The sequence below is a fragment of the Scleropages formosus genome, chromosome 22 (assembly GCF_900964775.1).
Source record: "Scleropages formosus chromosome 22, fSclFor1.1, whole genome shotgun sequence".
Classification (NCBI taxonomy): Eukaryota; Metazoa; Chordata; class Actinopteri; order Osteoglossiformes; family Osteoglossidae; genus Scleropages; species Scleropages formosus.
Genome location: NC_041827.1, coordinates 18,256,515 through 18,314,434, shown reverse-complemented (window position 1 = coordinate 18,314,434; position 57,920 = coordinate 18,256,515). Strand labels below are relative to the sequence as shown.

The following is a 57,920-nucleotide window of genomic DNA, read 5'->3' as shown; positions in this document are numbered from 1 at the left end:
AGACACACGAGTCTGTGGCGGGCTCTTTATTTCTCTCTACTGAGATAGAGGCTTGACTTACGTGAAGGACAATATTGTTCGTAATTATTAATTATTGTAATGTTTAGGAGTTGAAAATTATACATGGTACTAGATCCAATTTCTCTGGGACTGGAGAGGAACGTATATTAATCCTATATACGCCGTCTTGCGTGTTTTTTTTTCCATCTGTACCATTTATCATTTTTATAACTGAGCTTTCACTTGTACATTTTTTTAATGAGATGGTGCATACAGTGTTAAGTTCCTTACAGTGATTTACCCATTTTGCAGCTGGGTAACTTTTACTGGAGTAATTTTTAGGGTGAGTCCCTCAGAGAAGGGCGCTAAAGCAGCAGACAGTAGTGAACCACTATTCTACCTGCTAACCCCTCACCCAAAACAACTTACAGTTTTCATCTTGCTTATAGAGCAGGGTTTTTTACTGGAGCAATTCAGGGTAAATGTTTATGTCATTTTTACTAAGCAAAATACAGTCTGAAAAATTATTTTATTACTGCACATTCATGGACTTTATTTAAACTTGTTCAAAACATTATTTGACCTCTATTTTCTATTTTTCAGAATCCAGCTTGCCATTTATGCATTTCAGCAGTATTTTTAGACTTCTCTGTGTGTGTTTTATACATATTTCTTAGTTTTGAAGGTTTACAATATTTTAACTTGTGCTCATTTTACTGTTTTCACGTTTGTAGACGTGAACCAAATTACGGACGCAAGTACTGTCACACAAGAGACTGGATAGAGATAGGGCTGCTCTTACATGGAAAAACACTAAATATAGATTTATTAATATTGAAAAATTCAACTTTCTGAATGAACCTTTGAACACACGGAAATTATGTCATTGCAACTATTCTGAAGAAGAAAAAAGATTAAAAGTTGTGTAAAGGAAAGAAAAACAATTCTAGTGTACAATATTATTATAATTATTGTTGTTGCTGTTGTTATCATCGTTAATAATAATAATAATAATAATAATAATAATAATAATAATAATAATAATAATAATAATAAATGTGGCACGGTGGCACAGCGAGTAGCCCTGCTGTCTCACAGTGCCTGGGTGGTGCGAGAGGACGTGGGTTCGATTCCCACTCAGTCTCGAGTTTACATGTTCTCCACATGTCTGTGTGAGTTTCCTGGGGTGCTCTGGTTTCCTCCTGCTGTCCAAAGACATGCTGTTCAGGTTCCCCCATAGCGTGTGACAGAGTGTGTTCCACTTATGTATGGATGAGTGACCCACTGTAAGTAGTGTATCTAGCAGTGTAAGTCACCACGGTGAATAAGGTGTGTGGGCTGATAACACTACATAGAGTTCATTGTAAATTGCTTTGGAAAAAAGTGTCTGCTAAATAAATAAATGTTAAATGCACGTATGTTCTCCTTCAAAAGACTGCTTAATATGCTGTCTCACATCAGTAACACAGTTCTGACAAAAAACCTAAAGAATTTAAGCATGAGCAGAAGCTTTCTGAGACTTGCCACGCCTGTTTAAGTGTTAAATTGAACAGAGTGGCAGAAAATACATGTAAATAGAAAGACGAGTGGATAAGGTGCGTCATCATGTTGGTGTGCACATTCTGTGCAAATACAGCAGAGTTCCTGAAGCTGGGAAAAGTTCTGACCCTCACTGTGACCCATTGTCTGTGCTGTATCCACAGAAGCCCAGGTGGTTTACTGGTAAAAGTGAGTGATGAAGATCAGTGGTGTTAAATAACTGTGAAAATAACCCTTTCCACTGAACAACGGTGACGCGCATGTGAGCGCCGCAGTCGGATCAGGTCGGATGCCTGTAGACACAACAAAGTCAAGGCAAGGTTTCAGCCAAACACGTACCACATTAATCACAGCGCAAAGAAAGCAAGCGGAACCTTCCTCCTTAGAGACCGAAAGGTGGCTGAGTCACAGTCTGAGTGAGAAGGCATTCTGGGATAGGTGATGTGGCGATTCAGAAAAGTCTGTCTGAACCGCTTGTCCCATATGGGGTCACAGGGAGCCAGAGCCTAACCCAGCAACACAAGGCATAGGGCTGGAGGGGGAGGGGACATACCCAGGACAGGACGCCAGTCCACTGCAAGGCACCCCAAGTGGGACTCAAACCCCAGACCCACCGGACAGCAGGACCTGGTCCAACCCACTGCGTCACTGCACCCCCCTGCTTCAGAAAAGTACTAAATACACACACACACTGGCTGAACCACTTGTCCCATACAGGGTCACAGAGCCTAACCCAGCAACACAGGGCGTAAAGATAGAGGGGGAGGGGACACACCCAGGACAGGACACCAGTCCATTGCAAGGCACCCCAAGTAGGACTCGAACCCTAGACCCACCGGAGAGCAGGACCTGGTCCAACCCACTGCACCCCCCTAAGTACTAAATACACACACACACACACACACACACGTATTGTCTACACCACTTGTCCCATACGGGGTCGCAGGGAGCTGGAGCCTAACCTGGCGACACAGGGCAGAGGGCTGGAGGGGGAGGGGACACACCCAGGATGGGACACCAGTCCATTGCAAGGCACCCCAAGTAGGACTCGAACCCTAGACCCACCGGAGAGCAGGACCTGGTCCAACCCACTGCACCCCCCTAAGTACTAAATACACACACACACACACACACACACACACACGTATTGTCTACACCACTTGTCCCTTACGGGGTCGCAGGGAGCTGGAGCCTAACCTGGCGACACAGGGCAGAGGGCTGGAGGGGGAGGGGACACACCCAGGATGGGACACCAGTCCGTTGCAAGGCACCCCAAGTGGGACTCGAACCCCAGACCCACTGGAGAACAGGACCCGGTCCAACCCACTGCACCACTGCGCCCCCCTCAAGTACTAAATAAATAAATAAATAAATACACACACACACACACACACACACACACACACACACACACACACACATTTTCAGAACCACTTGTCCCATACGGGGTCGCGGAGCCCACCCGGTAACACAGGGCGGAAGGCCAGAGGGGGAGGGGACACACCCAGGACGGGACGCCAGTCCATCGCAAGGCACCCCAAGCGGGACTTGAACCCCAGACCCACTGGAGAGCAGGACTGTGGTCCAACCCACTGCGCCCCCCAATAAATAAAAAAATAAATTAAATAAATTCATCCGACATGTAAACATCCAACATGTTTATTCATGTAAATAAATGTACAAAAATTTTGTAGAATAAAAGGGACCAGCAGCACTTGGTTTAGCCCATGCCTCCTGTTCACTCTATTGGCCTGTCTTTTCTGGCAAAGACAATAAATTTCCAAGAGAGGTGATGAACCAAGTTCTTAGATCTGAGATCTCAAGGTTCTCAACATGGGTATTTAAATGAAGAGAGTTCCGAAGGGTCAGGAAGAACTCTGCGGAACAGTTTCATTGAGAGAAGTGCTAATGATCATGGGATGGCAGAGCGGGACCCCACACCGTATGCTTTTCCATGGCCAGAAAGGAGAACCTGTGCTCGTGTATTGCTGTGGGAGAGATGTTTGTCAGTTTTCTCATCACATGCATAACATTTATGACAAGGGTGTGCAAGGGCTACACTCATCACTGTGTAGCATGGTGGCATAGCAAGTGGTGGTTGTGTCTCACAGCACCTGGGTGGTGCAAGAGGATGTGGGTTTGATCCCCGCTCAGTCTGCGTGGAGTTTGCATGTTTGTCCCGTGTCTGTGTGGGTTTCCTCTGGGTGCTTTGGTTTCCTCCCACACTCCAAAGACATGCTTGTTCAGGTTCCCCCATAGTGTTTGAGTGACAGAGAGAGTGTGTGTGTTCCACTGATGTGTGGATGAGTGACCCAGTGTAAGTAGTGTATCTAGCAGTGTAAGTCACCACGGTGAATAAGGTGTGTGGGATGATAACACTACATATACAGATAATGCTTTATTAACCCCCGCAGAGAAATTCGCACAAAGCAACTGAGATGACATAGAATTGATTTGGGTACTCAAGGCATTTTTAGTTCACCGTGTTGAGGATCCCAAATGGTATTATGGAGGCCGATGGCTGTTGACAAGAAGAACCGAAAACACCTCTTTGCGTCCTCTACCTGAAAGATCTGGTGACTAAAGGAGCTCGTGTTGAACACGTCGTGGAGGGGATGTGAACCATAATGTATTCCAATTTCCCTCTCATCCCAGACTCTACTGCTACCTCCTCCTTAATGTAAAATGCAGTGATTGGCATCGATAGTGTTGACAGTTCACTTAAAGCACAGAAAAAAAAAACGCAACTTATTCCAGGACTGACTCGCACAGCCTGAGCAGAGTTAGAGACAGAGTACACACGCTGTAAAAAATTTATGTGGCACGAGCAAAATGCCACGGCGGCAATAAATCAGAAGGACACATGTGGAGCTGCGATGCTCCTTTGCTAGGAAAGAGGCAGACAGTTACATGTGGAAGCGGTCAGAAGGAACATAAAAGAGCCTGCATAGCAAAGTACAAACAGAATTAAGGGAGAAAGATGATGACTCAACTCAGGAAAATTACTAATGTGGATCTGAATATAAAAGTAGTAGAGCAGAGCTGCTCTTTTGGAGGGAAACGCAAACAATAGTGCTGTCTATGAAAAGACTCATCTTTTTTGAATACGAAATGACAACGGGTGTGTTATACTAACACGAGAGCAAATTACTCGAATTACAAGGCTCGATGACAGTGTTTCGTGAATTCAGTGGAGGCAGAAAAGCGGCTCGGGGTCCCGAGGGCGTCGGCGGCTGAAAGCTCGGCCTACCGGCACGGTTAAGGGATCGCTCCTCGGTGGAGCCGCTGGGGTCAGTGTGAGGGTAAACGTTCGTGTGCAATTTACACACAGCTATTTTCCCATGAGAAATGCTTGTGCATGAAATCAAAGATGAATAAATAAAATGGAAATGGACACAATCGCTCAAGAAGGGTCATGCCACCAAACACATTCCTGCTCTTTCAACGTTTTTCGTATTCCGGTGTTTATGTTCCAGAAATTGGTTGAGATTGGTAAATGTTTGCCATTGGAAGATTATGATTCTGTGACATGACTGAGAACACGGTGACTGCTAATAAAGTCACCCACATGTCCAAAAATTCATTTTTGCATTATTAAATCACAGTCATGGACATCCGGAGTCTATCCTGGAAGCATAGGGTGTGAGGCAGGATACACTGGATGGGACATCAGTCCGTCACAGTGTAATCACACACACACAATAGACAATTTAGAGTCACCAATCTAGCCGAAACACATCTTTGGACTGTGGGAGGAAACCGATGCAGAACATGAGGAGAACATGCAAACTCCAAACTGACTGATTCAGTTATGCGACATCTACCCACTGCATCCCTGTGCTGCAGCACATCCGAAATACCATCTTAATGTATAAACTGAACTGTAATAGATCATCTCCCTCAGCTGTTGTGTTTCTGAGGTCTTCAGAAAACAGCTTTCATCAGTGACACAAGAGCAGCACATGTTCGCAGCGCATGTTCACAACGCAGAGATGCAGCCTCAACACATGCTTTGGTAACAAGTGTTTCATTTATGAAAATACGGAATGTTGGTTCTGCTTTAGCAATGGGTTTACATTTTCTACTGTTATTTGAAGCGTTGGCTGGAGAAGAGCTCGTACACAGCACCTGATAGGAGGTGTTTACATGGTTATGACTGGGGAAGGACTTCAATCACCTCAAGTGCACTGTCAGAGTCCTCCAACATGCATTCTGGGTGCGTTGAGGAGGGCAGCTGTTCATCTTCACATACCTGTGAGCACAGATGGAGGCTGTGTGGAGGGATGCTGAGGAGCAGTGAACGAACATAGATGTGAGGAGCTGGACGACAGCAGATGCTTAAAGAACAGCGACATTTCTTTCCTATTTAAGCACCACACCGAGGACCAGAGCTTCCGCTCCTCGCGGAAAAATCCCATCTCCTGGGATATGTGATCCTCTACCTCTCTCGTTTTCCTTTAAATCAACAGAACAGCACTGGGTCACCATATCACAGGGATAGACAGCGCATGCCAAGGAGCTGCAAATATGTCCACATACATACATTTATTAACTTAGCAGACACTTTGTCCAAAGCGACTTCCAATGAACTCTATGTAGTGTTATCAGCCCACACACCTTATTCACCATGGTAACTTACACTGCTAGATACACTACTTACACTGGGTCACTTATCCATACATCAGTGGAACACACACACTCTCTCTGTCACTCTCACACTATTGGGGAACCTTAACAGCATGTTTTTGGAGTGTGGGAGGAAACCAGAGCACCCAAAGGAAACCCACACAGACGGGGGAGAACATGCAAACTCCACACAGACTGAGCAGGGATCGAACCCATGTCCTCGCACACTACCCAGGTGCTGTGAGACAGCAACGCTACTCGCTGTGCCATAGTACATAAGCGAAGGCAGAAGATTACAGTATTCCACAGATGTAATCATATAGCACCATCTAGTAAGTTCAGCAAGGGTGCCCAGACACTCCAGAATTCATCTGAATTATTGCCCGGATCAGCTACTAACGAAAAATAAACTCTTTGGTCGTCCACATTCTATATTTACAGTGGGTGCTATTCGTGTCAACCGTAACAATAAAATACAATTTCTTGCCAAATATGTGAGCGGTACCAGCCTACGTTCCATAACTTTGTCAAAAACAGATTTTATGTTGCGGTTTAACAAGGAAATAGAGGGCTGGGGTTTGCTAACGTATGCTGGCCAAAATGATAACCCTAACCCAAACCTTTGCTCGAAACCCTAACCCTCACTGTTACCCTAGAGACGAGTCACATTTTCTTAACGGATTTTTGAGTGAACTCCATTCTACAGTCTATAATAGGACGGAGAGGGATCTCTCGGCACATTTCCCAGACACCCTCCTTCAACGGGCAGTCTACAACCCCGCAGGTGCACACATCTGTCTCGTGCCACACCCACTCTGAGACGTCCGCACGTGTCCCTGTAAACGGCTTCGCTGCGGACGCGGAAAAATCCCACTGCCCCCATGACCGCCGTCCCCCCGAGTCAGCATCTCCCATTAGCGCACAACGCGTTGCTAACGGCTCCCTCATTTGCATTCTGACGACTGGCATTAACATTTTATTTCCATCCGAAACCCATCGAGCGCAGATGAAACCGAACGTGCGCAACTCAAACAGAAATCGAGAAAGGGCGCAAGTCTTCGTAAAGCCGGCCCATTTACGCGGGTTTCACGGGCTGTAATTCGGTCGCGTCTGAAGATATTACGCATTCAAGGTTTTTATTTAATCTCAGGGAAATAATTAGTCGGGAAAGACAAAAAGAAAGGACGGCTGCAGATGAGGTAATGCCAAGAGGCCCAGTACCACGAGCCTGCCGCAAGCGCATTAGCATTGTAAATTCGCCTTTTCATCTCAAGCCAATTTGCCCCTTGTTTCTCGAGCGTCCATAAGACAGCGATTTGACTCGCTGAGAAAGTTCCTGAACATTTCAGCCCATTACAAGCGAGGGAGAGGCGCTTTCTGATTCATCTCCCTCCAAATCCAAGGGATCCTGGCGCTAGCTTCACAATGAGTTTCAACACGGAGGGAATCGGCCATCGGGGTCTAGCAATAATTACGTGTGACGCGCGCATCACCTGCACGTGGTTAGACCGTTTCGTTCTCAGAAAGGGTCAAGATGCACTGATTTCGGGAATCAGAAAGTAACCCTGCATTTCTGCATAGCTTATATGGCGAAGTGAACCTTGCCAGCTCAGTTGACATCGGGAATGTGTGTTTAGCGCACTGGTCCAGCAGAGTTGCTGCACTTGGACTGTTCACCTGTAAGAGTCTAAATAACATGACTGCGATGGACAGGAGGTCCCGTACAGGGTGTACCCTGGCTGCCTTGTGTCATATGCTTCTGGGATAGACTCCAGATCACCCCCACCCCCACCCCTACCTTGCACTAAAACAAGTTGTTATGGATATAGCACAGACGTAGCACCAGACTGAACGGATGTGGTGGTACTAAATTAATGTGCTCTTTCCTTAACTCTAGAAGCACAGAAAGTGAAATACTGAGGTTTACAGGATCAGTCACTTAGAAAGCAGATTGATGAAGCTCACCAGTGGAAAAGCTTATTCACCAAAACAGATGACTGATGACCTTTTTGATCATATTCCTTGTTATGAAATAACTTCTTTTCTCTTCACTCAGAAGGCAGATGTTCACTTTTCCCAGGCTTGGCCGCTTTGTTCTCCTCTTCACTGATGGCCAAGGGATCGAATGAGTTAGAGTTCCCTGCACGGCAATGCACTGTCACCCCCAACAGCGGTACAGGACAGGAAGTGTCACAAGGGACCCCCTGTTGCTCTTCCCTGCAGTGATACTACCCAGGGTGCGAGTGGAAACGTAACCTGAGCGTGTGTATGAGCTCAGTGTTGGATCAAGGTGATTCTTCAGCCTTCAAAAGGAGTGTGACCTCTATCCCAATATGTGTGCAATGTTTTCAAACCCTGTGTCTTCAGTCCTCTGACAAACTTCTTGACAGAATAACCTCCCCTCTATATTGGAAGCAGATGGTTTCTGCACATATTTATTTAAAAGTCTCAAAGAGCATTAAACTCCAGTTTAATCCCCCATGCAGAGGGCGCAGTTACGATTCATTTACATCGCCTCTAATTCATCTCAATGGATTTTTAAGTTTCTCTTTGGTCTTGCCAAGAACCATTCCGTGGTCCTCGAGAAGATTGCACCAAGTTGGTGGTATCCAGCCAAGGAACATCACAGCACTTTGTGAGGATGTCCATCTTTCAGAGAGGCTTTCAGATGAGGCTTGGTTCCCCCTTGATGAGAGCAAAGATGCAGCAGACACTGAGAAATAACAAGAAGCTCATGAAAAAGGTGTCCAGATGGGAGCCTAGAGCCTCAGAGCCTAGAGCATTGGTTTGATAAGGAAACAAACAGGCTATTGTACCAAACTGGTCTCTCATAGCCAGTATAAAGTTGAGTTACTTTTACTTGCTGAAGTCTTTACCATGATATTGCATACAGTGGAATATGAGAAAAAACTGTAGCCCTTGCCATTAAGAACCCTTTTCTTCAGCTTTTCCCCCATTTACTGTAAGTCATCACATCAACAAAATATCATTTTGTATTTTCTTTTCCATATTATGCATCTTAAGATTTTCAGCTGAGCACAAGGCAACGGTGTCACTTCAGCAGATGTTCAGAGCTTTATTGGCCAACCCAATGCCCTTAACTTATTGAAGTTCAGCACAAAGCCTACGTGAACAAAGGCCCCTTTCAGTGAGTTGGATTGGAGTTTGAGAAAAAAAAAAGTCTGATTGGAGAGGCAAGGAGTTACTGAAAAAGGCTTTAAGTCCCTGAACAACATGTGGACTGTCGCACACAGCAGCAGCGCCATGCCCACGCAGTACGGGATTACCGGCTGTACCGGAGTAATGAGGGTCACTTTTTCAACGGCCTGACTCACTCTCTAAAAGACACACACGGCGTGCCACATAGACAAAACATGAAAACTGAGACAGATTCACATATTTATCAGACATTGTTCTCCAAAGTGACTTCCAATGAACTCTATGTAGTGTTATGAGCCCACACACCTTATTCACCGCGGTGACTTACACTGCTAGATACATTACTTACACTGGGTCACTCATCCATACATCAGTGGAACACACACATTCTCTCTGTCACTCACACACTATGGGTGAACCTGAACAGCATGCCTGTGGACTGTGGGAGGAAACCAGAGCACCCGGAGGAAACCCATGCAGACACGGGAAGAACATGCAAACTCCACACAGAGTGAGGGGGGATTGAACCCACATCCTCTTGCACCACTCAGGTGCTGTGAGACAGCAGCCACTGTGCCGCCCAATACCTTGATCTCAGACTAAGCAGTTAATGAAAAAGAAATGGACTGAACTAAATGAAGGAGTGCACCGAAAGTGGCCCATTTGTACACACATTATTAAGAGTGGTGACACTTTGGTCCTCAGCATTCGCTTGATCCTCAACTCAGTAGAGCAGCACGTGAACCCCATGAGTTTCTAGCAAAAAACAGTCAATACACACACACACACACAGACACACAAACACACACACACACACACACACACACACACACACACACACACACACACACACACACTTGCTGAAACCACTTGTCCCAGACAGAGTTGTGGGGAGCCGAAGCGTAACCCGGCAACACAGGGCGTAAGGCCGGAGAGGGAGGGGACACACCCAAGACGGGACACCAGTCCGTCACAAGGCACACCAAGTGGGACTCGAACCCCAGACCCACCAGAGAGCAGGACCCAAAACAGTAAATAGTAGTGAAAATTTTGAGGAAATAATTAAAGAACCAGACTAATTTAACCCAATCAACTAAGCGAACTCAAAGTTTTTCATTAATGAGAGGTGGGATGTCATACAAAACAGACAATATACACAGAAGTATGCACTTATCATTTAATAATTAAGCTGACAACTTTCCCCAAAAAACTTATAATACTAGGTTTGTACACTATGTCATTTACTCCAATTTACCCCTTTATACAAGTATGCAATTTTTACCGTACCAGTTCAGGGTAAAGAACCTTGATCAAAGGCACTAAAGCAGAAACAAGGATTTGAACCGAAATCTTTCAAATGCAAAACAAAGGGTCTAACCACTATGCCCCCTGCTGCCGCCCTGCACTTCCAACAAAAAGATATACCTGAAACACGTGTGAGTAACAGACTGCCGGTCCACATAGATCAAATGTTATGAGATCCCTTCTCCGGAGGTCCATACAGCCAAGCAGAACATACCAGAAGATGCCTTTGTAGAAGAGATTGATGAGATGTTTTTTTCTTGGACTTGGCATCCTCTGTAAAGTGGCCTGTAATAGTTTATAGGGCAGTTGAGCCACAGGCGTACAGCTGTGTCGGGGCAATTACAGATGTCATTATCATCACTGTTGTTATATTAAACAGTGCGGTTCCTTTGTCAGTCTTTAATGGTTTTGCACACATCATGAATTGCCAAGCCAAGTGTGCAGGCTTAGCAGTAATCCCATAATCTCTCTTCCTGAACCTCTTCTCCATGTTTCCCTGGCGCGGAACGTCGCGCACGGCCCAGCAAGGGGTAAACGAATTTCGCCGTGAGAGAGCCCCCATTCATTAGGGCGATAGCGTGTCTGGCCAAGACGTTCACAGGGGAGGCTTGGTTATACCGGGTCGAGTGGCATAAACCCGTCCCTCATTCACCCAAATGCCGCCCACCCCCCACTTCCAAGACAACGTCACCCCATCCGAGCGCCTGGCACCCAGGCGATCAGCAGCATCCAGCTCTTATACACATATTCGGCGAGGCGCCCAAATGTCAGAGCTCAGCCACGAAAGAAAGGTGGCACAGCGGCTAGAGATGCAGCGTTGCTCTCGAAGGACCTGGGTTTGAATCCCACCTCCTGCTTTACTACCCTTGGACAAGGTGATTACACCAAATGGATAGAGTAAAAATATTACCCTGATGTGTAAGATGGTAAATGAGAATAGGTAGTTTAACACTGTTGGAGAAAAGGATCAGATAAATGAATCAGTGCACATAAAAGTAAGAAATGATGTCCAGTAAAACAGGTGTATTGTATAAGGAGCACATGGAAATGAAAGGTGACCCTAAGGACAGAGCAGCTGTACTCACTTTTATGAAGAGAAAAAAAAAAAAAAAAAAAACTATTTTACTTTATTATGTACAGTAAAACCCTGATTTAACGCGCCCCGATTTACCGCGAATTCAGATATAACGTGATGGTTCATTGGACCCTTTTTCGCTCCTTCCGGAATGTGAGAAGCTATGTTGAAAAATTCAAAAGTTGGCAAAGTTACAAACACAGCAAACCGTCTAGAAATGCCGAAATGCCTGTAACAACAACCATTATGTTGCAAAATTCTTTAATTCACAGATAATATCCATGGCAGAAAGTAAATTTGCAAAAAAGGGGTCAAATGGGGCGAAAATAGGGGTGATTTAGGATATTCGGTCAACATCTGGTCAGTTCGAATCCTGATTTTCTTAAACCCCAATTCAGCACAACCCTGCTTTTTTCACAATGACATTTTATGGACTTTATTGAATTATCCATCATATCTTTTCTGCTCTTTTCTTTTACATATTACTGCGAGCCGCAAGCTGTAGAGAGTTCTAGAACACGGACATCCTATACGACTTGACAATTTTCCACCGACGAGGAACAGAGGCTACAAGGCCTTGACCGGCTTTTATTTTAAGAACATAGCAACAAGAACATTTCAGAGACGTGTAGGCGAGCGCATGGAGCGCACAGGACGCTCCGGGAACACGTTAACAACAGCGCGTCCGTACGCCCTTTGAGAAGCGTGTGGGTACGTCTGCGATGGATGGCCACACCTGGGCGATTTCTGCAGAACAATCATAATAAAAAATAAAATCATCATATAATAAATAAAGTAATTATGGAATTAAAATAAAATAAGTTTTTAAGCTTTACTATAACTCCTCATTGAGACTGAAGAACATCAAGTTGTCAAAAAAAAAAAAAAAAAAAGAGAGGGAATTATTGCAACAGTACTTTACATGAGTTTCCCACCCGTCTGTATTTGTTCACGTCTTCGCTCTTCTCGTTCTGCTCCCCGGGCCTGTGCCAGCGAGGGCCGACAATCTGCCGGGGCCTCAGAACTCCTGTTTGTTTAACCTCCAAAATCCCACATTCCTTCTCTGCACTGGGTGGGGGAACCAGGAGATCAATCACCGCGAACGTTATCGGCCAAAGCGACGCGCGGACAACAGAAACGCCTCTTTCAAAGGCACGGCTTGCTTTTCCGAGGCCGTTCAAGGCATTAAATCCATGTTAGCGGCTGCATGTGGTTTGCGGTCCCACAAGTACAAAACCACAGGTTAAGCTCAGAAAATGCCATGTAGCCTCGTCTGAAACGAAGCAAAAACACGTGGTTTACCATCTTGGCTCGTCGACATCAGGCCGAAAACTTTGCTGTAGACATGCAGACATCCCGTCTAATTTCCCTAGGACAAAAAAACGAATGAGTTTTAATTAATTTTTTTCACCGTATTCCTACTTCTCTATGATCAGCAGAGACATTTGTAATTACGTGCAATTGACTGTGTTGCCATCATTTTCGTGCCTCAGTCGAAAGAAATGCACATTTTCCTCGTTCCCATGGGTGGAGTTTACTGGACGAACCCAGGGTTAGGGTATCTTCACTGAGGGTTCGACAGCAGTACAATCAAACCTCGACGTTCGCGGATTTGATTATTCGTGAGTTTGCTATCGATAATGAAACGGGAATTCATTTGGAGTTTTGCAGGCTACTGCGGAAAACCGCAGACGACGTGCGTAGACTAGAAAACGTGCTAAAAAAAGTTTAGTAAGCCATAAATGCATAAAATGTGTATTATTAATCTATTTTATCATTTACTACTATAAATATATACACAAATTTAGTATAAAAAGTTAAATTTTGTTTTTAAAAAAAAAAAAAGCTTCAGTCCGCTCAAGAACTACGAACTACACACTGTTTGGGGACGCCCAACATGTAAAACATACTGCTGCACTACAGTGTATTGTTTTGCTTTTTTGTGTTAAATATGCATTAAATATGGTCAACAGTATTAAGATTTAAGGTTTCGGGGGCCTAGAGATATTCGCGGTTTTTCCACTTTCGCGGGGTCCTGGGGCCCTAACCCCCACGAATGCGGAGGGTCGACCGTATTGTGTTCTTGAAACCTTCAGGTTCCTTCCTGCTTCCCCTTTTTACCCTCTTCTTAGGGCATCATCAACAGAGACGTGTACGACAGCTCAACTCTCCAGCGCTCCAGACTCACCGTTTCCGACACCAGGGCTAACGGGGTTGTTTTTGGGACACACCGACCCGCAGGTCCCCCCCGCACTGAGCAATCCTGAGAATTTTGTTTTATGTGGGAATGAGCGACCGAAGTTTGCGCAGAGTTCGACGTGCCAGCTTGTCAAGTTATTACACAGCATAAAATTTTGACAGCCTCGAGAAAAACAGCGTCTGTCCGACTGTGTCTCTTGGCCGCGCGGCACCAAGATTGATTATTATTTGGTCGCCGTCCAGATCTGAGCTTTTGTTTCTGTCTGGTGAAGACTAAATGAGCGACGGCACGGCCCCGCATTAACCCAGCGACGCTCCTCCCATGTAAAACATGCCTTTATTTTGCTGGACATCACTTCTCAGCGTCTAGGACCCGAAATCGCTCATTTTTGCACATCTGGCTACAGCAAGAATTTTGTGGAGGGTGAGGGGAGGAGAGAAAGAACCGCAGTGCTGAGCTCGATGTGGAAGTCAGGGGACCGATTCCATTCCCCATCGCACGTTCATCTGGTTGCTCTGCACCGATCATCTCCTCGGTCGTGTGGCAACGAAGGAACAGGGGCATGGACAGCGTTTGGGAGCCCCTCCTTCTTGTGCTTCTCCGCTGCTGCAGGAATGAGTCCAGCTCAGTGGGAATTTTGGTGGTGGTGGTGGTGGTGGTGGTGGGGGAGGGCGGTACATTCTAACCCAGGACGGCTTGGGAACATCCGGCCGCGGTGCCGCACACGTTAGCGAGCATGTGCCCGTCTTCTCATAACGCGTCTCAAAGAAATCATAACAAAATGGGTAACAGACATTATAATTTGTCTTTGCACTGTCATCTTGAACTAGGGTTCATTAATACATTTCAGGAATTCATCTTGGAGATGCAGTGACAATTAAATGATCTATCTATCTATCTATCGATCGATCTATCTATCTATTTGAGCTGATACTAGTATAACAGCAGGAAAGGACAAGAGACCATTTACTGCAGATAAATGCTTTCAAGCGACAAAAAAATAACAGTGGACTAATTGTCCATAATTAACCCTTTTGACTTAAAAGAGAATACTGCACTTTTTATTATGTTCAATTTCAACCAACTAATTTCAAGAACCACTTGTCACGAGCAGGGTCGTAGTGAGCTGGAGCCTATCCCGGAGACATCGGGCGTAAGCGGAGCACGCCCTGGACAGGACGCCAGTCCATCGGAGGGCCACAACTCGGTACCTGGGCACACACCCGGGCAAAGGTACCGGACCAACGGCAGGGCAAGCACCTTGCTCAAGGACACCACAGTCAGAGATCGAACCGGCAACCTCTGGAGCCAAAGCAGCCACTCCAATAACGACGCTTCCAGCCACCCTTATTTTTAACTTGAATCAGAAAATATTTATCGTTTCAAACAGCACCCGAGTAGCAAAAAGAGTTAAGTTGAAAACGTTCATCACAAGCGAAACCTGCGGCAATGAAAACGCCCCCTTGCTCCACGTTGGCCAGGAGTGTACACTGCATCGATAACGAGTGCTTTTATATTTACGTTTATTTATTTAGCAGACGTACTGAAAGTGATCTACTAGTTTATAGTGATTATTAATGGTGATTATTTAGCCAACTGGATGCATCGCAGTTTGTGGACTTTTACAGGCAGCGAGTCCATTGCACGACGTCCCAGATTGTCCACGTCAGTCCTCGACTTCATAGCTTCATTCTGAAATAGGCCACATTTTCCTCATTTTGTTTTACGGCTAAATGTTGTGGGTCTGGCACAAATAAAGAAAACAAAATTGCCGTGCAGCTGATGACAAGACCTCCTGTGTTCCAGACATTTCCAGAGCATGCCGAACACATTTACATTTATTTATTTAGCAGAGACATTTCTCCAAAGCGACTTTCAATGAACTCTGTGTAGTGTTATGAGCCGACAAACCTTATTCACCGAGCTGACTTACACTGCTAGATACACTACTTACACTGGGTCACTCATCCATACATCAGTGGAACACACACACACACTCTGTTGCTCACACATTACAGGTGAACCTAAACAGGGTGGCTTTGGACTGTGGGAAGAAACCAGAGCACCTGGAGGAAACCCACGCAGACAACATGCAAACTCCACACAGACTGAGTGAGGAACCGAACGAACCTATGCCCTCTTGCACCACGAAGGTGGTATGAGACAGCAGCGCTACTCACTGTGCCACCATCCCGCTCCCCCTTGCACGTGTGTTATGAATGAATGTCAAATATCGGGACTCTGTAAAGGAGGCTGGGAAACGGAAGACAGCCGTGCCTGCTCTCCATACGATACGAAAGGTAGCCAGCGCATCGTACACTGCGAGCATCGCAGTACAGTTATGTATGTAATTTCAGCGTCTGTTTATGGCCGGTGCGATGCGGAGTGTGGGAGTCTCAGAGAACGCAGTGAATGAGCGGGCCCCTCAGCTGGCAGCGAGCATCGGACGGCAGAGCCAAGCCGCTGATCTCACCGCCGTGACTAAAGAGGTAGGTCACTCCTTGGAAAGGCACTTGGGGTCCTGCAGAGCACATTGGGACGCCCTTAATCGAGCGACACTGCTTCCCTTCTCGGGGGCCCCAGGCGGGTCCCGTCGGGGCCTTGTCTGCGGTACGGGGCTCCAGCGCGAGCATCAGAACCGCGTTCCCGTCGCAGCGACCAAAACGTGACGACAAAAAGGCAGCTGCCAACCGCAGTGAGGTAATGGCACAGGAGGATGAGGAAGCCCAGCATGGTGTAATTCCCGCAGTACTCGGAAAGGGACCAGCTCTGGGCACGAGCACTGCTATAAGGGGGCTGGGTAACATCACCTATCATATGAATAATCATTAATATCCTGAAAAGTAAAAGAGACAGAGTGACACTTTAAATGGGTACAAACACAGCAATAAAGAAGGAGCCCGATTTGCTGCAGGGGGGCTCGCTGATGTCACAGCCTGGAAAAAATAACTTGTATTATCGTAAAAATGAAAACAGCACAAGTTCTCATTTCCATGGAGCAAAACGGCACCGCAAAGGAAACAAGGGATTGTTTGTTTGTGCCGTTTGCGGGAGGGCAGCATCACAGAGCTCCTTTCCCGGCACGGAGCCATAAAGCATCGGAGGCGTGCAGCGTCACTCGGAGAGAGTAACGGCGGTACCGCGTTGCGGCCGCCATCGTCGCGTAATCACCCCACATTTCATGCTGAATGCCCTCGATCCGATGCAGGAGGCTAAAGAGATTAGAGAGATAAGAACAATAAAACACAAAACGGTTATCGTCTCCAGAAGGCGACTCGAGGGGGTCCACTTGAAAGACATTCTTCCATTGCCAGTTCCTAAAAATAATTTGAGGAAACAAACAAACAAAGAAAACAAAAAAGCCGAAAAAATGATCAGCGAAATATCTTTGACTTAACCAACGGATCTGAACAACATTTTCCGAAAGTTCTTGCTTGTTTCAACTTCTTTGATCGTAAGGACGTGGGCATCTGCTGAAATGCGAAGCTCTTCTTCATCCTGTTTATCCCAGATCTTGTTTAGTGTGTTAAATGTGGGGAGGGAAGGAGAGAGGGGGGCAGCTGGGGGCTTCGGGGGCTGCAGGGGGCGCCGCTCTTCTCACGGCTGTGGCTGAAATCATCTTTTCCATGAGTTACTCATCTCATCTTGGGATTCCTTTGTAAACTAATAGCTGGAGGGATGGGCTGCCGTTGCAGTGGTGCAAGCAGGGGGCGAAGTGGTTAAAGACCTCATCCTCCAATCACGGGACATGGGATCGAATTCCTGCTGTAGTACTGATCAAGGTACTCGCCTTGAACTGACGCAGCAAAAATTACCCTGCTGTGCAAATTAATAAATAACTATAAGCAACATAGCATAAAAAATTAACATTGGACCTTGAACAAAAATAATATTAATAATTCCTCTAACAATCAGATACTGTTTCAATAACTCAAGAAAAGGTCTTATCTGAAAAGTAAGAGGTTAAACAAAGAATACTGCAAAACGTGAATATGGTGTTAATTAGTGTAATACATTTATCATGAAGGAAGGGTATTGGTCCTGCAGGAAGTGGTTTGCATAATGTATAATACCCATGGCAACATATCTCTGTGTTTACCTGCCAAATTTCCATTGACATGTTTTTATTAGTCAGTCAACCAGTCCGTTGCTCTGGATCCTCTGTATGTGTGATTTTTGCTGGTGTGAAGTGGTCTGCGGTTAAAGAAACCAAAAGTTGAACCCGATGCCAGGAACTCGCACCAGAACGCCTGGAAGATGCCGATGGCCCAAAATTTAGGGAAGATTCCAGCTAAAACTGCAACAATTTTCATGGATTATTCAGACAGTTGAGGGACCGAGTCCGACGTAAAGCCATCTTCCAAGAGCACAGAGTCAAAATCGATGTCTATGATTTGAAGACGGGGGGGTGTTTCTGGCACAAAAGCAATGGAAACTATGGACGCCATTAGCCATCTCATACATCATCAACGTAACTTGACAAACGAGGAGAGTAAGGCGCGCTTTCTGCACAGATCATGGACGACCGCATTCAAAGCGAGAAAAATGTGAATTAAAACAGCTGGTTTTCAGGTTTGGGATTTTATTGATGAGGATGATACCGCAGTCACGCTCTTCTTGCCTTTTCCAGTCAACTGCCAGTTGGAAATTAGTAGGAGAGGTTCGAAAATGACATACAGCCGTTTAATGAATCGCCCGTTCAGCTTTATAGCTGAACTATTCCTTTTAGCTTTTTTTCTTAGAATATATTTACCAGTGACAAGGGCCCAAATTACCAGCAAGATGCAGTAACTACTCATAATCTAATTTCCATCTACATTGCATCAGTTTGTACCCAAAGTGGGATTCCACAGGCTATTCCGATCACAGGCGCAGAAAGAATCTGAAGCAAATGAGCGCCCCATACCGGGCGGTGACGGCCGTCTTTAATGATGTCGCAGCGTGTGTCTGGATGCTACGCAACACCCTGATTACCTTGATTCCACCGCGGTACGAAGTCGGCGGCTGATTGGCGAGGAGACGGGTTCAAGCTGGGTCTGCGCAGCGGAACCTGAAATAAACATGAAAGAGTCTCACTCATTGGGATGATTAAAGCTGAACCCGAGACCGCAACGGGTTGGGCCGGGACGCTTAAACCTCCATGGCACCGGGCCGCGGTAAAGGCTGCGCCCTTGTATAGCAGTGCTTAGCGGACTCAACCGAGCGACACGTCCTTCTCACATCGGTGAGATACATTTACAGTTACAGTGAAATTCGGAAAACTTTTACTTCCAAAGGGCAGGAGGGGCTGTTAAGTGTCGCACGTCAAAACATTTATGTGAAGCAAGGGGAAAGACCCCCGAAAGAGGTAAGAGGAGAATCTGGAGGCGGCGAGTGCCGGGCTGCTAGCAGGAGTTCACCGGGGAACGTAGAATGAAGCAGCAGACTGCCGGCCCCATAAACGCAGCTCGAGCCTCTGTGGGTTTCAAACGGACAGCTGGGATGACGTCAGGCGCTCAGACGTTTGCCTGAGGGGTGGAGTCCATTACGAATTCCCAGCTGGGGCACTGTGATGCCACGAAGAGGCCTGCAGGAAGTGCCATGGAACGGGCTTCCAAAAATGATCCAAACACTCAAACCTGACCTGAGTCAGATGTTGGAAGGACGTCCATGTGGGTTTGTGGAGGTTCACGGTGTCTGTCTGGCACAGGTACCTCACAGACCTTCTGGACGGATGCTGCTACCCAGCCTAAACAGGAATGTGGGGTCTACAGCTGCGACAACTTGCTCAGCGTGTACACCCACACCACCATGACGTGGTTTAGGTTCTTCATGGTCCTGCGTAACTTTCGTTCCTCAAATATTTGAGTCTTTTCTTTCAGCTTCAATGTTCATCAGGTTTGTCACAGCAACAAATAGAACACACAAATAGATGGTGTCATTCTGGTTGGGAAACATGACTTATGACCAAAAGGCTGCAGATGGGCAAAGACTCTCAGACCATAGCTAATACTAGGTGATTAATTGTTTTTAGTAAGGATGACTTCAGTTGCAGGAGGCCAACACTTCGGTTATGGTCTACAAGACTATCTGTGGATCTGCTCCTTGATACCTACAGGACTTGGTCAGTCCTTAAAGCCCATCCCTGTGCTCCTCCACCTCTGCCCGCTTGGTGGTCTCACTCAGAGGGGTCAATCAAAATCGAATGTCTGAAGGTTCTCCGTTTTGACTCCAATGTGATGAAGTAAGCTTCCTCTATCCCTCACAGCTGCCGAATCCTTGTAAACATCCAAGAACGGTCTCAAACCCATCTCCTTCAGATGCACTGCTCTACTGACCTATCTGCTCCATCAACTTACCTTAACTTACCATATTACACTACCTGCCATGATGATTTCTGCATTTTCCGACAGTAGCACTGGACACACCGACTGTGCTCCTTACAGTTGCGTGTCTGCATCTTTAACTCTTCGTCTATTGCCGATGCACTTTTGTTTACTCCAACTGCATACAGCTTCAGAGAAAAGCGTCTCCTAAATGAATAAAAGTAAACTCTCGCTACCTTTACACAATGCAACGACAAAAGCAGGCTTTCTAAGTTCATCACATTTATTATGGTTGTTATGTTCCATTATCTGTACTGTAAACAGATCAGATATTGTCAAAAGAAAACCGACAAGTCACAAGTGAGGAAGACAAATGACATTCAGCAAAATTATTTTTGGCACTTGTGAACATTTTCCTCTGCGTTAACTACGAAGAAATTGTTTTAAATCCTTACTTTTACAGAAAAGTGTATAAACCTGGTAAACGACACAGAATCAGGAGTAGAGCTGCAGTTATGGGAAAAGGTGACACGACCTTCCAAAGTAAGTATCTATCTTAGCGGATCCTCAGGTGAGAAGAGTCCTGTGGGGAACTAATGAAAAGCAGCAAATTCAGTTCGGTTTCAGTAAATGAGCAACATTTAGATGTATTTCTGTAAAGCACTGGCAGAACGAGATAAAAACAGTAGTTACAAGGAACAGCGTCCCATACATATATGTCTGAGAGGCATTACACCTCGATACTATGCACTGTTTCTGTAATTAGTTCAAAGAACTTCAGTAATGAAGTCCAGAACATGTAAGACGTCACTCCATTAACACCCCGGGGCGACGCGGTCGTTGGCGTTCCTCTCCGTTGTGTCTGCTCAGCTGGGGGTCAGACGCACATGTCACGGGAGCGAGGCACAAACGTGACCGAAAAAGAATGCGCACCTGCAATTTACCCCTCCCCATCTTCATAAATGGGCCAAATTACATGTGGATGCACCTGGAGGCAGCGGGAGCGGGACCTGCAACCCGCTGCGACGGACGCTTAAAAGGGTCGAGCGGAAGTTTGTGACGACACACGACAAACACCTTTGAACACAAATGAAGAACTCACCGTGCAAAGGGAAAAAAAATAAGAGAATAATTACTACTTTACCAACAATCTTACACAGTCACACAGCTATTTCCTAGTTTCATAGCACTGTTGGTTTTTTCTTCATAAAGTCTCCCTCACAAAGAATATTATTGCAATAATACACGTAGAAATGGATAAAAAACAAGCTGTTCTACACTCACTGTTAATACGAAAAGACAAAGTATCTTATGAATTAGCACAGGAATACACTTTGCTCACTCAAATCTTCCTCTTCTAAGAAAAGTCTGAAGTCAATATATACATTAAACCTGGTATTACAAAACATGGGGCTAAACATACTGGGGAAATTTTATTCATTTATTTGTTTATTTATTCATTAATCCTTTTCCCCAGCTTGACTTGCAGTGCTACTTTAAACTATTTACCCATTTGTGAAGTGAAAACTTGTATATTATATCAGGATTAAAATGCCATCTTCCTGTACTGACACTTGAAATTTCTAAGCAAGAAAGGAGGCATTGAGTACAGCGGCTATAGGTGTCGTGGAGAGTTTAACTGAATTTCTGCAAGAGCAGGTTGGAGAGAGGAGACGTGTGGCAACTCGGTGCCTTATTAAGTGTAATTAGAGGCGCTGCGAAGGCTGGCTCGCACCCCGCGCTCGGCTCAAACCGAAGATGGCGGTGGGATGCGGCGTGAATAGTCTCTGCTCTTCATGAAACTTGGCAGGACGGCGCTCAGCGTGAGACAGAGCAGAGTTACCAAACTAGGCCATGGCGCCGCTCTCTCTCCCTCGGCTTCTCGCAAATCGCAGTGTCTGCGGTGATTAATTAAGATACAACATGAAACAAAAAAATTAAACAACTTTTACAGCAGAGAAAACAGCCGAACAGTTAATGAAAAAGTTGAGCGCGGTATTTTAGGAGACCCTACAATGCTACCGTCACCCTCCCCGGGAGAAACACATATCTCACACATAGATGTCTGTGTCACAAGCACGTTAACTGAGCATCGTTCTCACGTAATACTATCACATGTAAACATACAATAAAAACACAAAAATTTGCCTTACTTTTTATGGAATATTGATGCTAAATAACTACACGCTAAATAACATTCACAGACTTTGTCGCCTATTCATCATTTTAAGATTATGCTTCCAATAGTAAGAAAGGTCAGGAATTTTCACACTGTGTTCAACACTTGTCCCCCAACTTCAGATATGCAAAATACAAGACTATTATAATTTCTTTCTAGCAGAAAAGATTACTCAGTGCAAATTTTCAATAGTGTTGGAATTTAACTAATACTATAATAAATATTATGAAGAAAAAGTAGTGTTAGATTTCCCTTCGAAATCGGCATTCCCTCGGGATCCTATTCCAACGTTAATATTCCTATGTTTAAAAATCAATTTCAACAGTCCTCATAATCGTCAATATCATGTGCAAACAAGCATTACCCCTTTTAACAGTGCATAAAACAGCATAGTTAAACACGAGCAGAAGCATAAATTGCTTTTTTTAGTGGTTCCGTAAGTACCCATCACCAGCACCGGCTAACAGCAGCACAGACACCAGGAAAGATAGAGAAAAAATCTCGAGTGGCAGAAATGTTCGGTGTCGGGTGGGGATCAGATCGCACCCGAGCTGTGAGAGCTGCGCATTAAAATGAGCAGAACGCGGGGATCCAGAACATTCCCTGAGAGAGCTGCCTGTCCACAACCCTACCCTCTCCCTGCCGGAAAGGCAGGCAGGGGCATTCAGCGAGCGGGGGTCGGCACCCCTGCGCAAACAGGCCCACAAGCGGTGCCAGGGGCCAACGATGGCCCTGCCTCGTCGGCAGCCCCACACCCCACCAGGCCCTGGCGCTGCAGGTTGAGGATGGAGTCGGCGATGATGCGCGCCGTCTTCCGCTGGTAGCCTCCCGACGTCACCATGAGGATGGGGATGCCCCGCCTCCGGGCGGCCCGAAACACAATCTCGTCCCTCTTAATGATGCCCTGAGGGAAGGGGAAGGAAGACCATTGTCAGTAGACCTGAAGGATGACCACTGGAGGGCGATCGTGCTACGACAGGCAAAGACGCTGATTTAAAATAAGCAAATCACACACACGTCAGGTCAAAACCATGCAGAGTGGCACAGTGGTCAGATGGTCTCTGGGAGAAGGGCTTTATCCAGCAGAACCACTAAGGAGACCCAGCTGCGTACTGTGTTCCCTGTATGTGTACTGTTCTCCCTCCTCCGAGACACATGCGCACGCGTGCATACACACACGCACTCACACACACACACACACACATAAGGCTAATTTTCCTGTTGCCTCACTATTCTTGGAGAACAGAGGGGCTTTCATGTGCAGAAATGTGCAGGGAGGGGCTGAACGGAAAGCATGAGAAGAATCACACACCCTTCGGTGGGAGTCTGAAGACCACAGTCCATTATAATGGGAAAATGTGACATAATTCCATACGCTCTACGTGCACGTGAGCGGTGGGCTGCAGCTCGCTGAACAGCTGCCTCTCATTTCCCTTCCGACTCCACGGCCCACGAAGCAGGGTTGAATCCAGGCGGAGCGCACCTGCGGCGAGATCGCAAGGCCCCCCAGCGGGTCGCCATCCAGGATGTCCGTGCCGGCATTGTACACCACAATGTCGGGTCGCACTTCGTTCAGGGCCCCCTCGCAGTGAAGCTCCACCTTCTGCAAGTACTCCTGGTCCTCAGTGCCCCAGTCCAGCTCCACCTTCCTCTTTATTGCCCCTACATCACAACACAGAGCAGGATACAAAACCAAGGAGAGGGGAACCTCTTTGTGGTTCAGCTGCTCAATAGGGTCAATGCAGCAGATGAAGATGATTTGCATATTTAGATGTGTACGTTTATCTGACACTTTTCTCCAAAGGGACTTACAGTGTTAAGTTACTTAAAATCACTTACCAATGGATACAGCAGGGTAACTACTGTACTAATTCAGGGTAAGTACCTTAATCAAAGGAACCGTAACAGGAGATGAGTGAAGGTCGCTACTTTGACTTCAAAGAGACCCTGAGGATGTTACCTTGAGCAAGATGCTTAACTTTGTAGCCTTTAAAAAAAAGTGATGATACTCTTCTGGCTGCCTGTACACTTCTCTCACCAGGGCTCTGAAATCAAAAACTTGCCAGCTGCTAGTCTTGACCACTGATGTGATGGAACAAACTCCCACTGTCCCTCAAAGCTGCTGAATCCTTCCCCGCATAGCAAGAAATGTAACGTAATAAATTCTCCAATTAGGCCTCAGACTCAGCACTACCTTCACCTGGAGAGATTCCGTTCTCTGGGATAAAATCAAAACCATCACCGTGCAAAAGGGTGCACTGGCTGCTAGACTTTTCGTTGAAGATCAAGACCAAATGAGGCAGGTGGCGTAAGGGGTAGAGTGTTGACTTGCCCTTGAAGGACCTGGGTTCGAAGCCCCACTCCTACTGTAGTACCTTTGAGAAGGTACCTACCCCAAATTGCGCCAGTGGATGAATCCGTGGCAGTTGCGTAACAGTGTAAGTTACCTTCTAGAAAAGTGTCAAATAAACGTGAATATAAAGTACTATGAGGTGTTAAGGTAAGACTCATGATGAAAAGTCTAGTCTAAAGCCAGCAAGTTAAAATGTTTTCATTCTCATTTACAGCCTGCACTGAACAGAAATGTGGGGATCCACATTTTCATTTTAATTATTCAGTCCTGCAGAGAATGAAAAAGGGTTTTGATCTCTCCAAGTCCCAGTGCATGAAGGAGGAGGCAGAGGAGAACAATGCGCTGCCATTCTCCCGTCTATTAGCGAATCCTGTATGTGTCCTAATTAGTTTTTAAAGCTTTTCTACTGCAGATGAAGACACTCTGAAGAAACATAGCACAAAAATGGGTTTTTTTTGTCTTTGCAGATATTAAAATGCCATAAAAATAAATGCTTCTTGTAACAGCTCCTAGAGGAATAAAAATCTCAAAGTGTCTAACGGTGTCCAAATACACCAGCTTAAAAAGACGACATTTACTTTAATTGGACCCCCCAAAAAAAACTGTCCATTAAACCTATATGTCAGCACGCGTATACGACGACTCTCTACGAAGCACCAGCGTTATGCACAGTTTCCATAAAAACACAGCCTATAACTCAGCTAATTTACCGAAAGCTGAAATATTTCCACTGCCCTCATAGGAGGCCTGCCAGATTCTCAGATTTATTTTGTTATGGTTGCCATTGCAAGGGAAATACAATGCTGTCAGGATAATGAGCTGGTCAGGCCCTCTTTTTTTTTTTTTTTTACAAGTGCCACAGATACATTACACTGCCACCTGCCGGAACGCTGAAGAACTGGAGGTCAAAGTCGCTTTACGAGACATAAACTTGCTTCAAAGGTTTTATTCGCTGGGTAAATCAGACAAACTAATGACTGTGCAAAACTGTAGTTTTTTTTTTTTTTTACCCGTAAAAAGCAGCAAAGCAATGGAGGTAGTGCCTTAGTGCTCCTGTCTTTATTTGTGCAGCAATGTTAACATTATCTGCAGTACTAAAATTTTCCACTAATGACCCAGAACAAAATGCTCCATAGCATGGTACAAAACCATTTCCCTTAAAGGTAATTAATTCTAGAGATGTACTTGAATTACATTTTATTCAACTGTGATTTATTTTTTTTAACAGCGATAAATAAAAGATTACTTACGTTTGGCATATCCATCGCCTGGGTAGATGTAGCGGTTGTAGACGTCCATAATGTAGACGCGTCTGTCCTCGAGGAAGTCTCGCTCATGACCGTTTCCCTGCGATGAGAGATGGAGTGGAACGGGACGGTCACTGTGCTACTGCGAAAAGCTTTATCCAGGGCGCAGAACATTAAGCTGGACATTTTCACCATTACAAATCAAAGCGTAACATTGACATCTTGTCTAGCCTTGAAAATGTCCATATAAAAATATAGTAAAGAAAAACAACAGAAGAATACACTAAAGCAACTGAAAAGGGAATGGACAGCACAGCTCCAATACACTATAATAAGCACGGTTTAATTATAAGAGTAATTAGCCCATCTTGGCCAAATAAATGACCTATAACTGCATTTGACATGTGTGACATTTCAGTGCGACGAACATCAGGAGACAAAACATCTCCTTTTAGGGAGGAGGGAACCCGCCATGTCTGGGTCGGCTTCCTTGGATCCCCTCTCCACCCAAGGCATGGAAACTGTCGCTTGGAGGAGAAGCAAGGGAGCGTCATGGCCACAGGCATCTCCACAGCGATGCTACAGTTCCCAATAACCTTGTCTCCATGGCGACACGACAGCCTGCACACCAAAGCAGTCGGGCTCCATGAGGACAGTACATGGAGAGCTACATGTGACAGTGGCTAAGGAAATGGAGCTGGTGAAACTTTGACGAATGCACAGACTCTTCACTCGGTCAGCAGTGTGACAATCCTGCAATAACGTAACACGGCACACAATTATTACTGTACAAGTCAGACATTCGACTCTTCTAAGTGACTAACAATGTGAGATTTGTACACAAAGCTGCTTACATAGATTTACTCATTTATAGAACTGGGTAATTTTTACTGTACGAGTACAGGGTTAGTACCTTCATGAGGCTATCTGCAGAGACAGCTCCAACCATTAAAGTATAGCCCATAACTCAGCTGATTTATTGAAAGCTGACATATTTACATTGCCCTCAGAGGAGGTTGTCATATTCTCAGATTTATTTTGCAATGATTGCTACTGGGAGGGAATTACTACACTGTCGTAAAAACACCTGCAACCCTACAGTGTACAATATAAAAAACTAACCTGATTTTATCTCGTGGAGAAAGTCAGCAAAGAAACACACAGAGGAGCAGAGATAGTGGATACAGGTACTGCTTTTGGACTCAAAAGGACGCAGGTTCAAATCCCATTAACTGCTATAGTCCTCTTGATCAAGGGATTTACCCTGAATTGACAGTAAAAATTACTCTGCTGTATGGGTTCGATCCCTGCTCAGCCTGGGTGGAGTTCGCATGTTCGCCCCATGTCTGTGTGGGTTTCCTCCTGGTGCTCTGGTTTCCTCCCACAGTTCAAAGACATGCTGTTCAGGTTCCCCATAGTGTGTGAGTGACAGAGAGAGTGTGCGTGTTCCACTGATGTACGGATGACTGACCCAGTGTAAGTAGTGTATCTAGCAGTGTAAGTCACCGCGGTGAATAAGGTGTGTGGGCTCATAACACTACATAGAGCTCATTGGAAGTTGCTTTGGAGAAAACTGTCTGCTAAATATGTAAACAATTATTAACATAATCAAGCAGCTGGTAGTGCAGTGGTTGGAGCCACTGCCTTTGAACTCAAAGGTCTCAGGCTCAAGCCTCACCTTCAGCTGTTGTAGCCTTGAGCAAGGTACTTAACCTAAATTGTTCCAGTAAAATTATCCAGCTGTAGAAATGAGTAAATAATTATAAGTAGTTCAATACTGTAAGCTGCTGTGGAGAAAAGCTAAAGTAATGTTAGTTTATATTAATGTTGATATTGAATTAGTGGGGGTTGTAGGGGTGCAGTGGCGCAGTGGGTTTGGCTGGGTCCTGCTCCTTGGTGGGTCTGGGGTTCGAGTCCTGCTTGGGGTGCCCTGTGATGGACTGGCGTCCCGTCCTGGGTGTGTCCCCTCCCCCTCCAGCCTTGTGCCCTGTGTTGCCAGGTTGGGCTCCAGCTCGTTGTGACCCCTGCTTGGGACAAGTGGTTTCAGACAGTGTGTGTGTGTGTATTAAATTAGTTTAAATATATATTAGACACATAAAGCAGCATTCTACAAGTGGGCAGGAACTTCAGAGGTTCAAGTCCCATAAGAATCCGGAACGCTGAACAAGGTAACCGAGCCGCTTGTCGTCATCCTGACTTGCTCTCCATCCTGCACAAATAGAGCAGTGTGTCAAGTGCAAACTCTAAACTACTGTGGGGAAAAGAGAGTCTCCACGGAGCAATGAGAAGAAACAAAAAGCGCGAGAGGCGGAGTGCTGCACATCCTCATGAGTTACACATTCGAGGCCTTCGCGCACTCCCATTGCTGTGTCCTGATTAATCCGAAAACAAGTATTGATTTCGTGACGAGTGTGTTTCTGGCCCCGCTCTCGCCGCGCGCACCGTCGGGGGCCAGCATCCCTCGTTCCCATCTGAAGGAGCTGGCTCCTGTCAGCCTGAGATAAGATGTTACGGTCACCAGCTCTGAGACACATCTACCCCAGCTGACAGGATTCTTCATCGTTCACCCCCCCCCCCCCCCGCCCCCCGGGTTGTCATATGCGAAAGCCACTGCAATCGGACAACGTATTTTGCAGCCCCAGTGTTAATGCTTTCCTGAGGTTATGAGTGATGGAGCTCGTGATGCCTGAGAGTCACAGCTTTTTCTGAGAACTTCCTGCTTTTAGAGAACAAAAAGCATGAGGAGGGCAGGGCTTTCATTTGAAAAGCTCCAAACCTGGAACACAGGTGACAAACCAGTGTCCTTGTGTAAGTGTTTGCCAAAGCGTTCCCATGTATCTCCTCCACTCATTTCTCTGCACTGGCTTCCTATAGCTGCCCGAATCAAATTCAAAACCCTGGTTACCGTGCACAAATGCATCAACAGAACTGCTCCTAGCGATTTACAAGACTTAATCAACCGCTACACCCCAGCCAGGCCCATTCGCTTGTCTACTTCTGCTCGCTTGGTGGTCCCGCGCACGAAAGATAAAGCTCGGAGGTTCTCAATTCTGGGTCCGTTGTGGTGGAATGACCTTTCCCTGTCACTCAGAACCACAGAAACTCTGTCTATATTCAAGAAAGGTCTGAAAACTGATCTTTTTCACATCCACTTCGCCCAAGATCTCTCCAGCTCATTTACGGTGTAACTGTTTACGCATCGTAACACCAAAAGCATCCCCAGATACAACATTTATTCAGCCACTACTCTGGCACTGTACTTGCTTATTTGTGTATCTTATAATATTTTTAAAAAAAAAATTGATGAGAGGGTATCGGGATTTGTCTATCCTGTGTCTTATGCACCTACTTGAACGAAGAACCTCGGTGCAGCAAGTGGTAAGGAACAAACTAGGTTTGCTTGAGATTTTCATGTCTGCAGCTATGTCTCCTTCTCTTAACGTAATGCATAAATTGTACTTTTGCTGAGATGTACATCATTTTGGACAAAAGCGTCTGCTAAATGAATAAATGTACATGTAAGTGACAGCTGGTAGAGAATTAGTTAAAGCTGCCCTTGGATCCAAAGGTTGCAGCTTCAATCCCCACCTTTAGCTATTGCACCCTTGAGCAAGATACTTACCCTCAGTTGCTCCAGTAAAATTACCCAGCTGTATAAATGGGTAAATAATTGTAACCTTAACATTGTACGTCGCTTTGGAGAAAAACATCAGATAAATGTAAGGGAGGAAGCATTGCTGCTACATCGCCACAGCAGGACAGCCATTAATCTGTGTGAAAATGAATCTAGAGATGACTCATCATCTTATGACATTGAAAGCCTCTGCTTAGAAAACACTCAAAACTAACACGCCTTATGACTTTTTTATGTTTAATTTTAAAGCTGTGATCTTGCTGAGCAAGTTGAAGTTTATGTCGCCTTTTCAAAAGCTGTGAGGACTTAGGGGCACTTTGCTTCTCGCTGCCCTCTTGTTGTGATCAGTTACTTAAACTCTAACTCTTTCATTCACCAATTCATCAATCATAAGTTCATTATTTGGCCATGTTGCTCCAAGGCAACTTTCGATGTGAAGTTCCCAGGGATTTACTTTTTTTTTTTTTTTTTTTTTTTTTACAGAATAGGCTAATTTTTATTTTTTTTGTATAAGTTCGAGGTAAGTACGTTGACCAAGAGTACTACAGCAGGAAGTGGGATTCAAGCCTGGGTCCTTTGAGCGCAAAAAGATCTCTAACCACTAAACAGCTTGGTAAATGAACTTCAAGTGTTCATTAAAAATGGAGATACAGTAAATACCAGAGTACTCAAATATACTGACCAATTGGAGAACAATTTCTCCACTAACCCTAACCTCTATACAACACACACATACATATATAGGAATACTTCATATCTAAAAGCAAGACAGTTGGAAGAGTAGTGGTTATATTTACTGCCTTTGCATCCAAAGGTCACAGGTTTGATCCCCACCTCTAACTGTAGTACCTTTGAACAAGGTACTTAACTTTAATTGCTCCAGTAAAATTACCCAGCTATAAATGGGTAAATAATTGTAACCTTGACACTGTAAGTCACTTTGGAGAAAAGGATGGGATAAATGTAAAAATGTGTACCGTAAGAAACTTGGCACAAACTGAACAAAGCTGACGGGATGGAGAGCGGGTACGCCACGTTCGTTCCTCGTTGAAGTTATCATGTCGAGGGTTTCTCACTGCAGGGTGCGAGCAGCAGAGTGATGCACGGGAGCCTGGGCTCAGTGTGACGGACTGGGGTGACAAAGTGGCGGTAGAGTAACACATGCTTCACGTACTGAATCAATCATCACCTGCACTGCGGTGAGCTGCGCGTGCACGTAAATCCAACGGGCCTCCCAGGAAATAGACTTCTATTTTAAGAAGCACTGACAAGCAAAGTTCTCCTCCTTGTTCTCCTGAGCGGCAGATAAAATACATAGTCCAAGATGCCCTTTAAGAGGCATTTTTTCTCCCCCTTGAGTCACAGAATTGGTCGTTAACAGTGGACACTAAAGACTTGCTTTCTTTGGAAACTTCCTTGGGCCTCATTATCGTGTTGGGGTTCTGAGAACGGGATGGATTAAATCATCGCTGGCACACTCGGCGCCTTTCCACTGGTTTTGGATGTCCTCACCTTTGACGGTGAAATTTGCCCCTCGAATATACCTCGTCGTGTTTATTTTCTGCCTGAAGAACTACAATGAATGGAAGATTCGTGACAGTGCATGAGCTCAGCTGCAGAAAAGTTAGACTTTTTTCCCCCATACCGTGTATGAAAATATTGTCCTGAAACTCATGAGACCAAATCCTTAGTATTTATTCATTTTACTCATTCTTTTCTCCAAAGTAACTTTCAATGTGAGGCTTGTACACTAAGCTACTTTCATTGATTTACTTGTTTATACAGCAGGGTAACTTTTACTATATTAGTTCAGGGTAAGTACCTTGATCATGGGTAGTAGAGCTGGATATAGGATTCAAACCTGTGGTTCGTGCAGTCTCCAGAGACTTAATTATTACAAAAAAAATCTCCAAAATAAAGATCACCACTGACAACCCAAACACACACACACATTTTCTGAACCGCATGTCCCATATGGGGTCGCGGGGAACCGGAGCCTAACCCGGCAACTGAGGGCGTAAGGCCGGAGGGGGAGGGGACACACCCAGGAGGGGACGCCAGTCCGTCGCAAGGCACCCCAAGCGGGACTCGAACCCCAGACCCACTGGAGAGCTGGACCCGGTCCAACCCACTGCGCCACCAACACAACCCAAACATCTTGTTGAAAATCTGGGTGAAACAGATTACATGTTCTGGATAAAAGTTTCAGCCAAACAACAACAACAACAACCTGTGCTACCAAAGCTGCCAAATGGTGTCCGACACAAACTTTTTGGACCATCGCCCAGTCCTTATCTGCTGACCATTATAATTACAATACACCTATTACCCTCATTACCTGACGCTTGTCACTGTTCACATTTCTTACACCCATCTGTAGGCTTGTTTAGGATGTACAGTTAGTCCATGATCGAAAATTCATATATACAGGGGCAGGACCCTGGCAGGACTTCCCAAGGAAGGAGCGAAATGGCTCCGGTAGCTTAATTGGAATTTTAAATGCAGCCCCTCCACCGCACCTTTCCCAGCGCCATGCTGAGGAAGCATTTTCGCACCATTTTTATGCTTTCATGCAGATTCGGGCCTTTGTTCTCCACACCGCCTTCATGAATTATTTACCAAGCATGGGTATTGATCTGGTCCTCTTGCTGAGCTCTGTCAATAGGAATGGGCCGAATTACAACCAGGCTTTGTCTCAAAAATGAACAAGATGATGTGGGCCTACTGCAGAAGGGCCGCTGAACCTCGGCTCGCCGTCAGTGATTAATAGGCTCGGCTCATGGGAGGAGCATAAAGGAGCAAAAAGGAAGTGGTCCCCAGGCTAGAACAAAGTCTGAAACCAGAATTCAAAAAAGTGATCATCAGTGTGTAAAGAAGTTAATTTACACAGTCTTAAAGTAACTCCCAACAAGTATAAATGTCTCTCCCAAAAGTGAGTGAGGAGAAAGGGAAACGGGTAAGGGATTTAAGCAAGTGTTCTCTGCCCCTTACACTCCTTTAACCATTGGGCTGGAAAAGACCAAAACGGAAGACCCTCAACCCAAAAGAGTAGCCCTCCCAGGTTGAACACCTCTAGCCGTAACCCTGCAAGGGCCAGAGGGCACCCTGACAAGCCGCTGGAACAAGAAAACCCCACCCCAAGCATCTATCATGGGCAATTTTACAACATAATCATTATACAGCTGGTCCGCAACTGACGACAGGGTTCTATGCCAACAACCGTGTTGTAAGTCGACTTTGTTGGAAGTCATGAAGCGCTTCATACTGTATTATACGAAACAAGAGGATATACAAACAATTAACATGCATGAATGTGATGTATAATAAGGTTTTTTTTTTTTTCTTTTTATTAATTTCACACCCTCTTGTTTCAACAACTAATATAAAATAATAATATATGTACAGGATTATATTTTCATGTGCGAGCTGGTGGGCAGTCCAACCCAAGGCAGGAGGTAGGATCTAGAAGAGGGACAGCTGTCAAGGAGCTGCCCCTGCCCTAAGTGAATGATGAGGGCCAGCTGCACCCACTCAAGGGTAATAAGGAAGGACTATAAAGGTAGCTGGCCTGTGGATGTGGGGGTGGTGTTTTGGAGAGTTGCCTGGAGAGGGAGACTGGGTTTTTGTGCTGCTTAGAAAGGGTCATTTCTGGTTTGTTGTTTTCATTTATTATCCTGCTGTCTCATGGCTTGGCCCAGCCCATGTGTCTGTCTCTGCCCCAAAACAGGTCATAAATGCTGCACAGTTATTTTCACTTTCATTTCTATCACACACACGCTGCCTGAAACCGCTTGTTTCAAGCGGGGTCACGGCGAACCGGAGCCTAACCCAGCAACACAGTGTGCAGGACTGGAGGGGGAGGGACACACCCAGGACAGGACACCAGTTCATCACAAGGCACCCCAAGTGGGACTCGAGCCCCAGACCCGCCAAAGAGCGGGACCCGGCCAAACCCACTGCACCACCCCGCCCCCAATTTTTAAATGTTTTCCCTTTTCTTCTTTGCACCACATGAATACTTGAATGTTTGCTTAACAGACATTGTTTTTACTTAAAAAAAAAAAAAAAAAAAAAAAAATTCTATTGAAATGCTGAGACCGACAGGACTGAGCCAATAAGAAATAGGGTGCCTTGCAGCAGCTGGACCAACCGACAGCATCATACAGCACATGGAGTGGTCGTTGTTAACTGTTACCAAACTTCGAGACATGAAAATACAAGGCTGATAGGACTGCAGTGACAAGTCAAGGAACACCTGTAGAATTATGTGCTTAAGTCAGTAGTATACAGCACAAGGAACAGTACTTCCAGTAACACTGTTCTATAGCTGCTATATATACACATGAAAGCCCATTGTACAATTACTCTTAGTGCTACTGAAACGGCAATATAATCTAATCCAAGGTTTTAATGACTCAGTCCTGTGATAATGAGCTCCTATTTTCACCGTCAACTGTTGCCAATCCACAAAAGGCTTCACGTAATCTTACAATCTGTCTGGTACCTCGAACACTATTATAACCTGCTGCCTTTTCTAATCTTTCCTCCAGCTTTCGATTTTATTTTTTTCCTCCTCCTTTATGCAGCAAGATTCTCAAAGAGCATTAGAGCAGGGCTTTTCTGGGAAGTTCACCTGATGAAGTCCAGCTTCTTAGCCTCTGCACTGCCTGCTATAGCACTAGCTGACCTTTAGTGTGACCTTGTACAGAACTCCAACCGCTCCAAACAGCAACCCCAATGAAGACAACCGTTGCTTCACAGGGTTCAGCATTCGCTAAAAACACCAAATAAGAAAAGCTCTGTTCTTGTTATAACCAAAGTCAGAAGACTTTCCATAAAACAAAGAGCCAGTGTTCTCAGGGTGATCTTACAGCTTGTTGAGCATCACAAGCACAGAGAGACATCTCAGTCTCCCACGGCCTGAAGACCCCACTGTTCACACAAGCTGTGGTGATGTCTCCTCCAGCGAGCTCCTATAGATGCCCGCTCTGAGCTCTGACTGCTGGGATCTTCTCCTAGTGACTTTGCTGGAATGCCCGAGTGCTGGGCTGACGGAGGAGTCCTTTCATCCAGTCCTTTCTCTGGGAGCGCTGGCATCCGTCTCTGATGCATAGCCAGGTATTGGCAAGAAAGAACAACTTGGTCTAACCTTCAAATCAAAGTAGTGCGATGCAACATCAAATCAAGATGGAGTCGTGTGGCAAATACCCTATAGCAGCTGAAAAGCTAAATACGCTGTATACTTCCTTCTCGAATCAGAGCATCTGCACAGTCACATGACCAAATGCTGTGCCAAAAAAAAACAAAAAACACTGCACAGTCATCAGGGAGTCATTTAAAGACCTGAGAGCAGCACAGGCTCCAGGTAGTGATGTAAGGTGGCAACAGTGGGATGATATTCACCAGTAAAAAAGTCCATAAGGACATCGGGGTTCAGCTCGTAAAGCAGCCCTGAATGAGTTTCTGTAAATCAGGCTGGCTGAACTTTAGCATATCCACAGCCCTCCAGCGACAGAAAAAGTTTTCAGGTGTGTAGCATGATGCTTTTGAAGCAAATACAAGCAATGAAGTGAGATTTTGTATTTTATTACAGGAAAAGAATAGGGTTAACAAATTCAGTTTCTCTGAAAGTATAAGCTTTCATGTTGCTATGACAACTGAAATTAGTTTATGCCAGTGACAGTTAATCAGCCACAGCAGTGAAATAGAAAATTAAAAGAAAATTCAACTTGTACGCATTCAAAAGTCAGTCTGGGGAGGAAAGACACATAACACGTTCCCCGATAATAACAGACATGTAAGGTTAGCGCTGTTCATGAGTTATAGATAAAATGCGGCATTCAGACTTCAGCCATTAAAACATTTTAAGCTGTATTAATCCAAAGCACACCATTCAGCATAAACTGCCTCCTCATCTTAGAGACACAATTGAGACCAGTTTGTTTGCAACTTATTATATTCTTAACTGAATGAATTTCATAGGTTTGACTTTTGTAAAACTTAAATACAGCAATAATGATTTTAAAAAAAAATGCACAGTTAGAGTTTCAATGTCAGTAGAAGCTATTAAAAATAATTTAAACTGACCAAAAATAAAAATATTGTTTGCTCATCATCTCGTCATAACAGCACACCTTTACTTAATGGAATTGCACACACAAGCAGTGAACATTAGAAGCCAGCCCTGCAATCCTGTTCTGTTTGGGTTCACTTTACTGCTGTCTATTGGCTCAGCAAGTAAATAGAAGTTACAACATTTCAGGTTTCTTTTTTTGTTTTTGTTTTTTGAATCTTTGAAAATCAACAATTCAATAACCATTCGAAATTGGAAGAGCCAGTTATATTTCATGCATAGTTAGGTTACAGATGGGACAGAATTTGATTTAACAGAAAAATTAAAAGTGAAATATGTTTAGCAAAGACTCCATGACTGAATGAATAATAGAAAAAGTCTCCAGATTGGCATACCTACATTTCGTCATTCAAGCAAGTGAAAACAAGTGCTGATTGTATTTTTATGGCAAACTTTTAAAAAAATAAAAACTGCAGAAAAACAAAATGCAGATGGACAGACAAGTCTGTGCAATCAAACTGATGCAGCCCTATGTGCTAAACTAAGCATGCTGGGTCATGAAGTGCATCCCTCTAGTGTGAGCCAGAGGGCTGCTGCATTGATCGAAACGCTAAGCAGGGGGTATCATCTTATAGCATGTGTCAATTCCTCAGCACAAGCTCCTTATTGACAATTACAGTAGAGAGTAAAATGACCCACCTGATGAGCATCGAGGTCGATGATGGTCGCCTTGGATACGCCCTCCACACGCTCAAACAGAAACTGAGGAACAAGGACACAAAAACAAGTGTTCCATCTGAAGAGCCCTCAGCACGTATCACGGTGTAGCGGTTAAGAAATTGATCCTGAATGTAAAGCTACACATCTGTGTCAACATCACACATGTAAACTACAATCCATGGTTATTACACTCCAGCATGGGCAGTAGCTTGTAGCTATACTCTTAACAGCTAATGCTGTTGCACTTCATCAAGATCCTGGCAGACCCTTCTCACCCAACCACCACACGTTCCAGTCCTTCCCTTCTGGGAAGGGAAACGGGTCCATCGGGACTGAGACGACAAGGCACAAAAAGTGTCCCTTATCAACCTCATTATAATCCATATGGACACAAACGTTTCACTGTTGGCACCCAGCTCCTGAACTCAGAGAATAAAATTAAGACTCCGCTCTGGTAACACAGTACGTATCCTACACTAATCTATTTATTAAATTATCACCAACTAAACTCATTTATATTTAGCCCTCCTGCCATTTCTACTTCTTTGCTCATATTATTTAGACATCACATTGACATCCCTGTAAATAATTGTTCAATTTGTAGAGCATACATTGCATTTTCTTAGTACTTACCTTGATGGATAATGTAATATCAGCATAAGCGCAGAAGCCCCCCCCTTTGTCACTGGAGCAGTGGTGGAAGCCCCCACCTGGGACAGGAGGAGAAGTGTGAGGGACAGTAATTACATGTATGGCTGCATCCATCTCGAAACACACCCTTCATAATCCAAAATGCAAATGGCTTTCTGTAAAGCGGGGCTACTGACCATGATGCCACAGGTCAGTGGCCACCAACAGGCCCAGTATGGAGAGGCATGTTTAATTGCCCAGGAGTGAGTGAGTGAGTGAGTGAGTGAGTGAGTGAGTGAGTGAGTGAGTGAGTGTGTGTGTGTGTGTGTGTACGCGCATGCACTTCCACAGTCATGTAGCACGACATTTTAAACGTGGGACGGGAGACTCGGACCGATTTAACGTCCACTGCCCAGCAGCTCGGCATCTGTTGACACATCTTTCAAATAAATAAATGCCACCCTCGTGGCAAAACGGGGATCAGCGCAGACGACGGAGGTTCTGGATAAATAGCTGCCTTTTGTCCATTAAAATAATGTTTATCAATGCAAAACAGCCGGCTGTTTTCTGCGATTCATCACCCGCATGTCTGCAGAAAGGCTGACTTAGCAGGAGTCACACAGTGAAGAAGGATGCTGTTCTCCTCTACAACCCCCCCCCACCTTACCCACCCACCACTCACTGGCACATGATGATAACACAACCCAAGGCCAGCCGATCAAGGCAGAATATGGTGTTTATGGCGGGGGAGGTGGAGCAGAGAAGCTATGGTACTGAGTGGTAAACTTTTTAAAAGGATCGTCCTCTTAAAGAGGCTTAGACATGAAGACGATTGGGAGCCATATGGTCACATTCCTTCAATCCAAGTGGTGTCCACCAAATCTGTTCGCCGCATCCTCGGGTCTGAGTTTCCGAGGCTCTCGTTTTATTATTACTTTCTCATTTATCTGAAACTGTAAGTCATCTTGGAGAGAAGTATTAGGTTTCTGTACTAAGCTACTTACATTGATTTACCCATTTCTACGGCTAGATCATATTTACTGTATCAGTTCAGTTTAAAAAGGTAGGAACACCTGCCATAAAGTCAGAAGACAGGTACTGGATATTACCATTTAGATTTATTTATTTAGGTTTCCTCTATGGCAAACTTACGATGCGAAGCTACTTCCACTGAGTTACCCTTTATACAGCGGAGTAATTTCTACTGTATCAATTCAGGGTAAGTACATCAATAAAGGGTACTACAGAGGTAGGTAACAACTACGAAAACTTACACCAGTAAGTTTCATACGTTACATCTAACAAGGAGTTGGAGCCTCTAAGTTCATTTAAAGTTTCTGAGTAATATTAAAAAATCTAAGAAGCATTCTACTAATCTAATCAGTACTATCAGTAATACTGTAGTAAAATTCCTCAAGCAGTACAGCAGTAGTCAATGTTAATGATATATTCTAAAGCCTGACTGCAGAATGGTTTTTTCATTAATTACAATACATTCCGTTAATAGCATACTAGAAAAGTACTATCCTGTTCAAAACACAGAAAATTCTACTTATTATAGAGCAGTAAACAAATCAGAAAGTATAAAACCAAGCTAAAATTTTCTGAACTTAAAAAAAGTGGTACATGCCAGTACCTTCAACGTACAAGGAACTGTCCAATTTACATATATCTTTTATTCATTTTTTTCCATTACAATAACAAACGTGTGCAAATATTTAAAGACTTGTATCCTCTGTGAAATGTTCAGTTGACCTGTGCCCATTTTTTTTTAAATATATACACACAAGGCTTAACTTTCAGGCAGTGCTCCAAGGAGATCATTAAACAGAAGCCTTACATCTTTTAGCAGATGCTCATTTTTGAGCACTAAAAAGGGAAACGGTGCTAAATTTAAAACCGTTTCACCTTCTCTAAGAACATACCATTAGCCCACTGCGGCATTACGATTAAGATGAATTCTATAATAAAGTTTTTATCCATCCATGTAGCTGCGCGTCCACTTCTCAAGCATTTACGAGTAAATGCTTCAGATAACTATTTGAAAACTGTGCCTTTACTTCTTGGACATCTTTCACCAAAGCAACATCCATGTCAGGTAGTTAATGTAAACGTTAAAAATAATGAAAACGCCACATGTTCTGGAACATACAAGTCCTTCCGGAGGCCAGGCTGCACGCATGTGACGGCATTCTGTTACGTTACCTGAAGAATGTATACAGCAATGCCTTTGTGTTTAATAACTCTGCTCAGTCAATTAATATGTTGAAATCAATTCCACATCAACTCTTCTGCACGTTAGGCTCAGCCCTTCGGAGGCCTGGATGATCGATTGTTTTACAGTACTGGGGATAAACTAAAAATATGCGTAGCACATTAACTCACCCACATTGATCGCCCATCCTCGCTCTATGGCCAGCTTGCCCGCCTACAAATAATAAAATGATTTGAGTTAATTAGGCTGTCGCCAGTGGACACGAAAGCCATAAAGAAGGCCGTCTGCACCACTGCATTAAAAGCACTCGAAGGAGCCACAGAACAGCTGGAGGTCAGTCAAATTTTGTCAGTATGGTATAGTATTTAGTAGAACGGCATAAGATCAACGTTCAACATTTGGAACATATTTATAACCATTTGCCATTCAGTGAAAAGAATCATAGGAAGATGTCATTAAACCATGTCATTCTACTGTCTTAAAGGGTGCCAGTCAAAGCCTACAAAAGCACAAGGACTGCGCATACTGCATGCGTTCATATTTTACATTTTAAGAGTGCAGGGAGTAACAGTCTCTGGATTATTTTAAACTCAGCCGGACACCAAAAAAAGAAAAAAAAAAAAAAAGAGATAAAACATCAGAAGTAGAGGGAGGCAGGAACTTTGCTGAGATTCAATGATCAACACTGTCTTTCCGGTATAACTGTTAAATGGCTGCTGCTTATCTACATGCCGGTTATTTCCAATCTGAGACACTAAGTGACACCACAAAGAGAACCGTACTTCTTTTCCAGGATTTAAAACCCAGCTCTCCACTGCAGAAGGAGTGAAACTGAGTACTAGGTACTCCTACCGTCCAGACAAACAAGTGTGTGACATCAGCCCATCAGAAGTAGAGGCTGCACTTGTACATGAAATAACTAGTCGTTCAGCCCGTGTTGACAGAGTAAGGATGCGGAGCTGAAAGGATCCCAGCCGGCACAACTAGAACCTCACGTGAATGATCACGACATGTTCGTAAGGTCTCTCAACATCCAGTACTTTCACGTGTTTGGCCAGAGATTATTAATACCATTTATTGTTAACCTGTCCAGAATTTCATGTATCTAGCAGACGCATGTAGTCTGGGCCCACGATATATGATCGGACGTGGTAACAGACTGCATTTGACCATTACACGAAGACGCTGTGTGAAAGAAGCCATGAGACTCATTGCATTGTACACACAAAAACAAAACAACTCCCAAGGGCAGGAAAATGAGGAAACCTTTTATATACAGGCCTATGATTGCACCTACAACTGTGCACGTGATTCACAGTTTTTCTGACACAAGCACAATTCAAAAAATCTTCGTGATGCAAAAAAAAAGGAAAAAATTGTTTCTTTTACAGGAACAAACCTCAATCAAGTTAAAACTAACAGTTTGATGAGTTACACAACTTTTCCCTTTTGATATTAGGCACCATTTAGGGCAGCTTTTGGGGTAAAGCTATGATGGGGTTGGAATGATTGGATTTTTTTTTTCCTGTAAGAAATGAGGGAATAAGTAGTTTCATTATTTGGTTCAGAGGTTCGTCACTTTCAGGAATGAACGGGGACCTGATAATGGTGATCAGTGTACATCCACTCCGAATTCTGTCAGTTATGTCTCTTCCTAGGCGAGGGATGTGCTGCTCTTGTAGCTGGTGGAAAAACCCGTCGCACGACCTGAAAAATGTGTCACAAAACCAAGTGACTCACCAGGTCTTTAACCGTCAATTCATCCTTGTACAAGCAAGAAAAATAGGGAGGAAAAAAAAATCAAAAAAGCCTTCGCCGCTTCAGCAAAACCGAAAAAAAGTGCTGCGCTCAAGTAACTCAAGAACCTCACTGATGTATGAAGATGCAGGACTTTATGCTGAGCTGAGAGAGAGAAACGTTAGAACAACTGTCAGTCGTGCTTTAAGGAGCGAAAATGTAACAGATACTGACATTAAAGCAGCCCCCCAAAGGCTGCAAGTGAAACTATGAAACAACACTGAGTGTGGCCATCTGAATTAAACCAGACTTCACACTATGACTTTGGTTAAAAATAAAGTTACTGGTTCAATACACAATGACAGAAACACCACTTTTGTGCAATGCAGTGAGAAAAGATTTCAGCCAATCAGATGTGACGGTATGTGACGTAAATGACTTGGCCACTCCCATTTTAAGATTATGTGACGGGAAGGACTCAAACCACACCCATTTTTAAAGGTGTGCAAAATGCAAAATGAGTCAGTCCCACAGCGAACATGAATTGGGTGAAAAGGACTTGAGTCGCCCCCATACGGAAAGCGTTTATGCTGGAAATGACTCGGTCATTCTCATAACGAAAGAAAATTAGCCACTCCCTCTTACAAGTGTAAGATAAAACGTCGACTCACTGCCATACTGGAAGAGGATTTTAACCACTTCTACATTCTACGAGGAAGGAACTGACTGTCCAATACTGCAAGAGTGCAGGAAGCACAATGCTAGGGTCATATCCTTATACATGGAGTTTAATGAAGTATGGACTTGACACACCGTCATACAAAAAGAGGGTCTTGGTGGGCTACTCTGAGCTAGAGAGCAATGCCAGGTACCCCAACAGAACATGGCACCAGGAGTACCCCCTACACTGGCTCTGCACTATTACATAACTGATCCTGGCGCACTTTGAAGGCATCAACAGAACGGCCACTGGCTTCGATAAGTATTTCTTTATCACGGTCCACAGTCTCATAGAACGTGTGTGTTCCTCACCAAGCAGGCAGCTGCACACACCCTCGCTGTCCTCCATTTAGGGGTTTCCTCATATGCTGATTTTTACATCTGAAAGCCTCATGGGTCCTCTCTGAAAACACGATGTGAACCTACATTCCCCCTTAACTGCAGATTTTTAGCTCAGTCTGAAGCAGTGGAGTTCCAGTCTACATACTGAGCAGTTAAGACCACCCATAGCTAAGGGTACCGTGTTACACAGACAGAGCAATACTCTGTTGCAGTCGCACTTGAAGATGTTGCAAATGTAATCGGGGAAGAAGGGAGGGAGGGGGGGAAAAAAAGAAAAAAATCACAAAATTATGCTCAAAAACCATAAATCTACTCTTTTCTTGACAAGGAAGTTCCCGATGTGACACAGCCTGATACTGGACATCAGCAGTGAAGCAGCAGCACATGACAAATAACTCATTGCTAAGGCCACAGCAGCGTTCTTTTTTAAAAGTAAACAATTAGACTCTGTACTCCGAAGGGACAACTGCTGCTCTAGAGCTACTACGACAAATGGACCACCGGGAGTACACCGTTTAGCTGAGTACACACACACCTCCCTCACACAGACTCTTATTTAAAGTAAGTGTAAAGACAAGAATACGTCTACTGCATTGTCCCCTCAACAAACCTGGACTGAACGTGAAGGCGGGAAGCATATTGTTTTCATCGATAGCCGCTGAATTAGAATATACAATAGCAAATTAAGTTTAAATTTTAAAAAATAAAAGTTTTTAACGAGTCACCATGGTCATGTTTAAGTTCAGAAGACCAGAGAAGTAACAATCTATGTACACGCTGCATTTAGCCACTGATTTATTAATAACACTTTTTGGTAAGCATATTTTTAACACTATATTACGTTACTTGGTTTAGCCGACGTTTTTCTCTAAAGCAACTTACAATTATTCACCCATTTATATGGATGGGGATTTTTACAGGAGCAATTTAGGGTAAGTACCCTGCTCAGGGGTATTACAGCTGGAGGTGAGACTCAAACTTATGACCTCCGGGTCCAAAGGCAGCAGCTCTAACCACTACAGTACCAGCTGTCCCAAGATCCTTCGGTACAATGTCCAGGAATATGGATAAAATGTAAGGTGCTTTGAATTCTGAGAAGCAACAACACTGAACTTGTTAAAAAGCACAATTGAAATACAATATGTATTTCTTTTTTGGCCTCAGCATAACCCCGGCCCACGGTGTTCGGATGTCTGAGTCTGCTGCCAGAGGACGAGTCCAAATAGAACCGGGCGATGAATATTCATGCCCACAAGCTCAGGGAAACTTACTCCCCACTTCAGAGGTGGAGAGCGAGCGCCAGAAGCTTCCGCATCCACAGGCCATGCTCATACCCTGTGATATGGAACCCGCTCCCGCGGGGGTTGGACGGTGCCCGCGTGTGTCAATGCATACAACAAGGGTTATTAAAGTGTATCACTAGCATGCCGCAGTTTGGAAGTCAGATGTTTCTGTAAAAAAGCTTCTCTCGTTGCATTTTTCACAACAGTAGCGTGAAAAACCAGTCCTTATGTTCCTATAGGCATTAATTATAATAACTATCATTCCTTAATAGCTAAGGCCCTTATCCAATAAAAGGTCTGCTCAGTACCATCCCAAAAAAAAGGTTAAACATTCATACCTAAATACATAATCCAAGGCTAACATACCATCTATACTCAATGTGCAGCTTAAGTGTCTCATATATAAGGCGGAGGACTGCAAGCACTGTAGTTATTATACAATTTTTACTTGTCGCAGAACGAAATACTCGTGAAGCGAAGCCCATTCTCCTGCCATTAAACACAAGCTCTAGCAGTGCCAAAAGCAGCAGGTGCTTCCGCATACAAAGTCTGTGTGTTTTACCTACGCAAGAAGGCATCCTGTGTGGAAATGATGGCCAGAGAACTTCCACAAGGGCTACACACAACAGGAGATACCTGAGGGGGGTCGAACCCATTACCAGCCGACGGCGAAACGCTAATGACACACATTAGCATGTGTGCACACACTAAGCTGCCGGGCCAGAGGGAAACGGCAGCAGCAGGGATCTACAGTAGGGGCTGAGCAGACAGGACGCGAGTGATGTGTCATCATAACAACAACAACACGGTAAAGAAGACAGTGGCTGCAAGTTTGATCCCTCAAACGCTAATGTGCGGATGAAAATCTCACACTCCGACTGGCTCCAGGGCAGCACTGTGGCACAGGAGGTAGCACTGGTGCCTCTCAGCTCCTGGACTGTGGGTTCAGGTGTGGTGTAAAATCTGACTCCCTCTCTATGGAGTTGGCATGTCCTCGCCATGTTCTTGTGGGCTTCCCCCGAGGTGCTCTGGTTTCCTTCCACAGTCCAAAGACACATGTTTCACCTGGATTGGCGACTCTATACTGCCATTAGTGCGTGCACATGGGTGAGTGACTGTCACCCTGCACTGGACAAGTCGTTAATGAAAATAAAAAATGGTTTTGCTCCCATACACATCTCAACATTTAGCAAGTACTGTGTCCAACAGTCAGATGAAGTTAGGAACTTTAAACAACCAAACACAGTTAACAGAGCCAATAAACAGGCACTCTAGATCTTAACAGCAAACACACACATACACACACATTCTCAGACCCGCTTGTCCCATACGGGGTTGCGGAGAACCGGAGCCTACCCAGCAACACGGGGTGTAAGGCCGGAGGGGGAGGGGACACACCCAGGACGGGACGCCAGTCCATCACAAGGCACCCCAAGCAGGACTCAAACCCCTGACCCACTGGAGAGCAGGACCCGGTCCAACCCACTGCGCCACCACGCCCCCACAGCAAACACACAAGTGATTATTCCATCTATACCAGGATCCTCAGATCTTACCTTGGTGGACCATAGTTGTTCACAGGGCTTCCAGCTCCCTCTAAAACCTCCCTGGTACCGGAAAAGGTAATTAGTGGATCAACTGGGGTATAAATTATACTCAATCAAGCCGTAAGTGCTGAGGTCGCAGCGAGCCCTGCGCACACTGACTTATCGAGACCAGGTTTGAGAAACCCTGTGGTACACTAATAATACGTGCACCACCCATTATTCGGTCTCCCCATATCCAGTTTTTCACATTTCCAGTCCGAGATTACTAATACCACTAATCTGCAGCCTAATTTTCATTGATGCGGTCTGCAATATTCGGTCCGGTGTAATAAACCGAGACCACACACTGCCAGAGTCCAAGACACACTTTGCTTCAATTTTTTAATCATCGATTTATTTAAATGTGACATATGCGTAGTCCTTCTCAAGCCAGTCCACAAACACTATCCTTACAAATTTACTTTATAAAATCATTATATTTTAAAAAAAAAATTCTTTTATGTACACTAGAGCCTTCAAAAATGAAGTCTCTGCAAATAGCTCACTGTTACCCTACAGACCCATAATGAGTGCTATATGAGGGTCTTCACACCATCAGCATTAGAAATAGTGAAAGGATAAGAAAGAAAAAAACTATAATAAAAATAACATTCCTGAATTTAGAATTTAAATGAGAAAAAGTGAGAACGCAAATATAATTAACTAAAATGAAAATATATTGTTCTTACCTATAACCCAAATGTTCACAAAAAAAGAAAAAAAAAAATCATAGAATGGAGATGTACCTTTTTAGATACAGGCCACTTGCTGTTACTAATGTGATTTAAATAAAAATTAAAAAAAAAAAGCCTCAGACTTTTCCATATTCGGTCATTCTCAGGAAGAAATCAGGAGTAGAGAAGTGCAGCAATAATAAGAGGCACCTCAACTCACAGCAGGCTTTTAAGCATGGAGCAGGAGATTATGTGAGTTCTAGTGCACTGCAGTAAACTGGAGCACAGCTTCAGACAAGCGTTCAAGTACTTGGACTGTAACTCTGTTGTATGTGACGCTCCTTCAACAATCCGCTGCGAAAGCACACTGGAATGAGGAAATGTGCCTTTCACACAGTTTTATGATTTTACATGCATTCAGTAGAGCCAGTGTCTCTAAGGTCATTACTGACCTCCTCAGGTTCTCATTAAATAATCTGCCGAAGAGATGGCCTTCACGCTCCCCTTCATCTTCTGCTGAACTCGCAGCCGGCAACATATAGTGCAAGACCATGGAGGCTGCTGTGGGACGGTGGTCTACAATTTGTTTTTATTACATTTCGAAACAAAAGTTGACTACAACTACCAGCGTTAGGTTTGTATACTACGGTACTTACAGAGATTCACCAATTTTTACTGTCTCTAAAGGTAAGTACCTTAATCAAGGGCATGAGAGGGAGTTCAAATTTGGACCTGGAGCCCTTTGACTTCAAGGTGATGCTCTAACTATTACACGACTCTTCCCTGGATACTTAATCCATATGATTTAGTAAAACTGGCCTTTAAATGAAATCGCAGAATCCTCTTATTCCTGTCTGGGAGTCCTACTTGAAAACAGCTATTTTTTTTTAATTTTCAAAAAAAAAAGAAAAATCTATATAGCTACATCCCTTCGACACGAAAAATGTGAGCGTGAAGGACACTGTACAGCACCACTGGAAGTTAATCCATCCATCCTTCAATAACCACTTGTCCCAAGCAGGGTCACAGAGGTCCTGAGCCTATCCCAGAAACACTGGGCGCAAGGCCGAGGGAAGTACACCCTAGACAACACAGCGGTCCATCACAGGGCATCCACACATTCACACACTCACTCACCTTTTCACACCGTAGGGCAACTTAGCATCAGCAATGCATCTGAAGTGTGTCTTTGGATTGTGGGAGGAAACCAGAGCACCGGGAGGAAACCCACACAGGCATGGAAAGGAAAAGCAAATGCCACACAGACTGAGCGGAGATCAAACCCACATACTGGAGGATAAGAACTGGATTCATTACACGTTCTCAGGCAGAGTGCGGTCTTTCATCCTGAACAGGAATAACACTCCTATATTTGCATGAAAAACAGCATTAATCTTTTAGAATACATAGTCGATTTGGAAAGTAATTACAAAGTCACAAAACTGGTCTTAGTCGATTCCCAGGTGTGAAGAAAGCAGTAATTTTATGTCATCAGTTAGTTGCTACAGTAAATCCAATAAAACCAGAACTTTCGTTTTCAAAATTTTACTAAGCTTCTTGCAAAAGTCTTGAAACAGAGCATTGTTCCCCTGGCAAATTTAAACTCCCCACTTAGCGTCTTAAAATTAAACATTACAAGCGAATTACAAACAAATTTCTGCTTTTTGAATAAAATATAAAACAGCACCCACAGGAACTATTTCCCGAACACAAAACTACTTTAAGCAATTTTTCAGCGCAGGAAAAACTAGGCTTTCCGATACAAAGCCGGAGACTGATTAAAATTTAAACAGAAAGCAACTCTGGTGTCATTTTGTCGCATTGAGAATCTCGGAATTTGCATACTGGATTTTAGCAAAGATGACTAACTTCCTGTGAATATTAACTGAAGCACTGGAAACACATCTGCAATGGACTGACATCCAGCCCAGTCGTTATGCCCCCCCCCCCCTCAGCCTTGTGCCTAATGCTTCTGGGATAGGCTCCGGTTCACTGCGAGTCTGCTCAGGACAAGCAGTTATTGAAACTGTATGGATAGACTGGAAATATGTTTATTTCCACTCATTTATTTAGTTGACACTTTTCCCCAAAATGCCTTTCAATTTGAGGCTTGTACACTAAGCTACTTAATGCAATCACACAGCTGAGTAATTTCTCATATATACACACACACACACACTTTTTTTTTCCTTAAATCAATCCCAGGTAAGTACGTTGATGAAGGGTACTACAAGCCAGAAGGGTGATTCAAACCCAATTCCTCTGAGTACAAAGCAGTGGTTCTAACCACTATCCCACTTGGTGTCCCCGTTACATCATTGTGTTTGTGGGTGTTAATGATGTTCTATGGCAACATGTCAGGGGGACACCCTAACAATGTCACAGCTCAGTTGCTCACCATGATGGTCCCCCCAGTCTGCGTACGCAGGGGTCTCAACACCTTCCTCTGGACCAGAAAATTGGGCAGGAAGAGGAGGGGTGGGATCTCCGTAATGGTGGCCACCACCAGGGACCACTGCAAAGACAACAGGACATGGGTGCTTTGTGACAACAGGCTCCGGTGCTGTGTACACACACATACACACAAGTGCTGCACTGCATGTGCTTGCACTTCTTCAGAAAACCATGGCACGTTAATCAACTCACATACAACAAGTATAGATAACAAGCCTCACAAATACAAAAAAAAAAAAAAAAAAAATACACAAAAATAAACGTTTGTGGTGCCCGCATAACATACAATATCCTGTGGTGGAGAGAACAGAACATCCTCACATTGAAATCCACCTTGTCTGAAGTAGGCTTTTGAAGTAAGATCTGAGAAAGGTGGGAGCTGAATGGCGCAGTTAAGGGCCGTCAGAAGGATAAATAAATAAATAAAACATACAATAATCTGACTGATGTACAAAAGAGATAAATAAAGATAAATATGAACGTAAATATGCATAATAATCCAGGCAGACCACTGGGATACCTCTCTCGAGCCCTCCAAGACATGGTTCTGCATGCAGTAAAAAAGAGAGAATAATATTGATGTATAGCGTACTGTGAAAACGAACTGCACTTACTCACATATGAATTCCCCTTTCTACTGGCCGGACAGGACATGGAAACATAACATATACCGCCTAGGAAGCAGTACTAATGTGATTTATGAATTATTCCAAATCTGGAAATGTCTGGAAACAGAAGAAGCCAAAGATGCAAAGGTGCGGGGGGGGGGGTCAATCAACCCTTAAAAAAGATGAGTGGAAAGACATCAGTATTTTACAGAAAATGCATGTAAAGCGGTCTTTACCAAAACACAAATGTCACACGTGTTTCCGGTAGGTCTTTAGCTTTTTATTACCGAATAGCGAGTAAGAGGAGACCTCCATCTACACCCAAGTTTGCAACTCTTAAATTGACTAAATGATTTCTTTAAAAACATAAATAAAAAATGAAACCTGTCGCACTGCAATTTTCCACCTCGTTTATTTTTGACAATGCTGTAAAACACAGATTTTATGCTGCAGTGTCGTTAGTCAGATCAAACCATGTGCTTCTCCACCTACAGCTTTAGAGATGTTTTTTTTTTTTTTAAAAAAAAAAAAAAAAAAAGATACCTGTAAACAAACAATCCAAGTCAACTGAAGAAATATATCACCGAGTGCGATGTTCCCTTGACCAGCGGGACCATCATACCGTAACTCCTCGCGGAGGCAGCACATAGCACATAGAGAGGTAAATAATCTGGAAGTGCCGGGTGTGGTCAGGGCATCCACCTACCTTCAGCTTGTTGAGGTAGCGCCTGGTGTGCACCACCAGCAGATCCTCCTCGCTGGCCTCCCGCGCCTCAACGATGTTGTCATCTGTTAGAAACTGCTCCTCTGAGACACAAAAGAGCATCACTTTGTAGTGAAACCTCGAAAGCACAAGCACACATCACACACCCTTTTCTGTTCTCTTCATTTGCTTGTGTGTGTGTGACAGGAATGAGCATCACTACAGCAATATGCACGCAACTCTCCACCACATGGAGATTTGTCAGTCTGCATTTTCCACAACCCCAGAGAGTGAACTGCTGCTGCACCCTTGAACAACGCACTTAATGCTTTGACAGAATACATACAGTGACAGTGAAAAGTATGGGTCAAGTTTCCACCAACAATTAATCACACTCTTTACTGGTCCTGTAGTCTTATCAATATGTAGATTTAACTGTTCTCCAAAGCCAACTTATAGTGTTACATTAATTAATCACAATGATTAATCTATTTTATACATATGGGTAATTTTCCATATGTTAATTCAGGGTAAGTACCCTGACCAAGGGTACTAAAGTATGAGGAGGGGTTTGAACCTGAGTCCTTCAATTTCAAGATGACAACTCTAACCAATGCACCACCTACTGTAGCATTTTAAAAAAAATTTAAAAATGCACCCCGACACACATCTCTCTGGATATGGGGGTCTGACCAGCACATACCCTGGGTGATGTAACACACTGCGGATGGTGATGTAATAATGCGCAGACAGAGGAATACACAAGAGGTCTTTTTTGATCAGGGTGCCTTGCATACCCTGACCTTCAGTTCAAAGCCAAAGCTGACCACCCGCAGCAGATCCATGGGGGGTTCGTCTCCAATTTCCTCTGCTCCGCCCTCCACCCTGCACCAATACCCATTCAAATCCTTACCAGAGTAAGAGTAGAAGTTTTCGACTTGTTTTCCCAGACCATCTCATCATACAATAAAAAAAAGGGCTGGAAATTCTGTGTGGTTCTGCCTGAATGTACCTTTTAGGAAGTGAACGACCTTGCCCCACTTCCCAGCATCAAACGGATGGAGCTTCTCAAGCCCCAGGAAGGTGATGTTGTACTCTGGAGAGTAAACAATGGGCAGGCACCTCGCCGGCACCTCGGTATAAAGCTCCGTCCTGTGGGAGCTGAAAAACATCATTAACAAACGTCTCATAAATGTTCTAATAAAATTAACAGCAGACTTCCTCCAATATTCTTTTCAAGCAAAGTTGCAATATTAAAGACAATAGTTATTTGAATAACAATATTTAAAATTTATTGCTTCTTAAAAAAAAAACTGAAAATCTTTGCAAAGTTGTCTTGGTTTCCATGTCTTGCCAGGTTAATTAAATGTCAGAAAAAAAGTACAGGTTTAATGCTGCAGCTAAATGTTATGAATGCACAATTACACTAATTTAATGAAATGTGGTTAATTTTAGAAAGGTACACTGCATATTTAAAAAATAAAACAAATCCTTCAGTTGTGCAACAATCCATTCGGAGTTAGAAGTCATAATAAACAGTGATATTGAAGTTCCAGTTATTTTGTACTGTTGGTTGAAGGGGGAGGGTATAAAATGGTCATTTGCAGTCATATAGCTTAATTGCTCACCTACCCTTTTTTTTCTTGCTTAGATTCTTTCTGGGACATTTTTGGTCTTAAATCAAGTTTCCATTGTTATCTGAAAAGGACAAAGAAGAGAGAAAAAAAAAAAAACTTCAAATGACACAGCGAACCCCTGAAGGAACTGAAGGTACCATGAGTTAATGGCTGATCATGTTTCTTTATTCTGTATTTCAAATTGAATATAAAACAAGCTTTTACTTGTTTTTCTTGTGCAATGATTGCCTCCCTCAAACAATGTGGAAATTACAAATGTGGGAACGTGGGAAAATCAATAATCAACTTAACTGGTATTTTATCATCATCATCATCATCATCATCATCATTATTATGCTGATGCCTGGCTTTGTCCAATGGCACATATCAGTATTTATCTACTTTTTCTTCAAATTTTTGGAAAATATTCAAAGTTTTTTCAGCTCTTGTGAAGAAGTAAATTTATGTTCTAAAAAGTTTGCAAAGGTGGGGTGGGGTCAGTCAACCCTTAAAAAAAGATGAGTGGAAAGACATCAGATCAGTTTTTTTTTCTTTCTTTTCTTTAAAACTGCACACTGAGCTTCGGGGCTTAGTGCTAGTATACAAAGACTTGATAGTCATTCATTACTTTAAACATTTCCATCATTCCAAGTGGACTTCGACAAAGACATCAGCTTAGTAATTAAATAAAATAAAGTAATAAAATACCCTCCGAGTTCTTATTATTACCGATGATGACAATCCGCAGCTGGGCTGGGAGTGTCGCAGTTCGGACGGTAGGCGCACTATGATAACTACATTACCCAAAATGCTTTGCGCAAGTTCGGATACGCAATATGTTTTCTCTTACAATCGGTAGAATTCTGCTCGTTTCCGATGTTTAGAAACGATTTAGGTTGCTATAAGACTACTAATGAACGAACAGATTGTTTACTTATTAGTGCCTTACAGATATTTGTAATCAAAAAGGTCACTGTACTACATACTGGCCTTGCCGCCGCCGCTCGCTTGCACACACGGGGAGCTACTAGGGCTACTCCTGCATGATGAAAACACACAGCTCGACTCACCTGCACGCTTTTTATTCATTTTCCTTTTACTTTCAGTATCACGTTTTGGGCACATTGTGTGGAGTCCACGCCAGCTTCCGAACAAACACCTGACAGTTACCCTGGACTACGGGTGCGGTTTAACGGCATTAAACTGCCTTGCATACAAACACCAGACACACCGTTCGCGCCCCTCGGCGAGCGGCGATCCAGCGCGCGACACAACCGACGTCACTAGCTCGCGCGAGCGCGTTCGCGCCTACACTCGGTAGCGCTGAGGCGATGGACGTTGATGGGGTTGTAGTGATTGATTCGGCATCGTCAGACAGGGTAAAAGTACGGTATTTTTGTGGTACAAGACCGTCAATTCGCCAGGAATAAATGAAATTTAGGGTCATATTAAACATATTGACTGGGGGCATATCGCGAAATTAAACGTTTCGCCTGAGTCTGCAGTGCCAGGCAGAGGTGGTGGAAGGAAAAAAGACTGGTTTTTCTATTTTTTTTTTTTTTTTTCTTTTTGCTTCTCTCTCGCTTGTTGTTGCCCAGGGTGTTTCTCGGACATTAATTAATATTAATGATGATATTTCCTTGAAAAACAGAAGCCCTGAGCACCGGCGTTTGTTAAAGTTCGAGGTCTTAAAATTGCTGGAAAATTCATCAAGACTTAAATATGAGAGATAACGACAAACGAACGACGTCCGGTTTGTAAAACAAATTTACTTGATATAATTCTCATTCTCTAAAATCTGTAATTAATTAAAAACATTAATAACTAATAAGAAAGAAATAGGTGGAGTAACAGTTTGCAGTAAAAAATGTAAATAAATGGTGGACTTTTGGAAAAAGTTACTAATAGAGTAAGAAGAGTGATGTTTTGAAAATGTCAGCACTGCAAAATATTGATTGATGGGATGAGCTGGACATTTAATTTATGTTCAATTCCAGCTGACATTGTAGATATCCTTGTATCCATGCAATGAACTCCATACTTGTGCCAAGTCTGCTGTACACTTCTGACTCACTTCTCCCCGATCCTGCACATGATAATGATGAGGTACATGATGAACATAATGAAAGTGTTTATGCTTAATCTTGATAATTTGTTTAATAATAGAAAGGCCTTTATGCAGCTACTGGTGTGATGCTGGTTTACATGGTGGACTGCAACAAATTGACTGTTCTAGAATCAGTGTCTGCATCCGAATTTCTCCTTCGTTGATGTAATGTACTTTTTGCATTGTTCTCCAAGATATATGTTGCTTTGGATCAAAGCATCTGCTAAATGACTAAATGGAAAAGTACATTTATTGTATGTTAATATAAATACCATTCTGTATGTGCTAACCCACTTGAAGGTACAAGAGCAGGGGTCCTCTGGTTTCTTACAGTAGCAGTTTTCCGCTTACATGTCAGCACCCTTCCTCATCCTTTTACCTGCTGCCACTATTTTATATGACTACTGTATGTCATGTTACATGTATAAAAATCCAAGTGGATGATTGTTTATTTTGGGTATTTTATTTAGGTATTGCTGTAAACCAAATGTGGCATGGACCTCAGCTCTTCAGCATTTACTTTAGTCTCAAAGTGTAAGGGAACAAATAATCTCCAACACTGAAATTTGCAAGAGTTGCACAAATAGATGGTTCAGATTTATAACAAAATCCATTTAGCTCTGGGGGGGGAGAAAAATGAATGTCAGAAACTATAATGTGTGACAGAAAAGCGCTGACCATGGGTGGCAGCTTTGCTCTTTAATGCTGCTTAGAAATTTCCGGAAGGGAGTGCACTCCATCATCAAATGTGCTGGGAACTCAAGCAGCCCACACAGAGCTGCAGCCTTAGTTTTTGGATATGACCTTATAGGGCACAGGGTCATTAATTATTGTAAATGTTTTAATTGACTCACAATATACTGCAGAATTTTTTTTCCACACCATGAATCTTTTTTAAAACAGTTGGCATATGTTAATTAACCAGTGGCAAGCGTGTTAACTCGAAAAAGTGGCAAATATTAGTCATTTTTATTTACAGGTTACAAGATGTCAAAAGCTGTTAAAAAATTCACCTTTAAGCATCGTTTTTACATCAGTGCCACAAGCAATTTATGTTGCTAAGCTGCAACATTCATAGTTTTCTCCTGTATTCTTTTATTTCATGTATTTACTGCATGGTGTTGGCAACAGAGCCACAAGCTGGGTTTCCTGTGGCAACACAGCAAGAACATGTTCGAAACTCTTTTTCAGAGTAAACAAGGTTCTTTGTAAGGTGAAGCGGGCTGAATGTGCTTTTTTATAAGGTACTTGTTCATAAGAGTGTTTATCAAAACTGTCACTCAAAAGTTCCTACCAATATAATGGAGATGACCATACTGGTTAACACAGGCCCCTGACCACCTCAGTACAAAGTGTTGTGGTCGTCTTCTCCTGGTCTATTAGTTGTTACATGGAATATCTACTCTGTGTTCCTGTAATAAATTTTAAAATTTGCAGCAAGTAGTACTGCTGTCTCACAGCACCCGCATGGTGCAAGAGGACATCAGTTCAGTCCCCACTCGGTCTGTGTGAAATTTGCATGTTCTCCCCGTGTCTGCGTGGTTTTCCTCCGGGTGTTCTGGTTTCCTCCCAAAGTCCAAAGACATGCTGTTCAGGTGGATTGGTGACTCTTAAGTTGCCCATAGTGTGTGAGTGACTGAGAGAGTGTGTTCCACTGATGTATGGATGAGTGACCCAGTGTAAGTAGTGTATCTAGCAGTGTAGTGTAAGTCACCTTGGTGAATAAAATGTGGACTGGTAACACTACATAGTGTTCATTGGTAGTCGCTTTGGAGAAAAGCATCTGCCAAATGAAGTAACGTAAGCGTAAAATATTCGTGCATTTTTTTGAGTGAAGTCATTAAAGTACTGTTTCAGCACAGGAATTCAACAGAGGCTCCAAAAGCAGTATTGCATGTGCCTATTTGAGTCCATCCTGTATTCAGTAGGAAGCAGCAGAGGGAAAGAGCAGCGGACTTGAAATCCGTCGAACCGCTTTCATGTCTAATAACTCCTCTCGGCAGCCGTCTCCAGAGGCATGGGCACTATAAATAGCACCATTTGGCTCGCTTGTGTAGAGGTGACGTCATCTGATCTGCCTCAGCGCTGATGTCAGGAAGGACCCAGGGTCGCTGGCTGCTGCTGGCAGGACCAGGGACCGGCATCGGCACCAGTGACATCATGAGCTTGTCGTTATGGCAACGCAAGCAAACAGGAGTGCCGGGCATTAGTTGGCTGAAGTGGCACAGCTGACGCCCAAGCCTTTCGTACCGTTTGCGCAGCCCTTTGTGGAGCAGTGAAGGAGTCAGCTGTCGACGATGATGCCGCATCTTCTGAAACAGCTTTGATCCGAGGTGCGACCAGGCAGCTCCTTCATACCTTCACTCAAGGAAAGCTGCATAGTTCCACTCAAGTCTCAAACTCTTCAGTGGAAAAACTCATAATGAACAAATTCTTCATTTGCATGAAAACATACTAGAGTACAGCTCAAATTTGGCACATTCATCTTATATGTCATACTCTTCCCCCCCACCACCCACCCCCAGTCCTCCTCCTTGACAGCTTTCAAGCCTCACAAGGGAGATTTCAAGGCTTTTGAAAGAGAGAAAATGAAGGAAGTCATTGTTAGAACATTTGTCAAGTAATAACAGTTATTTATATGTCAAACATATCCAGTTGATATATTCAGTCTTTTGGAGCTATGTTTAAAATTATATTTTGTCTTAGGGCATAATTGTGTGTCAGCCTTTTCCCTCTGTGAGGTGCAACTGCTTTATTACTTTTAAGTCAAATAACACAAGGTAGACAGTGGTGTTCTTTTCCTATGTTGGAACGAGTCCCTCATTACAGAATGACAGTCGCCGCTTCAAAGTGAAACCCGAGTCGCAGCTTTCTTTTTATTCTCTGAGGGAGAGACGGTTTGTGGTGAGGATGAATTTAAATTCTGCTCCCTTGCGATTCAGCTGCTGAAAATGCTCTGCTGTAGACTGAGTCCAAGCGTTGAAACCACAGCTTGAGTCAAAGTGATGTCTGTCGACCGTGAGATGGCATTTTTTACTGATAGAGCTCAGTCTGCATTGCTGAATATAGCCTGGCACCTTCAAAGTGCTGCTTACCGGCACTGGGAGATGAGCAGCATATTTTTATGATTTATTAATTTAGTCACCACAGCTCACATTGTGAGGTTTGTACACTGAGCTAATTACAGTAACTTACACCTTTATACATTTTCATCACTTCTAGTGTATCGATTCAGGGTAGATACCTTGATCAAGGGCTCTACTGTGGGAATGGGATTTGAACCTAGGTCCTACATCCAAAGAGACACACCTCTAACCACTACACCACCTCCTGATATAGCTCTTACCTAGACGTTCTCCTATGTGGAACAAAAAAAAATTTTCCCTTCCTTCCCAAGGCAACGTGTTCCTGAAAACCTTCCTTAAGTGAACTCTCCGATCTCTAAGAAGCAATCACCATTAATTTCCACAGTAAAAGCTTTTATTTATTCCGAGACCCAAAAATGACACCCATTTATGCTATCATCAAATCTCAGTGAAATGAACAGTTACTTCAATACATAACATTAGTTAACATAACACAGCACAAGGCGGTTTTTCTCCATTGATCACTCTGTAATACTGTGACTATCAGCCTGCTCTCATTCTGCTCTTTCGAAGGTATTACATACCGCAGACTTAAAAACCAAAACATACATACCTGTTGTTTATATACTAATTCAGTCTTTAACACAAAAAACCAAGGAAAACAACTGCAAAGACAAAATAAATCAATGCAAATGATTTTACGCACACTGAACAAGTTGACACAGTGTCTCACAGCACCTGGGCTGCGATTAGACGCGGGTTCAAAACCCCCTCGGTGTGTGTGGAGCTTCCGTGTTTTCCCTGCGTTTGCCTGGGTTTCGTCCCACAGCTCAAAAACACGTTTCAGGTGAATTGGGAATTTAGTAGTGTGTGTGTGTGTGTGTCAATGCGGGGTACGACTCCTTGTACAGTCAGATTCTCGTAACTCGAATGCTTGTGTCTTAGGGTCACTCTTTAATCTGAAGGGTGTAGAGAAAGTGAAGTTCTTGGCAGGGGGTGTTCTGGAAGGAGACGGCCACAGCATCTGAGAACCACTGGCGAAACAAATCACACTGAATCAAAGCTGTATTCTGCAAATTTACTCCCATTACAAATTTAAATACCGTTTTAAATCTACTGACAAAAGTGTGAAAAGGCAAATTATACTGTCAAGTTGAATTATGAGTCACCAAAGCATAACACGCTTGTCACTTTGGCTTGTTTTTGTGCCAGTGTCTTGCTTATGGCTGAAAAAGCAACCCTCTGTAACTTAAAATATTTTTTTAATTTCAGCCTTTAATGAGAATGAAAAACAGCTTATTAATATTTTTCCTGTTACACTTTCTTAGCCAAGGGGCTACACCTTTGTTATGTTTATGCACGGTAAAGTACTCTGTTTGACATCTTGCGCTTTAGTTTGACAGCTGAAGAGGGTGTGAAGTTGGCTGATAGTATGTGGATGGTGTGAGATTTCAGCTCCTGGGCGAACACCTTTCATAACTCAGTAGCACTGGTAAACCTGCAGTGTTTCTCAGAAGGAAGTGTCAAGGGTATTCCACCAGCAGAGAGCAACTTTCATGATTCCACAAGAAAGTGTCAGAATAGACTGCAGAAAACTCCTGGTCTGAATGGGAAAAGTGTCGCAAGAATGTACTTTGAACGGTTTCACGACGAAATAAAGAGCCCAGTGGAGTTAAAGTTATTCTCTGACATCCAGGATTAGAGGGTGAAATGCAATAAATTAATCATATCTAGTTCAATGACA

General features: G+C 43.9%; 1 protein-coding gene across 1 annotated transcript; it reads right to left on the bottom strand.

Moving 5' to 3' along the window:
- Window positions 1-20,477: 20,477 nt before the first annotated feature.
- hdac11 (histone deacetylase 11) lies at window positions 20,478-52,247 on the bottom strand. The gene is made up of 11 exons (XM_018734162.2): window positions 52,054-52,247; window positions 51,000-51,065; window positions 50,380-50,528; window positions 49,371-49,471; window positions 48,001-48,117; window positions 39,431-39,473; window positions 37,049-37,125; window positions 36,395-36,457; window positions 25,992-26,088; window positions 23,872-24,050; window positions 20,478-23,292 (listed from the first exon to the last, which is right to left on the bottom strand). Exons 2-11 carry the CDS (start codon window positions 51,032-51,034, stop codon window positions 23,053-23,055), a joined length of 1,101 nt encoding a protein of 366 aa, XP_018589678.1. The 5' UTR covers window positions 51,035-51,065; window positions 52,054-52,247; the 3' UTR covers window positions 20,478-23,052.
- Between the last annotated feature and the right edge of the window lie 5,673 nt (window positions 52,248-57,920).

What these genes read in the sequence shown, in the direction of transcription:
- hdac11 (XM_018734162.2), bottom strand. Translation starts at nt 51,034, where the DNA reads ATGTCCCAGAAAGAATCTAAGCAAGAAAAAAAAGG. An exon ending in GCTACCTCAACAAGCTGAAG is followed by an intron (nt 48,118 to 49,370) that starts GTAGGTGGATGC and finishes TTGTCTTTGCAG; the next exon opens with TGGTCCCTGGTGGTGGCCAC. An exon ending in AGACTGGGGGGACCATCATG is followed by an intron (nt 39,474 to 48,000) that starts GTGAGCAACTGA and finishes TATTATTTGTAG; the next exon opens with GCGGGCAAGCTGGCCATAGA.